We start from the raw sequence: 72,089 nt of genomic DNA, 5'->3' as shown, positions 1-72,089 counted from the left end.
AAAAGCTTATTTCTTTTACTAATTTTACCATATTAGACAATAGTTTTTATTGCTTCATATACTTATTAAAATTTATCTTTTTTAGGATTTGAGTAAAAGAATGAACATAAAAGCAAAGATGAATAATTGCAAATATTTTTAAGTTTACTATCGATAAATACAATAATGATAACATCATATTTTGATTTAAATTATCATGAGATAATAGATGTTTATTGTAAAATATTATTCTTCTGATATAAAATAATCAACAAATGACTCAAACAAATCAAGTTGACAATCAATACATCCGTATTTTAATATTTTTGACTTGTACGAAGAGGATCATCAACTATATTCCTAGACAAGGTGAACAAGATATTATTCAAATAAAAAATTGTAATAGTGAGAATATTCAATCCATATTTATACTTTTACATATTACAAGAATACTAAATTAACCACATAAAAAACTAAGTTGGGTCTCTTTTCAAATAAGAATTCTATGTGTGAAGAGTTTTACACTATGCTTTATATACTTCATCTCAAGAAGAGCATAACATATTAAACTACTAAGGTATTAATTAGTAATTCACAAAGTAAACTCTAATTCCTCTTTTAGTTACTTTTATGCACTTGAAAGATATGAAATAATTTTTTTTTAATTTAAATCTTAATAGTGTTATATAAACTATAAGTATCATGTCAAAAGATGATAATATTCTTATAAAATATTTACTATATGGATATAACAAGCATAGTTTATAAATTATATAATTTCACTATTCTTTATTCAACTTTTATACATTTCACTTCTTCCATTTTATACATTATTAGATACTAAGGAAGCTGCTATATACAATGAAGATTTCAGTTTGAATGAACAGTTTTCAAATAATATAGCCTTATGCGTAAAATTCAATTGACCCTAACCTTTATATTACCTCACTCTTGTGATGAATAATCCATCCATCTAGATATTATTTCAATAATGTAAAATTTATTTTTTCTACAAATAATCAAATATTAGACCATCACGTTTCGAAGTCAACTTCATATTGGCCTAACGATCTTCTTTCTCTTAACGACAATACAATTTTTTGCACTAGTATATAAAGAGATTGCTCCAACATCATCTTGAGAATTAGAATAGTTGACTAAAATCTTATATTAGTAATAATATAGTTTCACTTGCTTATGATATTTGGAATAATATAGGATCAAGCATTATGCTTGTTTCGATATTAAAACTTATGATTAAAAACACCAAGTTCGCCTCAATGTGAACCATACAAATAAGTGGTTTATGAAAATTTATCTATTTTTTTAATGTCATCAAGATAACTTTTTTTTAACTAATTATGCTATATTATTCAACATTTTAGATAATATTATATGGTTATTAAAATTTAGATCTTATTTCAAAATATCTTACTAACATGAATTACTTTTATTTTTTAGTTATTGCTATCAAAGAGACGATAGTTGGAGATGAGATCAGATCTATTGATATCAAAACCTTTAATCATACCTCCCCTTTATAATCTAGTACACCTTACATCTCCTTGAGCTAATTTTTTTAATATCATAAAATTGAAAAGGTTAGATGTCAACTTGAGGAAAAAATGACCCAAACGAAATTATAAATATCAATGTTGAGCATTTATAGATTGTCCATAATCATGACAAGTATTATTATATCAAAGAATGCTCTCTTTCTATTTCTAGAAATAGAAACATCTAAGTTTATAAGAAAAGAAGTTCTGACATCACTATTACCACATGAAATCAAGTTATATCATTATGTTGCAGAAATTTTCCAACAAGATAGATATTTTTTTCGATATTATTCAATTATATAGTTTATTATTGTAAATGTGCAATTCTTGTAATAGAGGTAGATTTTCAATTTCCTCTACAAATATAAACCAATGTACATAACACTAACTCTATTAAAGTACAATTATATTATTAGCTATTAGGTTTTGATAATGAATAACGTAGTCGCTAGTTAAATGAACAAATTCTCAGTTCAAGTCACTAGTATTTACCAAGTCGAAACATTTCTATAAAAAGAAACTCTCAATATATTATAAGTTACCTATAATAAAATAATCTTAGAGCATTAGAATTTGCTCATCTTGAAATTTAAGTGATCATAATGTCAATGTTGGCAAAACAAATATTTAAGATATTTTAATAAAATATCAAATTTGTCTTCTTAGATTTTGATTATGTTTGACTTTTTAGTTCACACCTTTATACAATTGATTATTAAAATTCATCTTTGTTATTTATCATGAGGGAAACAAATTAATACAAAATGAAAGATATTTTTTTACAAATATTTCTAACTTTCCAATACTTGTTTAAAATCATGATAACATCATATTATGGCTCAAATTATCATGATATACTTGATGTATATTGAAATGTTTTGTGCTTTTGATATAAAATAATGAACAAACATATCTAATAAATCAAATTGATAATAATTTCATCCACATTTTGATTTTTTTAACTTGTACGAAGAGGATCATCAACTAGGTTTATGGAGAAGGTGAACTAGATATTATTCAAATCATAATTTCTAAGAGTTAGAATTTTTGCACCATGTTTAAATTTTCAGAAATTACAAGAAAGTTGATTGTCAAAAAAATTAAGTTGGTTCTATTTTCAAATAAGATTTCTATGTGTGGAGTTTAGAACCATGCCTCATGTAATTGATCGCAAAAAGAGCATAAAATTGAAATGGTTCTATGTTTTCTTGAAAAGAAGGTTGGATATAACTATTACCACATGAAATATAGTTGTCATTTTATTGCATAATTGTTCCAATACGATTTATTGTTTCTCAATATTATTTAATTATATAGTCTATTACCATAAATTGACAATTCATGAGAGCGGGTTAGAGTTCCAATTTCCACTACAAAAATAGACTTACACACAAAATCCTCACTCCATTATATTATGATAATTTTCTTAGCTCTTATATTTTAATGATGAATAACTTACATGATAGTTAAATGAAAAAATTTTAATTTCAAGTCACTAGTTGGTAATGAGTTGAAACATTCCTATAAAAAAAAAGTATAAATACCTTATTAGTTGCCTATGATAAATTGACATTGGACCATTAAAATACACTCATCCTGAACTTTATGTGATTATAATCTTAAAGTAGGCAAAACTACAGTTTTGTAAAATTTTTATACAATTGTGACATTTTAGATTTTTAATATATTTGACTTTTTAGTTCACTTATTTTAACAATACATTATTAAAATTTATCTTTTTTAGGATATGAGTAAAAGAATTAACATAAAAAGCAAAGATAAATAATTATAAATATTTTAAAGTATACTATCCATAAATACAATAATGATAACATCATATTGTGATTTAAATTATCATGAGATAATAAATGTTTATTATAAAATATTATTCTTCTGATATAAAATAATCAACAAAGGATTCGAATAAGTTAAGTTAACAATCAATATATCTGTATTTTAATATTTTTAACTTATACAAAGAAGATCATCAACTATATTCCTAGACAAGGTGAACAAGATATTATTCAAATAAAAAATTGTAATAGTGAGAATTTTCAATTCACATTTAGATTTTCACATATTACAAGAATACTAAATTAATCACATAAAAAACTAAGTTGGGTCTATTTTCAAATAAAAATTCTATGCGTGGAGAGTTTTACAGCATGCTTTATTAACTAAATCTCAAGAAGAGCATAACATATTAAACAACTAAGGTATTAATTAGTGATTCATAAAGTAAACTCTAATTCCTCTCTTAGTTACTTTTATGCAATTGAAAGATATGAATTTTTTTTTAATTTAAATCTTAATAGTGTTATATAAAGTATAAGTATCATGTCAAAAGATGATAGTATTCTTATAAAATATTTACTTTATGGATATAACAAGCCTAGTTTATAAATTATATGATGTCACAATTCTTTATTCAACTTTTATATATTTTACTTCTTCCATTTTATACATTATTAGATACTAAGGAAGTTGCTATATACAATGAAGATTTTAGTTTGCATGGATAGTTTTAAAATAATATAGTCATGCATAAAATTCAATTGGCCCTAATCTTTACATTACCTCATTCTTGTGATGAATAATTCATCCATCTAGACATTACTTCAATAATGCAAAATTAATTTTTTCTATGAATAATCAAATGTTAGTCCATCACGTTTCGAAGTCAACTTCTTATTGGCCTAACGATATTCCTTCTCTTAATGACAATGTAATTTTTTGCACTAGCATATAAAGAGATTGCTCCAACATCATCTTGAGAATTAGAATAGTTTGCTAAAATATTATATTAGTAATAATATAGTTTCACTTACTTATGATATTTGGAATAATATACGATCAAGCATTTTGCTTGTTTCGATGTTAAAACTTATGATTAATAATATCAAGTTCACCTCAATATGAACCATATAGATAAGTGGTTTGTGAAAATTTATCTATTTTTTTAATTCCATCAAGATAGATTTTTTTATTAATTTTGCTATATTATTCAACATTTTAGATAGTATCGTATAATTATTAAAATTTAGATCTTCTTTCAAAATATTTGACTAACATGAATTACTTTTATTTTTTAGCCATTGCTATCAAAGTGGTGATAGTTAGAGATGAGATCAGATCTATTAATATTAATCCTTTAATCATACCTCCCCTTATAATCCAGTACACCTTACATCTCCTTAAGCTAATTTTTTCTAATATGATAAAAAATAAATTTTAATGCATTATGCATTATGCATTATCATTATCATAATATGTGATAATAAAAAATGATAAAATAAAAGTCTCTAATACTATCGATAAAATTGATATGGTTAGATGTCAACTTGAGGAAAAAATGACCCAAATGAAATTATAAATATCAATTTTGAGCAGTTTGCACATTTCAAGGAGATAAAGTATTGCTAGCTTGCACATTTCAAGGAGAAAAACTTGCTATGAAGCAAAATTGCTAGCTTACACTTCTCAAAAGAGAAGAAAGAACTTGCTATCTTGAACATCACCAAGAATTGCTAGCTTGCAATCTCAAGAGAAGCAAAAGTGCTATCTTACCTATCTCAAGAAACAAAACTTGCAAACTTGCATATCTAAAAAATAAAGCTAAATCTGCAAACTTGCACAACTCAAAATTGATGCAAGCTTGTATGTTGTAAAACTTGCATATCTCAAAAACTTGTTAGATGCACTTCTCCTTTTTGTTGATGACAAAGGGGGAGAAGTAATAATGATGATTTAAATCATGTGTGGTATGATTTATTTTTATATTTTAAAATATTATATATTTTTTGAATTTAAAGGTTCTATCAGTATGACATATTAATAGGGGGAGTTAAGGTTAACTTCGTCATCAATTGGTTATCATCATTAAAGAGAGGGAGATTGTTGAATCTTAAATTTTGATGATGAAACCAATTGATAATGTTATAATTTAATCTATATTTTAAGTGACACAGGACTAATTTCGATCAGGAGAGGCAAATTGATTAAAGTAGGAAGAATAAGAAGTTGGGCTGGAATTAAACATGTCAAAAGATTAGATGTCGGACCAGAGGAATGGTCGACATGTTGGTAGAAGGCTTCAGGCCGTGAGTTCTAGCATCGGGCCGAAGGATCAAGCATTACACCAAGGAGATCGAAAGTTGTGGGTGTCAACATGTCGATTGTGTTGGGATCGAGGTCGACACTAAGAGAGGGGGTGAATTAGTCTAGTGGAAAGATTACGTCTCTATTAAAACTTCGTTCGATAAAAACCATTTTCGACGAAAATCTTTTCGTAAAGATCTTAACTTTGAAAGTGTACGGAAACATATTTGATGTAAAGTTAGGAAGGCAGTTTGCAGTTAAGATAAATAGCACAAAAGAAATACAAACCAGATTTTAGAGTGGTTCGGTCAACGTGACCCACATCTACTTTCAGCTTCCTCCTCCGACGAGATCACCGGCATCCACTAGAGGTCTTCCTTCAGTAGGCGAAGGCCAATCACTTTTTATAACTTAATTCTCCTTTTACCAGGTTTAGGAGATAACCCTTACACCCCCACTCACTCCTCTCTCAATCTATTCTAACACTTAGAACTTTGAGAGAAGCTCACATAAGATTGCAGCAGCGTTTCTAAACTTTTTACTCTCAATGCTTATATGCTTTAACCAAGGATAGGAGGGGTATTTATAGGCTTCAAGTTGATTCAAACTTGGAGCCTAAAACTTTCCTATCCCGGGTTCCCCGGGCACGGGCGATACCACCGCCTACGATAGGCGGTACCACCGCCCAGGTCTAGCGGTACCACCACCTGGGGCATAGTGTTGGATGATACCACCACCCAGACTGGCGGTACCACCACCTGGCACCTTGCTAGGGGTGGTACAACCACCCAAACTAGCGGTACCAACGCCTGACATAGTCTCGAAAACTATGCCACAACGGTAAGACTTCTTGGGGCATTGTTTGGGCTTTTTATTGGGCCCAACACAGGTCTTACATGGGCCTAGCTGGCCCCTAATTGGGTTGGCCCAAATCCAAGCTCAATTACATGTTAACTACGAAATCCTAAGATATTTGCTAAGCTAAACAAGTCCCTATATCTATTCTTCCGGCGATCTTCCGACAAACTTTCGACAAGCTCCTGGACTTCACGATGATCTTCTTGGCGAGTTCCGATGAGCTTCTCTGGCAAGCTCCTGGACTTCTCTGATGGTTTCCATAGAACTTCCGATGAAATGTCTAGACTTCCGACGAACTCTCGAACTCCCAATTTGATCACAGCCTTGACTTCGGGACTCCATTTCGCTCCATGCCTTGCTATTGTAGTTAATCCTATACATGTAAAACATACTTCGATCTAGACTATTAATACTAAGCATTAATCAAGTTATCCGGCATGTCATTAGTCCCTTGATGTTTCATCCGATTCTTCAGTGCATCATCCTCTCCTGTGGCCTATTGCCCAATCGGCCAGTTGACTCTGCAACTCCGATATCCTTGGCATAATGTCCGCTCTTCTTGGCCCGATGCCTGAATCCATAGCCTGAAGCCTTCTGTCGATACGTCGACCGATCCACCGGCCCGATGTCCAATCTTCTAACATGTTCCTCCGGCCAATATGATTTTTCCTGCTTTAATTATCTCATCCTAATCAAAGTATCCTGCGTCACTCAAAACATAGATTAAAACATAAACACATATCAATTGGTTTCATCATCAAAATATGAGATTCAACGATCTCCCCCTTTTTGATGATGACAACCAATTGACGACAGAGTTAACCTTAACTCCCGGAGTTTAAACAAACTCCCCCTATCAATATCCGTATTGATAGAAACTCTTAGATTCAAAAATCCAAGCAACATGTCATGACCAAATCATGCATGACATCAACATACTTCTCCCCCTTTGCCATCAACAAAAAGGAGAATTACTACAATCATGTGTTTAGAAATATAAGTTCAACTCATTGAATGAAAAACATAATATCATGTTTTATCATCATGCAATTTGAAGCTGGAAAATTTAGCAAGTGTTACATATGTTTAGAACATTCATGCTATCAAGTTTTAGATATGCAAGTTTTATAACATACAAGCTAGCAAATTTAAAGATGTGCAAGTTGGCATATTTGCTTTTCTTTGCGATGTGCAAGATAGCATTTCTTTATCATATTCAAGATAGCAACTTCTACATCATGCTAGCTAGCAAATTAGAGATGATCAAGAAAGCAACCCTTGCTTCTTGAAATATGCAAGTTGCAAGCTAGCAAATTTTTGCTTCCTTTGCAATGTTTAAGCTAGCAATTTTGCTTCCGTTGCAAAGTGCAAGTTAGCATGTTTTGCATTTTGAGATAGACAAGATAGCACTTTTAGTATGCAAATTTATAGTATGCAAGATATCAAATTTTACACATAAACAAGTTAGCAAAATTTTACATATTTGATATGTGCAAGATGGACTATTTTACCTCTTTTTGAAATGTGTAACTTAGCAAACATTGCTTCTCTTGAGATTTGCAAGATAGCACTTCTTGTTTCCTGTTTTAGATTAGTAAGCTAGCAAGTTTGTCTCTTTTCGAATTATGTAAGCTAGCAAATTTGCTTTCTAGTAAGTTTTGCTCCCCCTTTGTCATTGTCAAAAAAAGGGAAGACCCTTTACATCAATTTTCAAATTATGACAAAGGTAAATAGCATAGATGAAAATTCAAATCATGAATGTCAAAACAATTATTTTATCATGAATATTTTATCATTGCATGCATCATACCAAATCATCATTTATAATTATATCAATATTTCAATCATTATTTCAATCTACACATCATGAGAATAATAAATTTGCACTATAGACAATCTCATGTTTTATCATTCAAGCTAGCATATATTTTTATTCTCTTTTGCAATATGCGAACTAACAATTTCCTTTTTCTTTTATAACAGTGATTCAATCATATCATGTAATAAACAAATCATAATTACAAAGGAGTATTGAAAAAAAAAATCAATTTATGCATAAAATGTTCCAAGCATCAAGGTACATTTTCTCAAATTGTGGGTATCGAAAAATCAAGAGAAAACAACTTATGATTCATTTTAAAAAATATTCTCTTTGATAAAATGAGAGAATCATGATTAACAATCTTGATTTACATAAAGTTTCAAAAATATAATTATCAAGATCAATAAACCATAAATTACTTAAAAATCATCGTGCATAATTTTGAAATTTAAACTTATTAAGCATGAACTCAAATTACATTATTTCATCAAGCATGATTTCATATTTTCAATTAGAATAATTTTGTTTGTTTATCATAAAATATGCATTTTCTTTTTAGGTGAATCTAACTTTTCAAGCTTAGTTTTCGATACAAAATCTATGCATTATCATTAAGCATGAAATCAAATCATCATTACATTATTTCATCAAGCATGATTTCGTAAAGTATTTTCAATTAAATACGAAGATCATCAAGATACATATTATCACTTTATCACAAAAAAAACATCTAGCATGATTTAAGTCTAATTTTTTTGTTCCTTTATCATATGTAATTTTTATGATTATTTTTAAAATTACTAGCATGATAAGCATGATTCCTAATTTTTTACATTTTCATTACATTATGTAATTTTCAAAAAATAATTTTTCTAAACTAAATAGAAAAGAAAATACATCGTGAAAAGCATCATATAATTTCAAAATAAATTAAGGGGGTTTTGATTACCTCATCGTCGAATGTCGTTAAGACATAGTTTGCCACCTCGCTTTTGTTAATTTTCTCCTCGTCTTCAGAGGAGCTCGATTCATCCTACTTTATGTTCTTCTTCTTGCATTCAAAGTAAGTAGTTGTGTTCCTTTTGTTATTATTCTTTAATTATTATTTCATGAACTTTTTAAATTTCTTAGTGAGTAGTTCATGTTCACCATCACTCGAGCTTATGCTCGAATGGTCTTCAATTGTTCTATGTCCCAAATCCTTCCTATTCTTTGGAAGGTTATTTTATTCATCATGTTTATCATGTGCATTGCACATTAATTCATAGGTCATTAAAGACCCTATTAGTTCTTTGAGAGGGAAATGGTTTAAATCTTTTGATTCTTGTAAAGCCGTTACTTTTGAATCCCAACTCTTATCAAGATAACGTAAACAAGTCCAAGCCCAAATCCAAGCCCAATTACGTGCTAACTACGAAATCATAAGACATTTGCTAAGCTAAACAATTCCCTATGTCTATTCTTCCGATGAGCTTCCGGCAATCTTCCGATGAACTTCCGACGGACTCTCGATAAGCTCCTGGACTTCACGATGATCTTCTTGGCGAGTTTCGATGAGCTTCTCTGGCAAACTCCTAGACTTCTCGGATGGTTCCCGCAGAACTTCTGACGAAACGTCTAGACTTCCGACGAACTCTCAAACTCCCAACTTGATCGCGTCCTTGACTCCGGGACTTCATTTCGCTCCATGTCTTGTCATCGTAGTTAATCCTACATATGTAAAACATACTTCGATCTAAATAATTAATACTAAGCATTAATTAAGTTGTCCGGCATGTCATTGGTCCCTTAATGCTTCATCCGATTCTTCGGCGCATCGTCCTCTCCTATGGCCTATTGCCCAATCGGCCAGTTGACTCCGTAACTCTAATATCCTTAGCGCAATATCCGCTCTTTTTGGCCCGATGCCCGAATCCATGGCCTAAAGCCTTCTATCGATATGTCGACCGATCCACCAACTTGACGTCCAATCTTCTGACACGTTCCTTCGGCCCAACATGATTTTTCTTATTTTAATTGTCTTATCCTGATTGAAGCATCCTGCATCACTCAAAACGTAGATTAAAACATAAACACATATCAATTGGTTTCATCATCAAAATACGAGATTCAATAGAATGGGAAATACGCTAAAGGAGAGGACGATGTGTAGAAGGATCGGACAAAGCGTCGGAAGAACTAATGACATGCCAGACAATAGATGATTCATGCTTTATAATAATTTGTTTAGATCGAGTTAGTTTAGGTCATAATTGAGTTGGTTTCGAGTGTAACCATTCCAAATCAATTAGGGGCCTATTAGGCCTGATTTGAGACTATGTTCGACCAAGTAGAAAGCTCATTTGATCACCCAAGGTTAAGTGGAACCACCCATGAGCTGAAAAAGTCAAGAGCACACTTTTCCATGTTGTCAAGCGGTGGTACCGCCAGATTGGATAATGGTACCACCCAATGTCAAACTGGCAAGCAGTGGTACTACCCAATACTGGCGATGGTACCACCCAATACTAGCGGTGGTATCGCTAGTACCCCAAAAACCCGATGATTTAAATTTTGGCTCCAATTTTTGAAGTCATTTGGGATCTATAAATACCCCACAAATTCTTGCTTGGAAGACACATGAAAATAGAGCAAAAATTATATGATTCCAAGGTTGCAAACTCTTAAAGTGTAGAGTCTCTCCTCCTAGAACTTAGTGATAGTCCTAAGAGAGGTGTGTGAGGGAACATTTATAAAAGAGGGGTGTAAAGGTTCTCTCCTGAACTTATGAAAAGGAGAAAGAGTGTAAGGATAGTTGATCTTTGCCTATTGGAAAGAAGATCGATAGTGGAAGCCAATGGCCTCAAGTGAAGAGGAATTGGAAGTGGACATAGGTCACGATGACCGAACCACTATAAATCGGTTTGCATTTACTTTAAGCTCTTTACTTTCATTGCAAACTGCTTTACTCCCTTATTACTTTAGTTGCACACTCTTATGAATGTTTTGAAAGTTAAACACTCATTGATACGCTTTTACCGTATAAAGATTTTTGACTCGGCGTAATTTTTACATATGCACTAATTCACCCCCCCACCCCCTAGTGTCGACTCAATCCTAACATGGGCATGGTGCTGTCAGGCCTATATGGTTTCTTCTCGAGTCTAGCTCTAATTAGATTCTCTTGGAGAACTCTTTCTCTCTCAATCTGAACGACCATGGCCAAGGATTTGTTTGAGCAAGAACACATAAGATATTCCTCTCATGATACCGAGAGCAGATGATCCTCTATCGACACTTAATAACCCTCATAAGGTTGGCTGTCACTCCCAATAATCGGTTGTACTAGATTTGAAACTTCCAAACCTATAAGTTTAGTATCAAAGAGTGGAGTACTCATACAGGATATCCTTGGTGTCTTAAGTCTAAGGACCAGATACACTATTGGGACTACGAAATCACTGTGTGACAATAAGGCATCATCAACCATCTAGTATTCCATGAGCGGATTAATCAGTGAACTCATTCTCCAATGAGCACCTGCACTGTATCCTCAATATCCCAACATAAGTAGCTATGAGACCAGCTGCCTCCATCATATGGACGAGTATACAGTACACTAGTATGTCCGGTTATCTCGATGTCCTTCTTGAGTAACTTATGACCGGGATTATTTAGGATCTGTGTTTAAAGGTGAATTAGTCTCATTATCGTGATCTCATCACGATCCGATTCTCATTGCATAGATCGATATACATCACAATGTATATATATTCATGTAATAAATAATATAAAGTGATAAAATTCTAAATAATATAATAAGCAAAAAGAGTGCGTGTCATGTCATACGTGTCATCACTTATGTAATTGGCTTATAGGACACCTAGAACACGTGTCAATCACCTATGTGTCTGATCTCCATTATGTTGAATCTCGGATTTTGATAATGAAACTAATTGATTGTGTTTATATGTTTAACTGTATTTTGAGTGATGCAGGTCTACTCGATCAGGATTAGACAGTTAGTGCAGGAGGAATTGACGTTGCGCCGGAGGAGATCACGTTAGGATATTAGATGGCAGAAGGCTTCGGACGTCGGGCATCGGGCCAAGAGCAGAATTGCGCCAAGGATATTGGGGTTACGGGGGTCAACCACCGATTGGGCAACAAGCCACAAGAGAGGACGATGCGTTGAAGAATCGGCTGAAGCGCCAACCAATGACGTGCCGGGCAACAGAATGTCAATTTGCGTTGTAATAATTGTCTAGATCGGAGTAGAGTTTTGGCTTGTGTGTGCAGGATTAACTACGATAACGATGAAGACATTAAGCGAAACAAAGTGTCGGAGTCAAGCACGAAGGATTTGTTGCGAGTTCGAGAGTTCGACTGAAGTCCGAAGGTTCGTCGGGAATGCTGCCGGAACTAGCCGAGAATGAGTAGGGAGCTTGCCGAAGGGTTTTTCGGAAGCTCGCCGGAAGGTTCGTTGGAAGTTCGCGGAGCTCGCCAAGAAAGATTGAAGCTTGCCGAAGAAGCTCATTGGAACTCGCCAAGATCAAATCGTGAAGTCTAGGAGCTTGCCGGGAGTCCGCAGAATGGTTTTCGAGAGTTCGTCGGAAGACCGCCGGAAGCTCGCCGGAAAAAGTCTTGACTTATGGACTTTGTAATAGCTTAGGAAATGTCTTTATATTCATAGTTAGCACGTTAATTAGGGTTAGGATTAGGTGTTAATCCTATAACCCAAGTAGGGGCCATTTGGGCCCGAGTTCGGACTGGTTTGGGCCAAGTTTGGAGCCCAACCAGTGAGCTGAAATAGTGTTAGCGGTGGCACTGCCAGATTAGGCAGTGGCACCACCCAGAACCCGAGAACTGAGCGGTGGCACCGCTGGACTAAGCGGTGGCACCGCCCAGCACCCGAGAGGTCGGGCAGTGGTACCGCCCCGACAGGCGGTGGCACCGCTAGCCTCGGAAACCCAAGAGAATTCAAATTTTAGAGCCAAAATTTGAATCTTCTTGGGACATATAAATACCCCTCAATTCTCAGTTGAGATTACAACCTTTGAGAATCATTAGATTGAGACAAAAGCCTTTGTAAAGTTTTTGGCAAGCCTTGTTTTCAATTGCTTGAGTGTTCACTGTTAGGATCAAGAGCACTAAGAGGGGGGGGTGAATTAGTGCAGCGGAAATCTTTCAGCGATTAAAAACGAAAGCTGCGTTCGTTTGATAAAAATTATTTTGATACAAAGCTGATTCTAAGAATACTTATGATTAAGTGCAGTTTATGTCTAAACACAGTTTGCGTCTAAGCGCAGTTTACACAGTTTGCGTCTAAATGCAGTTTGTGTCTAAATGCAGATTGCGTCTAAGCGCAGTTTGCGTCTAAGATCAGATTGCGTCTAAGCGCAGTGCAGTTTGCGTCTAAACGCAGTTTTACGTCTAAACACAGTTTTACGTCTAAACACAGTTTTACGTCTAAACACAGTTTTACGTCTAAACGTAGTTTTACATCTAAACGCAGTTTGCGTCTAAACGCAGTTTTACGTCTAAACGTAGTTTTACGTCTAAACGCAGTTTGCGTCTAAACGCAGTTTTACGTCTAAACGTAGTTTTACGTTTAAAAGTAGTTTACGTCTAAAACACAGTTTTACGTTTAAACACAGTTTGCGCAGTTTACGTCAAAAACACAGTTTTGCAGAATCAAAACGTAAACGTAAACTGTAACGTATGAAAACATTAATTTACGTCTGAATGCAGATTCGGAAAGATCAGCACTTAGAAACTTGTTCGTAAAGGCGCAGAGAGCAGTGTCTATGTAGGAGGTTTGCAGTAATGATAAAGTGCTCAAAATAAACGCAAACTAGAGATTTAGAGTGGTTCGGTCAGTCTTGACCTACTCCACTTTTGGCTTCCTCCACCGACGAGGTCACCGACGTCAACTAGAAGCCTTCCTTCAATAGGCGAAGGCCAACTACCCTCTTACAGATTCACTCCTTTTGACGGGCTTAGGAGACAACCCTTACAGAAGTTTTCTCTCCTCTCTTTACAACTCAAACTTGAAGAATAGAAAGAGGAGAACTAGTAGTTTTGAGCTCTAAGAAACACAGAAAGATAGCAAGATTTAGAGTGTATGTTCTGTGCTTTCAGTGCTGAATGGGTGGGGTATTTATAGGCCCCAACCCAATTCAAATTTGGAGCTCAAAACGATCAAATCCCGAAATTCCGGGATCAGGCGGTTGCACCTCCTGACTGGAGAGGTTGCACCGCCTGGCAGAGCTCGAAGACTGAGCCCAGGCGGTGCCACCTCTTGACTGAGGCGGTTGCACCTCTCTGCCAGAGCTCGAAGACCGAGCTCAGGCGGTGCCACCTCTCTGTCAGGGAGGTTGCACCGCCCAGTCTAGCTCGAAGACTGAGCTCAGGCGGTGCCACCTCTCTGTCAGGGAGGTTGCACCGCCCAGTCTAGCTCGAAGACTGAGCTCAGGCGGTGCCACCTCCTGGCTGGGGAGGTTGCACCGCCCAGTCTCACTGGGAGGCTTAGCCCAAGCGGTGCCACCTCCTGGCCTAGGCGGTTACACCTCCTGGTACAATCAGGGTCCGAATGGTTAGCTCCATTCGGCCCAATTTCAGTCTTTCAGGGGCCCAATTGCCCCAAGATTAAGCTAATGGGATCAGCTCCCATTTTCCAACTTAATCAACGTGCTAATTACGATTAGATCTAAGACAATTTCTGCAGCTTTGCTTCGGTGCGTCAATCGCTTCTTCCGGTGAGTTTCCGGCAAACTTCCGTCGATCATCCGATGAACCCTCGGTGATGCTCCTGCGGACTTCCGGTAAACTCCTGGACTTTGCAACGATCCACTTGGCAAGTTCCGACGAGCTTCGCTTGGCAAGCTTCTGGACTTCTCGGATCTGTTCTCGCAGAACCTCCGACGACCGTCCGAACTTCCGTCGAACTCTCGAACTCCCAACGTGATCATGAACTTGACTCCGGCGCAACTCCTGCTGCTTGTCTAACTTTCATCGTAGTTAATCCTGCACACTCAAACCAAAAACTTCGATCGAGACAATTAATCCTAAGCAATTAACCAAGTTGTCCGGCATGTCATTGGTCCCTCGACGCTTCGTCCGATTCTTCGGCGCATCGTCCTTTCCTGCAGCCTATTGCCCAATCGGCCAGTTGACTCCGCAACTCCGATATCCTTGGCACAATACCCGCTCTTCTTGGCCCGATGCCCGAGTCCACGGCCCGAAGCCTTCTGTCGATACGTCGACCGATCCACCGGCCCGACGTCCATTCTTCTGACATGTTCCTCCGGCACAACATGATTTTCCTGCTTTAATTGTCTCATCCTGATCGAGGCATCCTGCGTCACTCAAAACGCAGATTAAATCATAAACATATATCAAGTAGTTTCATCATCAAAATACGAGATTCAACATTCACCTCCTTCCTTTTCGTTGAAGATTTGTAAGAGTGTGAACCATTTGTAAAAAGGTTGTAAGAGGGGTATTTGTCCTTCCCCTTCAAAGTGATTTACTAGTGGAAGTTGGGAGCCTCATTGAAGAAGGCTTCGCAAGTGGATGTAAGTCATTTTGACCGAACCACTTTAAATTGGCGTGTTCTCTGGTTTGCATTTACTTATTGCTATTTACCTTACTGCAAACCTTCATATGTGCTTTACTTCCTCATTACTTTTGCTGCACACCTTTATGAATATGCTTTCAAGTTAAGCACTTCCGAGTTCGATTTATATCGTACGAAAGATTTTCCAAAACCGACGTTTTGATCCGCTGCACTAATTCACCCCCCCCCCCCCTCTCTTAGTGCCACTCCGATCCTAACAATTGGTATCAGAGCCATGGTTTTCTACTTTGGTTTAACACGCAAATAGAAATGACTTTTTACGGCTTTCAAGAGGGTCACTCTCTCATTCGTCCTCCCTTTTTCAATGGGATGAACTACACTTATTGGAAAACTCGAATGAGAGTTTTCTTACATTTTTTGAATTTGAATTTATGGCACATAGTCGAAAATGGATTTGAAAAATCTTCTCTTCCAATGAACCATTGGTATGATTTGGAGAAGAAGATGTTTTCTTTAAACACAAAAGCTATGAATGCCTTATTTTGCGCTTTGGACAAAAATGAGTTCAATCGGATTTATACATGCGAAACAGCTTTTGATATTTGGCGAACACTTGAAATCACGCACGAGGGAACTAGTAGAGTCAAAGACTCAAAAGTTTATATTTTATTGCATGATTTTTTAGCTTTTTCGAATGCAACCAAGCGGGACTATAGGCGACATGTACACCCGTTTCACGGATGCCGTCAATAATCTAAGAGTTCTTGGTAAATCTTTTTCGAATTTTGATCTCGTAAGCAAGATCTTAAGATCCCTTCCAAAAAGGTGGGATCCTAAAATAACCGCAATACAAGAAACAAAAGATTTAAATATTTTTCCACTTGAAGAACTAATTGGTTCGTTAATGACATATGAAATGGTGCACAATGCACATGATGAATATAATGAATGAAATCACCTTCCAAAGAATACGAAGGATTTGGAACTCCGAACAAATGAATACCACTTGAGCAATGACTCAAGTGATGAGGACAATGATGAACTTGAACTTCGAACACTAAATCTTAATAAGTTCATTAAACAAAAATCTAAAATAAACAATGAACTTGAACAGAGGAAGAGGCCAAAGAAGAGGAAGGCAACCAAGGATGAATCAAGAACTTCCAAAGGTGAAATGGCGAATTGGGCTTTGACAGGCTTCAACTACAAGGTAAGTAACTCAACTCTCTTGAATTATTTTGAAATTACTTGAAGTCTTTCATGAGTGCTTAATTTAGAATAAGAAATAAAAAATTATTTTTTAAAAATTATATCATGTTTTTCTTTTTAGCATCTTTGAAAAATTAAAAATTTGATCATGAAAAGTATATTGCTAAGGTTTCATGCATGTTATGTTTTGAAATGTTGAATGATGTATGCAACATTAGGGATGATAATTATACGATATGTGATAGTGCTTAGGATTAATCCATGCATATGTATCTTGATGATTTTACACTATTACATGCCTTAATAACATGTTAGAAATTATGTGTTTTGGATACAAAAATATCCATGATCATAAGCATTTTTAACTTCATGATTGAATTTGAAAATCTATAGCAAAACCATGTCCGAATGCATGAAAGTGTTAAATTTTATTTTCAGATTTTCTTGATCCTAACAATTCATTTTTGAGTATTTATTGATCTTGATGGTTTTATGATGAAATTCATTTTTCGATCCTAAACGTTGATGCATGTTTTTATTTAACATAAATGAAAAAGCATGTTAACATAAAATCAATCACTTAAAATGAAATACTTAAAAAAGGGAAAATATATTATTAATGAAATCATGAATCTACTTATGTTACGAATTTTGTGAATCATAAAAATGATTTTTGGTGATTTGAATTTGAATGAGTTTTATCCAAAATCATGATCTTGATTTCGTGATATTTACATATTAAGATTTATTATGAATCAAGATTTTTTCATTAATCGATCTCCTAAGATTTTCTTTTGATTAATTATGAGTAGCTTTTTTCAAAAATAAATCATGTCTTTTGGTATTCTCATGTTCTAATCTTTCATGATATGATTTTTATGCAATTCCTTGTATTCATGAAATGTTTATCACATCACCCAATTACTTTCTTCTTGATATTCCTTATGTGGTGATATAAAATTATGCATAAATACTCTTGATATTATTTTGATGCATACAAATGAAAAGTTATGATTATGAATGGTATGATGAAATTTGACAAGTTAATACCATCATGATTTGAAACATTTATGATTTGAAATTATGCATGCAATTGCTTTTTATTGTGATGATATATGCACATAATGTGTATCATGAATACTTTATTATCATACATGAAAATAGTGATAAATATTTTGAAAATAAATGTTTGTATCATGTTAGATGATTTTACATTTTGTGCATGATGAGTTATAGTGATGATTTAAACAATGATTAAAATAATATAAATGATGATTTGGAATCATGCATATAATGATGAGTTTATATGTTTTAAAAATATATATGATGATTTGATATTATGTATGCAATACTTTAACATATGATAATGATGCATGCAATGATGAAATATTCATGATAAAATTATTATTTTGATATTCATGACTTCAATCTTCCTTTCCTTTTGCCAATGACAAAAGGAGAGAGAGAGTTGCTAATGTGCTATCTTGAATTGATGTAAAGGGTCATCTCAAAAAGAAATTAGCTAGCTTGCACATGTCAAGAAAATGCAAAAACTTGCTTACTTTCTTACACATCTAAAGAGAAGATGCAAATGTAACACTTGTCAAATTGTTTGCTTGCTTCATGTAAAACATTGTCCCTTACTAGGTTGGCATTTTGCTAAGGAAGCAAAAATGACACTTCTCAAAAGAGAAGAAAGAGCTAGCTTTCTTGAACATCCTTAATTTGCTAGCTAGCATAATTTACAATTTGCTATCTTGAACATTACAAAGAAATACTATCATGCACATTGCAAAGAAAAGCAAATATGCCAACTTGCACATCTTTAAATTTGCTAGCTTGTATATAGTAAAACTTGCATATCGTAAAAGTTGCTAGCTTGTAGAGAAGCAAAGAATTGCTATCTCGAAAGAAGCAAAAAATACAAAACTTAGAAAACTTGCAATATAATTGCTCTTGCCATGCTTTGTTGATATCCTTAAAAGCATCGCATTAATTTTTTTAGTATCGTAATGTATCACATGTATCGCAAATTGAAATTTTTGAGACTATTATCATATCATGTTTAACAATTGATGTCTTTCATGACATGATTTCTTTACATTTTTGTCTTGTATATATCATGTGATGATTGAAATATTGATTGATGCAAATTCATAATTTATGTAAAAGTCTAAATCATTGGTTCCTCTTCCCTTCTTTTCGACAAAAACAAAGGGGAGAAAGCTTTTGCTAGTTAGCACATGTAAAGAAAAGCAAAGTGCAATCTTGCACAAGAAGCAAGTGTTGAATTGCCATGATTGAACTTAAGAATCTTACTATGCTTTTGTGTTTATATGTTGTGATGAAAATCTAGCTTCATGTTACAAAAACTTGAATATCTTTTAAAATAGCTAGAGCTACTTCTCCTTTTTGTTGATGACATAGGGGGAGAAGTATATTGATAACTTCATGCATTGAATTGAATATTTTATATATATTTGCATGATGGTTTAAATGTTTTTCATAACATGTGATGAATGTTACTTGGATTTGGGATAATCCAAGTATTCTATCAATGGCATATTGATAGGGGGAGTTTGGTTAAACTCCAAGGAGTTAAGGTTAACTCCGTTAGTCATCAATTAGTTGTCATCACCAAAAAGGGGGAGATTGTTGAATCTCGGAGTTTTATGATGAAACTAATTGATTGTGTTTATATGTTTAACTGCATTTTGAGTTATGCAGGTTTACTAGATCAGGATTAGACAGTTAACGCAGGAGGAATTGACATTGCGCCGAAGGAGATCACGTTAGGATATTGGATGGCAGAAGGCTTCGGACGTCGGGCATTGGGCCAAGAGCGGAATTGTGCCAAGGATATTAGGGTTGTGGAGGTCAATCGCCGATTGGGCAACAAGCCGCAAGAGAGGATGATGCGCTGAAGAATCGGACGAAGCGCCAACCAATGACATGCCGGGCAATAGAATGTCAATTCGCGTTGTAATAATTGTCTAGATCGGAGTAGAGTTTTGGCTTGTGTGTGCAGGATTAACTACGATAACAATGAAGATATAAAGCGAAACAAAGTGTCGGAGTCAAGCGCGAAGGATTTGTTGCGAGTTCGAGAGTTCGACGAAAGTCCTTCGTTCGTCGGGAATGCTGCCAGAACTAGCCGAGAATGAGTAGGGAGCTTACCGAAGGGTTTTTCGGAAGCTCGCCGGAAGGTTCGTTGGAAGTTCGCGGAGCTCGCCGAGAAAGATCGGAGCTTGTCAAAGAAGCTCGTTGGAACTCGTCAAGATCAAATCGTGAAGTCTAGGAGCTTGCCGGGAGTCCGCAGAATGGTTTCCAAGAGTTCGTCGGAAGACCACCGAAAGTTCGCCGGAAAAAGTCTTGACTTGTGGACTTTGTAATAGCTTAGGAAATGTCTTTAAATTCATAGTTAGCACATTAATTAGGGTTAGGATTAGGTGTTAATCCTATAACCCAAGTAGGGGCCAATTGGACCCGAGTTCGGACTGGTTTGGGCCAAGTTTGGAGCCCAACCAGTGAGCTGAAATAGTGTAGGCGGTGGCACCGCCAGATTAGGCAATGGCACCGCCCAGAACCCGAGAACTGAGCGGTGGCACCGCCCAGCACCCGAGAGGTCGGGCGGTGGCACCTCCAGCCTCGGAAACCCAAGAGAATTCAAATTTTGGAGCCCAAATTTAAATCTTCTTAGGGTCTATAAATACCCCTCAATTCTCAGTTGAGATTACAACCTTTGAGAAGCATTAGATTGAGACAAAAGCCTTTATAAAGTTTTTGGCAAGCCTTGTTTTCAATTGCTTGAGTGTTCACCTCCTTCCTTTTCGTTGAAGATTTGTAAGAATGTGAACTATTTGTAAAAAGGTTGTAAGAGGGGTATTTGTCCTTCCCCTTCAAAGTAATTTGCTAGTGGAAGTTGGGAGCCTCATTGAAGAAGGCTTCGCAAGTGGATGTAGGTCATTTTGACCGAACCACTTTAAATTGGCGTGTTCTCTGGTTTGCATTTACTTATTACTATTTACCTTACTGCAAACCTTCATATGTGCTTTACTTCCTCATTACTTTTGCTGCACACCTTTACGAATACGCTTTTAAGTTAAGCACTTCTGAGTTCGATTTTTATCGTACGAAAGGTTTTCCAAAACCGACGTTTTAATCCGCTGCACTAATTCACCCCCCCCTCTTAGTGCCGCTCTAATCCTAACACATCAGACCTCTATGATGCTCAAAGATTATTTGAGACAATGGCTTCATCAGTGGATCTGCAATGTTATCTTCGAATGGAACTCTTTCCACTACTACATCTCTTCGGGCGACAATCTCTCTTATCATGTGGAACCTCCTCAGAACATGCTTCGACTTCTAATGAGATGGGTTCCTTTGTTTGAGTAATCACCTAGTTATTGTCGCAATATAAGAGAATAAGCTCCTCGTTACCCGGCATGACTCCCAAAATCTATGATGAACTTCTTCATCCAAACTCTCTCCTTTGCTACCTCTACTATAGCAATGTACTATGCCTCTATGGTCGAGTAAACAATAGTATCTTGCTTAGAACTCTTTCGTATACTACTCCTCCATTCAGGATGTACACATACCCCAAATTTGACTTGCTATCATCGACATCGAACTAGAAACTTAAGTTTGTGTAGCCTTCAACCCTAAGGCTACTACCTTCATATACCAATAAAAGATCCTTAGTCCTTCTCAAATACTTAAGGATACACTTTACTGCTTTCCAATACACCAAGCCAGGATATGCCTGATACCTACTCGTGACACTTAGAGCATGTACTATATCAGGCTTAATATATAACATATCATACATGATAGACCTTATCGTTGAGGTATAGGGTATCATATTCATTTCTGTCCTTTTTTTAGAAGTCTTTGGGGACATACTCCTAAAAAGTGATATTTCATGTCTCATCAATATGAGACTTCTCTTGGAATTTTTCATGTCAAACCTTTTGACAATGGTGTCTATGTACCTAGACTGGGACAAGCCAAGCATCCTCTTAGATCTATCTCTATAGATCCATATCCCCAATATGTAGGATGATTCCCCTAAGTCTTTCATGGAGAAGTGTCTAAATAGCCAAGTCTTTACTTTAGAGAGCATTCCTACATCATTTCCAATGATTAGGATGTCATCCACACATAGCACTAAAAATGTGATAATGCTCCCACTCACCTTCTTATACACACAAGACTCATCTTCATTCTTAATAAAGTCATAAGATCTGATCACCTCATCAAATCTTATGTTTCAACTTCGGGAAGCTTGCTTTAGTCCATAGATGGACCTAAGCAACCTACACACTTTATTTGGACTATCCTTGGACATGAATCCCTTAAGCTATATTATATATACCTCCTCCTCGAGGTTCCCATAAAGGAACGCGATTTTCACGTCCATCTGCTAAATCTCATAATTATAGTGTGTTACAATAACCAATAGAATTCGAATTAATTTTAGCATAGCTACAAGTGAGAAGGTTTCATCATAGTAAACACTTTGCCTATCTTGCAATCTCAAGATAGAATGTGAGAAGGTTGAGGATGAAGGAGGTCAATCGTCATAAGCATGCTATCTTACAATCTCAAGCAAAAGTGCTATCTTGCCTATCTCAAGAAGCAAAACTTGCAACTTGCTAGTTTGCACACTTTAACAAGAAATCTATCTTTCATTTGCTTTCAAAATTTTGCTAGCTTGTATGTTATAAACTTGCTATCATAGGAGGTGGCAACAAAGAGAAGCTCTAGCCTATGAACCTTTGGTTCCCTCCTATTTATAGAGGCCCCTATCAACTTAACCTCAATAGATCCTGCCCTATTGGGTATTTGATCTTCATCCAACTACCCAAGCATCTTAGATTAGTGGATCTATATCCAATAATCTCTTATTAGCTCTTATTGGATATCATCTATAGGATCCAATAATTCAGGAGCTTATTGGATATCCAATAAGATAGGAGCTCCGAGGGATATCTCATATCCGAACCTCTACTCGTCGTAACGCCCCAATAAGATAGGGGCTCCAAGGGATATTTCATATCCGAACCTCTACTCGTCTTAACACCTACCATATGTGGGTGACTCTCTAGACCCAATATCGAGCTGGCCATAAGTCATACCTATCAGAACTCCTTTTGGCTTAGTGAATTATTATCTCCATAATAATTCACTCGACTTATCAACTACAGACGTACTAGGCTACTACACCGTAATTCCAAGATGATACAAGGGAATCAAATCCTTTGGACCAATATGTCCTCAGTTACCATGTGTCTATAATACCTCATCCATCTAATACCCCAAATCAAGAACTTTAAAGTGGACTTATAGAATCAGTATCACTTGCCATGTTTGCATCTGTGTACCCCTCTAGTACAGGTTCATCATTTCCAAAATATAAACATAATCTGGAAGTACCTCTTAGATATCTTAATATCGATTTCACTAATGCCTAGTATTTCTTATCAGGATTAGAGAAAAATCGGTTGACAACTCCAACTACATGCGCTATATATGGCTTAGTATAAACCATAGCATACATCAAACTATCTACCGTAAATGAGTAAGGCACGTTGGACATTTCTTCTTTTTTCTTTCTCACTTGTAGGATATTTTTTTGAACTAAGCTTGAAATGACCTACAAGTGGAGAACAAACTACTTTGGCTTTACTCATGTTAAATATTTCATTAACCTTTTTAATATAGGTCTCCTAAGATAATCAAAGACTTACTTAGCTCTCTTTTAAGCTTTTCAATTTTACTAGCATCACGGCCAACAATTAACATATCATCAACATATTGTAAGAGAATAATAAAATTATTATTTAAAAATTTTCTTATAAACACACAATAATTAGATATGGTTCTATTATACCCTTAGCTCATAATAAAGAAATCAAACTTTTTATACTACTGTCTCGATGTTTGTTTTGAGTCCATATAAGCTTTTCTTAAGCTTTCACACTAGATTTTCTTTTCCCTTGATTTTGAAACCTTCTAGTTGCTCCATGTAAATTTCTTCTCCTAAGTCACTATGAAGAAATGTAGTTTTTACATCAAGTTACTTAACTTATAAATTCAAACGGGCAACCAAACCAAGAACAACTAGGATAAAGGACATTTTCACTATAAGAGAAAATATTTTTTCAAAGTCAATATCTTGAGTGAATCCTTTCACAACTAATTATACCTTGTGGCTTTGTTATAAGCTATTACTTTTAGTCTTCAATTTGTAAACACATTTATTCTTGAGAGCTTTTTTTCCTTTAGGCAACTTTACCAAGTCATAGGTGTAGTTCTCATACAAGGATCTCATTTCTTCTTGCATGGCTTTAACCCACTCATTCTTATGCTCATGTAGAATAGCTTCTTAGTAAGTTTCTGACTCTCTCCCATTAGTAAACATAACATACTCATGTGGAAGATATCTTATAAATAGTTGTCGCTCTTTTATAGATCTTCTCAATGGAATCTCAATTGGTGGTGGAGGTGCTTGCTCAAATTATTCAGTTGGTTCAACATCATCAATTATAGGAGCATCATCACAGATATTCTTATCACAATCTTCTTGTTCATCTTTCCCATGATCATCATGAACTATAGGTGGAGGGACTGGACCCAAAATCCAAGGAATATAAATAGAGGTTTTTGGCTTCTCAACATTGTCACCATCATCAGTCTTCAAGAAACACAATATTTTTGCTTCTAATAATCTTCTTGTTCACTAGATCTTATAATCTATACCCAAACTCTTTATGACCATACCCCAAGAAAATATATGTTTTTGTCTTATTATCAAGCTTGGACATCTCATCTTTGGGAATGTGAACAAATGTTTTGCACTCAAAGACCCTCAAGTGATCAAAAGATTTTTTTTTTTTCATACTCTCTTGGAGCATCACCTTTCAAAGGAACTGATGGAGAAAGATTTATCAAGTTAACTGTAGTTCTCAAAGCCTCCCCCAAAATGACTTTAGGTAACTTGGCATGGAAAGCATACACCTAATCCTTTCTTCAATGGTTTTGTTCATCCTTTCTACCACACCGTTTTGCTGAGGAGTTTTAGAAACTATTTTTTCAAGCATGATACCATGAAACCTACAATAATACTCAAAAGGAATCTTGTACTCGCTACCATTATCTGCTCGAATACACTTTAGCTTTCTACCAGTTTCTCTTTCAACACTAACATAAAACTCTTTGAAAATATCGAGTACCTGATCTTTAAATTTCAAAGCAAAAGCCTAAACTTTTTTAGAATGATCATCAATAAAAGTAACAAAATAAATAGCACCTCCAAGAGTTCTAGTTTGTATAGTATAGATATCAATGTAAATCAAATCAATAACATTTGATCTTCTAGATGATGGATATATATGAAAAGTAACTCTTTGTGTTTTACTAACTAAACAATAATCATAAGATTTAAGAAATGTACCTTGTAAGTCTAATAAGAACCGCTTTCTAGTAAGAGTTTGAAGTCTCTTCTCGTTGATATAACTAAGTCTCTTATGCTAAAGATATATACTTTCACCCATTTGAATTGCATTAATCTCTCCTTTATATAGCTTAGCTTCCATGACATAAAAAGAGTTTAGCTTCTTTCCTCTCACCATAATTAGAGAATTTTTAATGAGCTTCTATTTGCTTTCATCAAAATAGTAGGTAAATCTCTCATCATCAAGTATATCTGCAGATATCAAGTTAAGACGAATATCTGAAACATATCTAACATCTTTGAGTATCAATTTGCTCCCTGGTCTCCAAGTAAATATCTCCAATACCCACAATCTTAGATCACTGTTTCTTATTCTAACATTGTCAAAATCACCAACGGTGTAAGATTTAAATAAATCACTATGAGAAATAATATGAAATAAAGCACCAGAGTCAATTACCCAATTATTGCCCTGAGCTGCAAGACTGACACATCCGTCATCACAAATAATAACAATATCACCTTCAACAGCAACTGTATTGGTTTCTTTCTCATTTTTCTTCCTTTCATTCTGTTCTCGTTTCCAAAACCTACACTCTTTCTTCATGTTTCATGTGACCTGACTTATTATAATAGAAATATTTAATATCTCTTCTAGACTTGAATCTTCCTCTATAACCATGTGGATTCCTACTATGACTTCTTCAATGTCCTTCTTATTTTTCAATAACAAGTGCACCAAAAGAAGATTCTCCTTATTTTTTTCTTTTGACATTTTTATTTAGTAAATTATCTTTAATCATGTCTATGGTTAGAGTCTCGCATAGAATTACAAATTGTCATTACATACGTTTCCTAACTCTCCGGTAAAAAGTTGAGAAGTAACAATCCTTGTATCTCATCATCTATATTTATTTTCATAACAATCAGCTTGTTTGCAAGACTTTGAAAGACTTATGTGCTCAACAATGTTACCACAATCTTTATACTTTAAATTAACAAGTCTTCGGAGAAGAGAAATTCTATTTCCTATTGTCTTTTTTGCTAAGAGATTTTCTATCCTTTATCGAACAACATCAGCTCTAGTTTCATCAGAAATATGCTCATGCCAATTTATATTCATCCATCTTCTAATATAGACAATAACTTTTTTATGTTGAAGCTCTCATTCCTCATCTTCTATAGTAGAAGATTTTTCTTTAACTTTGATGGGTTTATACAAATATTTACAATAGAGCAAATTTTTCGTCATACGCCTCGAAGTAGAATAATTTGATAAGTTTAATTTAATCATACCATCTGACTCTTCTATTTCAATCATATAAGAAAAATTAACACCAAATAACCTGACTCTAATACCACTTGTTGGGAAAAATTATTAGAGTGGAATAATTCTTTTCTGTCTTTGTGTATCAAAATGAGATTCCTCACTAAGATACCAACTTGTTACCAAAAGTAAATATGAACTAGAGTAGTATAACAATAGAACAATGAATCATTCATAAAGTGAGACACCGAATTTTTATGTGGAAAACCTAATGCAGGAAAAACTATAGAATCATAGTCCGCTTCAAACTTTCATTATCACCAATAATGATAATAAATTTATAATAAGTCTTCTTCAGAATAACTAGAGGATTACAATAATATCAATAACACATATCTTCGCTCAATAATAACATATCATCATCACCATAGATGGATTTCATAAAAAGAAAATTTTATGTCTTATCAAGTGGGTATAGTAGAAAAGTATCTTAGAGAGGATAAACTGTAGATCAGTATAGTTAAGAATGTAGAGTTTATTGTAAGGATTCTTCACATAAAATTTAGCTTATTGATTATCTAACAAAATTCTCAAAACCTTAATTTTCTCTTTTCTCTTCTCTCTTTGTTCTTTTTTTTGTTCATGCACCCCTCGTTATGCACATCTCCACTGTTTTTTATTTTTAATAAATCAGATTTGAGCTCAATGCTCAAATCAATCATCCAAGCTTACGTATGAGCTGAATCCAAGAATTACATGCTGAAAATTCATAATTAATCGGCTATTCATTCATGCAACTTGAGCTTAAACTTTTGGGATACATGGTGCAAGCCATGTTTGATACAAGTTATTGAGGTATTGGATGTAGGATATTAGGTCATCAAACGAAATCACTTGGAGAGAATTGACTTCTCTCCATCATTTTGAAACCTCCGATGTGAACTTCATGACACACTAGGAGACAGACATGAAGAGCATCACTGACGAGTCAGGAGAGTACCGAGTTGGTGGTCTTTATCTCTTTATATCATTTATTGTTTTTACTCACTCGTTTAGCTCTGATGGCATGTTAAAATCGATTATGAGCCTTAATCAAATGGATCAGAATTAACATATATCAAACTTATTATATATGTGACTCATTCCATCCCTAGTAAATATGTGGTTATTTTCTTAATCTCTTTCGATCTTTATTTTACACATAAATATTTATTTTATAATAAAATATAGTATCATAATTTTATATGCCACAATCATTTATAATCTGATTCACGAAGTGATAAAGAATAAAATCAACCACAAACAAATTCTAACAAAATTGCCATATGAAAGCCGATTTGACTAATCCTCTAATCCTATCCAAAGAAAATTTCATCTTAAATTAATTCAAATATAATATTATATCTTCGACAAATATTTAGAGTTCTAATCATGGTTGGCTTCAGTTTGACAAGATCCAATCAAGCAAATGAAACTGAAACTTGAGTGCCAACAAGATCCAAGACCACAGTAGAGGATGTGTCATCCACTCTTGGTTGGTGTGATCTGACCCCTTCTTGTAAGAACATGTAGATGTTTGTATGTGGCAAATTTAGAAGACAAATGATGAGTATAAAGATTACGTAAAGATATGGCAGGTATGCTCACAAACAAGGTGTTCGACATCTTAATCAATGTGAAGGGCTTTGCTTTGAGTCAAATCTTCATTTTTTGTTTTTTTTATGGCTGAATGTGACAGATTTTAATCAACAGATGGAGGTTACTGAAGATAGAATGGTGAAATAACTTGGAGGGGGAGACTGCTACAAAATAGAGACAGAGAAGTCAAAGGTCAATGTTAGAATATAATTACAAATTTAGCCTTACTACGAAATCAGCATTATTCTTTCTTTTTTTGGTTGTTTTTGAAGAAAAAATATTGGAGAATAAAAATAAAAATATGATAAATACATATTTAATTTTGTTGTCGAGCTTTGAGGACAACAACCGACGATACTGATGATGGGACTGTGAAGGGACGAGGAATCACATGGAGAGGCAGACAACCAACGATGAGGTTGAGATGGGACATGACGCGATTAGGAACAGCCGACATTAAAAGCTCTATTATCTTGCTGATGGTGGAATGAGAAGAACAGATGAGGTGAAGAAGGGATAATTTTATATATATATATAAATATATAGGGAGAGAGAGAGAGAGTAGAAAGGTTGTTAATTTCCATTTTGTCCAATCTGTCTGATCCGATCAAGTCCAAAGGGATTAGATAATTTGTTTGCTTTTGAGATAACTCCATGGATGATATCTTTCCACACAAGAATTGAGTTGTCACTTTGCTGTTCTGCTTGGATCAACATGAAGAAAATAGCTGTCAGAGGGCAAATCCTTCTCCTGCTGCTTTACCATTTAAGACAGTAGTTGTATGTTCACTTTGCAGTTATCATGAAAGAAGCAAAGCCAATTCTTGGGGCCTCACTTGATTGGAAACTATGTTGTCAATAATGACTTGGATACTGCTTTATTCTATCTATACTTGTTGTGCTATGCTGACAGTCACATTTTCCATGCAGGTCAAGTGGGAACTTTTGTTCATGCAGGATAACTTTCTAAAACACTTCCTTTATTAACTCTTGACACTTCTTTTGGGCATGCTTTTAGAGATTCACTTCTTTCGGAATCACAAAAGGGCTGCTGAGACTTTCTGTTGTACAATTGATGCCTTTCAAGATTTTACTTCTCTTTCAGATACATTGGTATTTCACTGCAAATCGATTTACTCCCTTAGAGGAGATGATTGGCAGTCGAATCTGTCCCGAAAGGTAAGGTACTTTGTATCTAAAATGATATCAAAGACGGACTCATGAGCTTTTGTAGAAAGTTACAGTCTTTGCTACATCTCTTGCTAGTCGTCGTTGAATGATTGTTGGCAATGAGCTTCAGGAATATTTCCCAGTCGTAGCAGGTGAGAGCTGTTCGAGCTCATCAACTCAATTATGTGTGTCTTTTTTCCCTCGAAGAAAAGAAGACAGAGGATTACAAGAAAAATCCATGAATTGGAAGCCTTGACAAAATATGTGTGCTTTCCCAACAGGCCCAGCTGTGACTATAATCACTATGCATATGTAATCATGCATATAAAATGAAGTTTAGTTGTTGTCAAAGTAATATGAAATTGGAGTCATCCTCACCACTGTTTCTTGCCTACTCTTCCAAACTCGATCAACAACTCGTCATATTTCCATGTGTGATGGCTGGAATTCTGTGAGCTACTGTGTATTATGATTAAATTAGTTGGATAATACATCCGCATGAAGTGGCCATCCAGTTTTACAACATGGGAAGGACGTGATGCTGTGCCAACCATCCCTACATGAATGAAGAGCAATTCCTTCAGCTTGATGTGCTGCAACACAAGTTTCATTGGACAGGGTGTATTTGGATCATTGTTCTATTGGATTCTCACTTGTCATAATAATATATCTATCACTAGCCTATCACATCCAGATTGATTCTAGTGATGACTCTGTTTCATTAAGTAATTTACACATGAAGTTGACTATTCTGAGTGAACAAATACTCGAGCATTACAAAACAACATAGTAGCTTCAAGTCTGCAAGTACTTGAATATTCTGTATTCCTTGCTGCCGAATGTTACAATTCTCACCATCGCCTCCTAACTCCACCAACAATTTGTCATGCTCCGGCCATAATCTATTTTTCCCAAGCAACATTATCTGCTTCCTTTCCTCCTCCTGAGATTTAATCCTCGGGTGTTTGTTGACTGTCGGACCAATAAACTCTTATTACTGCATGAGAAGCAGATGCAGTGAACCAAATTCTAAGCTAAGGCTGAATGGTAGTTGGGAGCTCGAAATGATGCTTCCATTGGCTGATCCAGGGATCAGTGCTGTTTGCCGTAGCGTCACCATCTGCTTGTTGGTAGAAATGCTCGTTAGCTTTCTCGTTTCCTCGTTTCAGTTGCAGACAGACGTATGCGTCAAATGTCGATAGCAACGATCTATAATTCAGAACGTCGAAGTGTCAAATGCCACCTAAAATCATTCTCGTCCCACCAAAGACTGTCCTGTCCTTTTTTGCTGCCTATTATCTTCGGGTTCAAGATTTGATGGTGGTTGTTCGCTGGCTTATTGCTTTGACAAAATGGCTCATTACAGTGTTGTCAGTTCCTTGAATCGGAAGGCTGCCATTGCTACTGCACAAGTTTGATCATCAGCCCTAACATTTTTAGTGTTAGGTTATCTAGTGCAATAGCTCAATAATTCATCGCATAGTCTAGTGATTGAAGTCTTCCTTGTAAGGAAACATCATCGATCGCATAGCAGAGGCTGTCTCGATGCAGTAAGAAAGCCAACGCTCTACTCGTTCATCTTCGCGTCATTGCAGAACCTGTTGACATTTTCTTCTGATTAACCAAAAGATAAGCTCGAGTTTCTCTCTCATGACTAGATTAAAGATTAAGATACATAAAGCCGTATCCCCTTTTCTATATGTGATAAGAAACCACGGTGACTGGACTGAAAGGCATCGAGGTTTGAAGAGAAGCAAATGGAACTCAGACAACAAGAAGCCGAGATGAGTCGTGTCCGTATGTTTCACCCTCACTCTACCTTCTTCCTGAAGCAACAGCCTAATGGGAGTAGGAGGGTGTGGAAATGAAGCCCGGACGTGGACTTTTGATGCCTTCATCTTTCTACATGTAGAGAGATGTCAGATGAGATCGACTGAGCCAAAAGTTGCACCTTGTCCACCCACCCTAACCAAACCTCACGACCAAAGCGGCTCTTCCGAGAAGGTGAGCCCGTATGAAGTATGAATACGAAGCTTTTCACCATTGTGTACCTGACAATGTCAAAAGACAACCAGTGGTTGGATTCCATGGTCAAGCCGATGTGTGGATCTCATCGAGTGAACCAATTTTATACGGAGAGTATTGACACATGATATATGCAAAAGGTTAAGGCCATCATCATGATGGTGCATCGTATGGAAAACTTGTGAAACAAGCATTTGAGCAATTACTATATCCAACAATAAGGCTAGCAAAGTGGGTGCACCAACTGCTACAGGGTTGAACAAGGAGATTTTGACCACACAATATACTAATATGTTCAACTAGAAAAGCCAGCACAAATCAAAACCTAATCTGCCAACTATAAAGCCATCTCATCACACTCATGTAGCCTGCCTGCATTTTGAGCCTCTATATAAGACGGCCCCTTTTATTCCCTTTCTGTTCCATTACCACCTCAAAGCTTTCAAGCGTCGGGACTGAGTTCGGCGATGGAGTCTTGCTCACACATTGCTGTGCCCTCCTGGCTGCTTCCTTTACTGTTAGGGTTGTTCTCTCTTCTCTTCCGCCACATCGACGCGGAAGTCCAGTATCATGACTTCGTGGTACGTCATCTTCCATCTTGAATCATAGTGCATGCTTCTCTTGGCTCGCTACGACTGCATGCCTTGGAACCTGTTGGTGCAGGTGCAGGCGACGCCGGTGAAGAGGCTGTGCAAGGCCCACAACATCATCACGGTGAATGGGCAGTTCCCGGGGCCGACCATAGAGGTGAAGAACGGGGACACGCTGGTGATCAACGTTGTCAACCGAGCGAGATACAACGTCACGCTCCACTGGTACGTACGAAGTCTGTGCATCCATGCATGCTTCTTCCTGCAAAGAAACTGTCGGCTGTAAGCATTTAAGCGACGGAGGGTTGGGTGTTGGGTGTCTGTTCAAGGCACGGCGTGCGGCAGATGAGGACGGCGTGGGCCGACGGACCGGAGTTCGTGACGCAGTGCCCGATCAGGCCGGGCGGCAGCTACACGTACCGGTTCACGATCGAGGGACAAGAGGGAACGCTGTGGTGGCACGCGCACAGCTCATGGCTCAGGGCCACCGTCTACGGAGCTCTCATCATCCTCCCCAAGGAGAACTCCTCCTACCCGTTCACCAAGCCCAAAAGAGAAGTCCCTGTCATCCTTGGTACGCACACACCTCTCTCTCTCTCTCTCTCTCTCTCTCTCTCCCCGTGGTGGGTCAGCTAAACTCGAGAGTTGAAATGAGAACCAGAGAGCACAGCTCTCACTCTCAACACAGTTCAAGACACTCTTGTGTTGACCAGTTTAACACTTCATTTTTCACTTGCAATTCCAATCTAAAGAGCACCGTCAAGTTCATACTGCTGCAATTATCGTGGATGGTGGCAAAAGAATGATGTGCATGATGGCTTTGCCGCACCTTAGAAGAGAAAAATGATCCGAAGAGGTGTGGAAAACACTAGTCCATGATGCACCCCAGTTCAATAGGGTGCCTCAATAGGTGTGCATGTAGCTATGTTGCTACTTCCAGCAAATCTAGTATTATTATTAGGTACAAAAACTAATGATGCATGACTATGAGTATTATTAGGGCCGCTTGTAAACTTTCACTCTAAAGGTATATTTTCGCAGCAAAAAATGTCACTCGCCTTTTTCCAGGGCAAAGAAAGGACGGTCTATCATTACAATCATCACAGGTTGGGGAACCACATCATTTGACAGCCTATGGTCTATATAAGTGTTATGAAGCTATTATCTTTCCATTTCTCATGAACCATATTAGTGACATAAAAATAAAGTATATCCATTTATAAATATACAAAAGTGATTCCGAGTGTATGAGTATATTTGGTACTTGCCACGAGAAGAATCCTGTCAGGGAAACACTTTATCTCACAACTCAAGTCATGACATGTTATACAAACCGTGGGGCGGCCGTTCACAAGCACGTGTTTTGACTTGAGACTGTGCAGTAGCTGAAGTCGTACTTAAATTCGTGGCTCTTCTCCAGGTGAATGGTGGGATCGGAATCCGATCGACGTCGTGCGAGAAGCAACACGTACCGGAGCAGCTCCCAACATCTCCGACGCATTCACCATCAATGGCCAGCCCGGTGACCTCTACAATTGCTCCAACAAAGGTGAGTGCTTGTCTTCTCCCTTCCCACCACCACCACCCACATCACTATCTGGATCCTGTTGTTCCAAGTTTGATCCTGTATGCGTCGGTGACTCCTCCCGTGCTTGCGCCTCCTGCAACACCATCTGCAGACACAACAATGATTCCGGTGAAGGCCGGAGAGACCAATCTCCTCCGGTTCATCAACGCGGCGCTGAACACCGAGCTCTTCGTCGCGATCGCCAACCACAAGATGACCGTCGTCTCTGCCGACGCGTCCTACACCAAGCCCTTCACCACTTCGGTGCTCATGCTCGGCCCGGGCCAGACCACCGATGTGCTCGTCACCATGGACCAGCCGGCGTCCCGCTACTACATCGCCGCTCGGGCTTATGCGAGCGCGCAAGGCGTGGCCTTCGACAACACCACGACCACCGCCATCCTCGAATACGACTGCGGCTGCTCGGAACCAGGACAAGGTGTTCCGCCCGTGTTCCCCGCCCTCCCGGCCTACAACGACACCGGCGCAGCCTCCGCCTTCTCCGCCGGCCTCAGGAGCCTCTCCACCGTCGACATTCCCGGTCCCGTCGACGAGAACCTCTTCTTCACCGTCGGCCTGGGTTTGTTCGGTTGCCCTCCAGGGAAGACGTGCGGGGGGCCGAACAACACTCGCATGGCGGCCAGCATCAACAACGTCTCCTTCGTGTTGCCCGACAGCTACTCCATTCTCCAGGCCCATTACCAACGCGTGCCCGGCGTCTTCACCACCGACTTCCCAGCGGTGCCGCCGGTGCAGTTCGACTACACAGCCCAAAACGTCAGTCGTAGCCTATGGCAGCCGGTTGCGGCCACCAAGGTGTACAAGTTGAAGTACGGCTCGGTAGTTCAGCTGGTGCTGCAAGGCACCAACATCTTCGCCGCCGAGAACCACCCCATCCACATCCATGGCTACGACTTCTACATCCTGGCGGAGGGGTTTGGCAACTTCAACGCGGCGAAGGACAACGCCAAGTTCAACCTGGTCGACCCCCCGATGAGGAACACCGTCGGCGTGCCGGTGAACGGCTGGGCCGTCATCCGGTTCGTCGCCGACAATCCGGGGGTCTGGCTCATGCACTGCCACTTGGACGTTCACATCACCTGGGGACTGGCCATGGCGTTCCTGGTGGACGATGGAGTTGGAGAGCTGCAGTCCCTGGAGGCGCCTCCCGTTGACCTGCCTGCATGCTGAGTGAGCATTCCTTTAGAATTTTGGAGTTGGGAGTCTTTCATTTGCTAGTCTCACAGATATTTCATGCATGTTTGTTTCCCTTTCCCTGTTCTTGATCCTGTACTCCCAGAAAAATACATATTATTGGGAATTCATTAACTTTAAATCATTCAAGATGCTCTATAAATGCAGCAAATAATTATGTCCAGTCTATTCTGTGTGCATTAGAAAGAAAGATGGAAAATATATGAGAAGCTACCGAGTTTTAGGAAGGCTGGTTAAAGAACAGGATCAGTGGTCTTAAAAATGAAGCAAGAAATAAATAGCTTCAAGGACAAAGTAAATGAAGAACAGAGACATATAAAAAGAAAAGATAGATTTATGGGTCACCCACCAAATTTCCTCATAAAAATTATCAAACTCAAGCAAAAAAAAAAAAGAGACTTCACATTGTCCAAATAAAGAATCATTTCCATCTAAAGTTGAGTGGAAAAGAAATTCTAATTGGAAAAATATATTCTCCAATATTTCTTTAAGTGAGTCTTTTGTTTCCTCCATATTTGTTTCTCCAAAATAATGTCAAGAGAGGTTTTCCATAATCTAGTTTCAGTATCTTTTAACATCAGATATTTCAAAAAGAGGCCAAGCTTAATTTCAACATAATAGAAGTAAAATAAAGTCATTTACTTTCCTCAATCCAGAGTCCAAACAAATAGCTTTATTTCTTAAGGTACAACTTTTTATTTATACGCCTTTTTCCTTGTAACCAAACAGACTCTAACGCCTACTGGCAAAAACAGAATAATAGACCCAAAGATATGAACAATCTATAATCACAGAAAATGAGGCACATATGTTAACCATAGTTCAGAAAAGGCGACCGTGAGCAACAAGAATGATGGAACTTGGGACAGATCAAATGCAATCAGAGTTGATTGCTTTTTCCTTCCTTTCTTCTCTATATCTTTTAAGGAAGACACATATTTCGCTATGCAGATTTATAGAAACTGACCCCGACAGATTAACTACCTTTCTACAAGTATCTGAAAATGGAAACATGACAGAAGGAATAGCCGGAAAAGCATATCCATTCTTCTAAGAAAAACTAGATACAGTGTGCAGAGAAGCACAGCAGACCTTCAGTCTTCTGATAAAGCTGAACTTGAGGAGGCCTGTGTATGAACTCAATCCACAGAAGCGCAGTGAGCAAGTCAAGATCAAGCTACAAACTTCAGACACCGAGTATCATTGTGTATAACTTGACAACGACATGAACAGAATCGCACTCCGCATCTCACACATGTATAGTTTGCAGCATCACCACAAACAGTGCAGAAATGACGACGTGACGATGTGCTTGGTGGGCCAACTGCAGCTCTCAAATAGGAAGGAACATGTGGAGGCAAAGCCTCTAAGTTTGCCTGTTGCAAATGAGGTAATTGGGAAAGAGAATATAGATGTGTGAGGACATTTTAACCAACAGATAAGCACATGTTCATACCTCCTGTAACAGCTCCGTAAATGTCCTGGGTGCTTTCTTTGCATTTTCAAGTGCTTTTGCCTGCCTTGTCTTGCGTTTCATATTCTTCGCTTGTTTCTTTTGAACATAAGCTACAAATATGTTAAAAAAAAATTTTAGCAGCATCACAGTAGAGAATACATAACAAACTTAAAACATAAATTTTAAATTATATGAAAAGAGGATTTCAAAGGTTTGTTCAAGTCCTGGAGGTAACACAAAGAATCAGTAATCATGATATCTAAATGATTACAATCCAGTCCTTACACTGCCAGATAAAGCTGACAGTTAGCATGACTGTCAGGACTTTATATCGAATATAAAGTCAAAGTTAAAAAAGGGTGTAACCAGTGAATGAGTCTCCCACCAACGCAGGATGCACAGCCTAAAACTATTGAATATAAAGTCAAAAAAATCACTCTTAAAAAGTTTTGCCTAAAACTACCATACAAATGACTTGAAAATTTGACCTTCAGCAGTGACATGCCCCTCAGAGTAACTCTAGGAGAAAAAATGCTCTATATAAACAGGCACCCAAATTACATGTATACATAAGAGAAGTCAATGCATTTGTACTTCAAGGGAAAAAGAAGAGAGGTCAAGGAAATGCCAGTGTATAAGTAGCAGCAACAAATTTTATATTTTGTTCCTTTCTTTTTGTTGCCCAGAAAACCGAAACCTATAAATTTTGAAAAGTGATAATCATGATTCTCATGTAGAAGTACCTACAACCAACAGAAGTCAGTTTTTATCAAGTTCAGAAATTCTTAACTCCTCAAACATTTTTAGCTTCTCAGCCTTTTCTTTTTGTTTATTAATCCATTTGTTTCCTAAAAAAATGGGTTTTCTTTGAAATCCTTTTATCTTTTCACAGATTACATATCCACATATATAAAATGTAAACCTATCTACACAAAGAAAACTAAATTTTGGGTCATGGATCTAGCACCAAACACTTTGATGACACAAATAACTAGGAAGAGTTTGATCAGAGCCTCTCAATAACCACAAAAGTCCCCTGAGGCATTCAAGGGATGAACCAATCAAGCAGCCCAAATTTTTAGTGCTCGATGTATAAGAAAAATGACCTATTGAAACACAAGACACTAGAGGTTTACTGTTTCTTGAAAATATATATTTTTTACTTATCACTTAGCTAAAGGATTCCAATTTTCAATTGTTTCATGCCTTCACTCCTTCATAAGTTCCCAAAACATGACTTCCTATAAACTATACTGGAACAGATATACATTTTTCTCTTTTCACAAATATTCCCTTGTTCCATTTATTATTTATATTTTTTTTGAGGACCTGATCTGAACCTGCAAAAACATTTTATGAAAATCGCTCCCAAAGTGCAAATCTTCAAAGCTTTATCCAAGATACAGGACATGTTTGTCATATACTAAAAAGAGAAGTTGAAACAGTGCCAAGTGTACTTTGTATGTCTCTAACAAATTCTACTTCATCTGGGAAGTAGAAGCATCATAAACCAAACAATTAGGGATTAAAATTATCAAACTAAATTATATATCATTGCTCAAGAATATCGGACTAATGGCAACAGCAAGCCTCATTCAGTTGATCACCCTTTTAGTAACACAACTTTAAGGTTGTTGTTATCCCAATAAATTAGCTTGACTTAGATGTAAACTATCGATTAAAAAAACTATTTTATATTCAAAATGCCATGGTTACCATGCTTTATAAGGCTTTTGAGCGACTCTGACGGTAATGTGATCAGTTAAATAGGGAATGGGACCACATTTGATCGAAGAAGAAAGCCAGTGACCCTAATCCTGTGATTCCAATGGAACCCCTACGGAAGTCATGGGAGACTCAAACTCTTACCCAATTCAGTGGTAGCCAAGTTGGGTCAATTGCTGACTTGACATGGACGCACAAGGTGTGAGATTGGGAGCAGGCCACGGGCAATGAGTATTCATAACAAAACCATCTCCTTAAATTTCCTTGTTCCCAAAGTGGGCCTACATCTGTTTGCGGCGTGATATTGTTCCCAGGTTTTCTTTTCTTACATTTAACATGAAGGCAAAATAACTGAATCAATGGTTCATTGATATGAAACTTCACAAGCTCAAGTTACTGTATCTTTTATTGAAAATTAGGAAGAACCATGATACTGAGATCACTTGATATGCAAAACTCCTATAAGACACTTGTTATTGTACTTTATAATGCTTTCAAGTAGCACACAAGGCATATCATACAGAGAATGAGGTGCAACATTGCATCTGACTAAGGCAACAGTGTCACTGACATTGTTTCTATAATTCAAGGAATCAATAACATGCACTTGGAAGGCATGCAAGGATAATGTGGGATTAGAAGCACAATCCATGAGCACAACAACAACAATAAAGCAGTAAGTCTCAACTATTTGGAGTTGGGTACATGGATCTTTTGCCGCCTTTGAGATGTGTAAAAATTTATATATTTAACCAAATTCAGAGTACTTAAATCTTTATTTATAGTTTCTATTTAAGTTTTTTTAGGCCTTCCTCTATCTTACATTAATCATTTCACCTCTTGTGAGTCCCAATTGAAGGTCTCCTAAGCACATGCTCATACCATCTTAAATGATTTTCTCTAATCTTATCCTGAACAATGAATGCTAAATAATAGGTACCAATATTATCTCCAAGTAAGAAATGATAATGATAAATGAAAACTAGGTCTGAAGTCCCAATTATTTAGGGTCTAATACATATATACTTCCATATCATTTACTCAATGAGCATCTTGTTAGTTTTACAATGTTAATATCCCTCGTGATTTTTATAGATGTTTACAAATGAATTCTTGTTTGCCCAAGATTAGCAAAAGGAAAATTTTGGCCCAAGCCTGTTGAGTCAAGTGGTATCTAGGCCAAGGTAATGTTGAGTTGCATTTAAGCCAAGATAAAATTGAGTCTTATTTGAACCATTATAGGGCCAAGTCACATAGGCTTCCAGAACTTGATCAGGTTGGCCATATCAGCTCAAACAAGCCTCCAAAGTTCGATCCAATTCAATTGGGATCATCTTAAAGCTAAAAAGTTAAATGTCTACTCAGATAAGATCAATTGAACACTCCACCAGTGCCCTACCGCTCAATCCCCAATGCCTAGCCTCCTCCAATGATTGTTGTGCCATAGTCTATGACCAACAGATCTCCTCTACCAACCTCCTCTTCCACTAAAACATCCTCAAAACAACATCCAGGGTCCCAAGCCCTGGACATTTTATGCATAAGAATAACTCAAATCCATAAGAAACATTTTATGCATGCAATAGAAACCAAAAGAATTCACAAAACAGACCTAGTGCAACAAAATATAAACTACAATTATAAAAGTCATACTAAGAGGACGAACTCATATACAAGGCTCACAAGCATTAGCTGACATGAGATTTGTATAGAGAATTGCAGACCTCATCATTCTACAGCAGGTAGAAACTGTAGCATAAGAGGAAAAGTTAGTCTAGCAAGATGATTTTAACAGGAACATCTTTCCACTATATACATCATTTCACACCATAACCATTCTTACATCTTTGCTTCAACTATCGGGCAACCCAAATGAAACAGACATGTGCTCATATGCATAACGCAAAATCATGCATGGCACTTTCGTACTCCACATTCAAGATACAAATTTAAAAAATTCATACCATTTAATTTGATCTGCATAATCTAGACTATAGCCCATTAAAAGTTACAAGATGTAACTTTGGTCATTGTTCAATGGTTTTCACCACATACAGGACACAAGACGTAAAATCTTGTGTTCTGTTAGAACACAAATTTATTTTACACAGATAAAGTTCTATATGCAACAAGAGAAGTGACGTGACCCCTCACTTGAATTTGTAAAGATAATATATTTTTCTTTTCTCCTTTATGAACTTCGCTTCTTCAATTCTTCACATGTTAAAAGAGAAATGTTGCATGCACATGTTCCTTTTCTTAGCATTTTTTACATGTATTCATTTTAAGCTCTAATATTGACACAGCACTAAAATCAATCTACTAGTTTAAAACTAACCAGCAAAGATGTAACAAAACAGGAAAAAGATAAGATAATACTGGCGTGCAAAGGAGACGTAAAAGTAACCTTGATCATCATCATCCAAAGAAGCATCGTCGTCGTCATTAATCTCCACATTCTCCGCCCCCGCGTTATCATTTTCCAAAGATTCGAGGCGTGCAAGCGCTGCCTTCAACACAATAACACGAAACAGAACACGGATTAAAACAACAAATACGAGAAATAGAAATTAAAACCGAGTCTTTACCCATGAGGATCGATCCTATAACATTTTCAAAACCATTTGGAAATTCAATATTACAAACAGCAGATAAAAGGGGAGAAAGACTTATCGACACCAGAAATATAAATGAGCATATAATCAACAGAAGAACAGATTATTCGACTAAAAATTACAATAAATGTTCGAATTTTTATGCGAGTATCAGACAAAAGCCCTGGAGACGGAATCCACCTGAGTCCGGTTGTCGGTGCTGGCGAGAGCGGCGGCCATCTTGGCGGCGATCTTCTTGGTCCGGCTTGACGTCCGGCGGAATGGGCCCGTGTTCTCTTCATCCATGGTGGCAAGAGTTTCGCAGAGCTCGACGAGATTAGGGTTTGGCTTCGAGGGCTTCTTGGGAACGAGGGAGAGCCGTCCGGGAGGAAAAGGGGGCAAAGGATATAAAATTTTGTGATTACCCCCCTAATCTTTTAATATTTCAAATAATACTCCTAAACTGGAAATGTATGAGTCTTTATTTGATTCTTTTAGGGGCATATCGAAGAGTACGTGCGTCGTATTCCTCCACCCCGTCCTTCCCTTTACCTCATCATCTTCGTCCACCGTCTCCTGCTGTTGCAGCACTACCTTCCGACCACCGCTTCCTGCATCTCTCTCTCTCTCTCTCTCCTTCATTCCTTCACGATCACCACGCATAGCCTGCTGTCACATATCTACGCAATGCGCAAAGACAAAACCAATTCCTAGGACAGAACGAGATTTTCAATGGTCCCATTGAGGTCCCGAGGATGAGGAGATGGTGGTGGTGGTGGTGGCGAGGAAGAGGAGGAAGACTACGTAGAGGGAGAGGACGCAGAGGAGATGAGAGAGCTTAGTTGCCGATGATAAGACAAAATATTCTCTTTTTAATATATGGACTAACTAATGGTGACAAAATCTAATGTCAAAAACCAAATTAGAGATCCTTTTAATCATTGAATTATAGTGGAGGGGTCATATGTTCCGTTAATCATAGTATAGATTACATACTGTTGAACTGAAATTAAGAAATATTATTTTTCAATATACACCTTATATAATTATAAAATATGATACAATCTTTCTTTTATCAACCCATGTTGTTAAGGTTAGTAAATATATTTAGGAGCTCTAATTATATTAAATTAATTAATTTTTTTAATTAAAAATTATTTTTTAAAATATATTTTTTAGTCTAATATTTAAAGGGAGAGACAATATGTTCTTAGGATAATATAAGAGGGAGTACAAGAGGAGTCGAGTGAGATGAACTCAAGGGCCTTGTAATTAATTTTATATATTAAAATATTTTATTATTTTTATGAATATTATTGGAAAACCATAAAGGAGCATCATATGTGTAGTGAAAAAATAAAAACAAAACTGGTTTCCCAAAAGAATCATATCGAATCATCATGCAACAATTGGGAGAGTAAAACTCGTGAAACAAAAAACTACGTAAGATATATGAGACATTCTCACTTAGAGGAGATCGTATATCCCTTAATCTACATAACATAGTTCGGGGATGAAGGAACTCTCACAAACTCCTCTTTGGCGATGATCCACATGATGGATGAAGTGGTGATGCACCTTCTCTCGTGGCACATTCTTTCCTTGTCTTGTAGTAAAACAAGAAAGGGCCAGCCCTTCTTATTGTCCTCATGCTCAAGGAGCGGTTGGTGGCAAGGGAAGAAAGGGGAGGAGATGATATGAGATGAGTGGCCGAAGGAATCTAGCTCATGACCCTTTGGTCCCTTTTCTGTTTATAGAGAGACCTCTCAACTTACCCCTAATGGTTCCTTCTCTTTGGTATTAAATCTATATCTAATAACCCATAGCTTAATGGATATTGGATCCTCATCCAATAACCATTCTAAGCCCTATTGGGTCTTACCTAAGAATTCATTAAAATATGAGCTTTTCGGATATTACATATTCAATCCTATATTCGTCGCGTCATCTACCATATATATGTGACCCTCTAGGCCCAATATCGAACTGGCCATGAGTTTCACCTATCAGAACTCCTTTTGACTCAGTGAATTATTATCCGCATAATAATTCACTCAACTCATCGACGACAGACATACTAGGCCACTGTGCTATAGTCCCTAAATGGTATAGGGGATCTAATCCATTGGACCTGTCTACCCTTAGTTACCATGTATTTATAGTCCATCATCTATCTAATATCCCAAAGATTATATACTAGGCTTGGCGTTGTCAAGCCTATATGAAATCTATTTGAGTCTCACTCTAATCAGATTCTCCCGAAGAACTCCTTCTCTCTCAATCTGAATCTCATGCTTATCAGATTTATCATGAACTAATTGACCCTAGCTAGAGATTTGCTTAAGTGAGAGCACTAGGATATTCCTCCCATGATATCGAGAATAAATAATTTTTTATTGACACTCAATTACCCTCGAAAAGTTGGCTATCACTCTCGATGATTGGTTGTGCTAGATCTAGAACTTCTAGACATATAAGTTTGGTATCAAAGAGTGAAATACTCAAATAGGGCATCATTGATGTCTCAAGTCTAAGGGCTAGACATATAACTGGGATTACAAAATTACTGTCTAACGATGAGATATTATTAGCCAATCAACATTCCGTAAGCAGATCTTTCAGTGAACTCATTTTATAATAAGCACCTACACTATATCCCTAGTGTCCCTACACAAACAGTTATAAGACTAATCGCTTCCATCTTATGGACAAGTGTATAGTACACCGGTTTGTCCGGTTATCTCGATATCCCTCTCGAGTAACTTATGATCGAGTATATTTAGAGTTTGTGCTTATAAGCAAATTGGTCTCATTATCATGATCTCATTATGATTCAATTCTTATTATATGGATATATGGACATTATAATATATATTTATAATATAATATAAAATTAAAAATATTATAATAATAATAAAAAGATTGTGCAGTATGTCACACATGCCATCACTCACGTGATTGACTTGTAGGACATATGTAACTAATAGATATAAGCAAGTGTTATCAAACCATATTAAATCTTACATCAATTTCTAATATATTATCTGACTATTTATTTTTTCTCCATCCCAACAAAATGATATCAAAGCTCAAAAGATTTAGCAATCAAAGATCCAACAAGGATATTGTCAATTTATTTTTATCGGGTTCACCATGAAAAAATTGATGGAAGAAATAGTTTTACCTTATGAGGATGATAAATCCTTTTGCTTGGTAAAGTGTGTACATACTATTTATCTTTACATCGTTTATAATATTATCAATAATATTTGATGATAACTCTATCATGATTATTTGAGATAAGTTAAAAAAAATTTATCTGACTAAAAGTTTAACTAACAAGTCAAAGGAAGTGAGCTGGGATGGAGGAATATAAAGACTTAGTAGAGCATTTGAATATATTTAAAGGAATATTGGATCGGTCATTTAGGAGATAACTTTGTAAAAATGATACTATATGGGAAGGATATAATAACTTTAGAATAAGTTAAAAATGCTTTAGTATCTTATGCTACTAAGAAAAATAATGAGACATCAGTTGCTTAAGGTAGAGATTAACGAAGAGAACTTTCTGATAGAGACTAATTTCAATATAACAATAAATACAAAGAGGTCAAGATCGAGAGTCAATACTTTAGATGATGTTTAGTGCTATAAATACAAAGAGGAAATATATATCAAATAGAATTATCCAAAAAAAAGGAAAAAGTACTTGGTGAGTGCTCTCTAGTAATAGATGACGATGAAGATATACTCACAATCTTCAAAGATAATGATATATCTTTTCAAAAAATTAATTTTTAGATTTTACTTGTATTACTCATATTTACTCTTTGAAAGATTATTTTGATTCATTGAATAATAAGATGATTATTAAATCAAGTTTGGACAACAATTTTATGGTGCAGGTCATGAGTATCAGTAAAGTGAAGATCAAAACAATTGATAGGGCAATGCAGAAGGATATAGCTTATATTTCAGATATATGAAAAATTTTAATTTCTTTGAGTCTTTTAGATTCTTGGAATTATGACTATAAGGCTAAGGTGAAATTCTAAAAGTTACTTGGATTTATATGGTCCAAAAAGTTACATCGAAGGTTGCATTGTTTGGAAGGAAGTATAGTAAAAATTTTAAATAATTGGAAACAAGTTGCATGTCCAAGAGATGATAGATACTTATACAATAACCAGCTTTGTTCATGATGTAAAATGCGAAGAGTAAAATTCATTATTTTAAATATATCAATGGTTGTGAGGAGAAAATCCTATTGGTACTAAGACAACAAGATGGAGCTCTTTCTCAATAATCACGTAGCGCCATTGATGAGATTATTGGAATCAAATATTGGACTATGATATGATTCAATTTGTGAAGTTATAATAAATTCTTCAAATCAATTTAAGTTTTATATGAGGCACAAGGTAAAAAAAATACTCACCAAGGTGGAGATTGTTAGTATTAATAAATATTTTTAGAAGTTTTAATTATATTCAAATTAGTTGAGAGACTCCTAATTGAATTAAAATTCTTTGGTGAATTAAGATTTGTCTCTATAAATATACTTTGAGTCTCAAAGCTTCAGTGAGAGAGAGGCAAAACATTTTGGGTGCTCCTAAGAGTGATCTCAAGGGTTTCAATAGATGGTTGAGAGAAAAAACTTTTAGTTTTATATAAAATGATATACAAGGGGAGTCAAACTTAAGTGAGGCTAACTCATGAGCATTATAATTGATATTATATATTAAATAATTTAATTTTTTATATGGATGTAAATGAAAGTTATCAAATCATGTTAAATATTACGTTTATTTCTATTTTTTTTTATTGTTGATCTCTGATGATTTTTTTTATTTTTTTAATCCCTTCCAAAAATTAAAAATTTTAATTTTATATCCATAACCATGAAAAATATTTTTTTTTACATTTTTAGAATATAAGCCATATTCGGGGAGGTTTCACCATTATTTAAATATTTAAATCTTCATTATATTGATAGTCATGACCTTTACTATTGAATCATGAGGCTAAATTCAACTTACTCATTTTATTATTATTGAGTGAATTCTTAAAGTAAACATGAGTAAGTAGAATTGAAAACTAATATTTTTTGAAAAAAAAACGTTATCGTTATTTGAGATTGAAAAGATACATCAATCATTATCTACTAAAAGATTAAAATAAAATATACTATTTTTGTTTCTCTCAACAATAATAGTTGATTTTTTTAATCTTAACTGAATTTGTAGTGTATAAATCATCTTCGTCAATCCTCATCTTAAATAGTTAATGCTTCACGAGAAGCATGAGACATTTAGGATTTTTTTGCACCGGTTCTGAAGCTATTATATCTTTCCCATACCACACATTCATAAGTTTATCATAAAAGCTTAGCCACCATGTAAGAAACAACTACTTCTTATTATTTCCATCAATTCATAGAACAACTTTTTTTAGTTGGTCAAATTATGTCTTTGAATTCATTTAGATGCTCAACCAAGTCATCTCTTTTCTTTATTCTAGACCTATATAACTATACTTCAAATAAAATTTGTTAGTCAAACTTCAAGTCTAAGTATTTTTTTCCTATTTATCTCAAATTATTAGGACAAAATCATCATCAATAATAATATTATTTTTTATTATTTAAGGTGTATACATGGACCGTACATTTACTCTTGGCCTCAAGCATTTTTCGATTTGTATTTACAAGTTTATCTGTTTGACCCTTCAACCTTTTTTATTAGGTTTTATTGAACAATAATTTTTTTTTTTAATCTTTTTTGTCATATAAGTGAAATCGTTTCTTTCATCAAACATTTTCTAATAAAAAATATGAAAAATTTTAATATACTTATTGAATCTTTACTTATTTTAGATTTTTTTAAGCATTGATACCATAATCAAAAGAGTCAATTCAAAAAACATAGATCCAAAAATATTATATATATATATATATAATATTTATATGATGCAACATCTTCTACCAACATTCTATTGAAAAAGCTTAAAATCTTCGTTAAGTAAGAATAATAAAATAGAAAGGCACTCTCAAATCCTAAAAACTCATTACATCCTCTATCACAAATCCTAAAAAATTCTTGCTCGATCCTGTAGGTCTAATAAATTCAATGTCATTGGCATTGGAAGTATGTCTTTTCTCATCGTACACTCCTAAATTTTATGCTATATAGAGTATTTATCCAATAACCAATCGTTCTTTTCCAATAATTTCTTTTGATTTTTTAACTAAATATGTATTTAATTAAATATTTTGAAAAAGTACATACTCCAATCTCAACGCTGACAACCATAATGTGAAGAAACTAATAGAAGATAAGAATAATTATTGAAGAAGCTTTAGCTTGAATATATGTCACTCTCCTATTTATACAAATTAGGGGAAAGATTTCCCTTAATAGAATAGAGGATTTTCCTCTAGGGCGAAGCCAGAATAGGATTTTCCTCGAGATTTCCTCGTATAGTTGGGGAAATCTTATCCTCGAGCCTATTTAGTATTTTATTGCAGCACGTGAAATAGGATTAAAAAATGACCTATATTTTCTACGTGATTCGTGGCACAAAATTTTCTATCCTACCTTCGGGCCTATTTAGTATTTTCTATCCTACCCTCGGGCCTATTTAGTTGTGGGTTTCAGGAATAAACATTCTCGATGAAGATAAAGTTCATTTCTCATCGTGGAATCATAAATACTTAGCTTATTTTCTTCGTTACAAAATTATAAAAATTATTTCATATTTATTCTTCTAAATTTAAGTTTAATATATTATCTAAAAATCATATTTTCATCAGACTCAAGGTAGATATAAACCTCATTAATAAACTAATGTTAAATGATGATATAGAATACAATACCAAGTGACAGACACCCTTCACCTATCTCTCTACGTATACAAACATTCAAAGTAGATAAACATAAACTTTATTCTCATTCAACAAGCTTTCTTCTCATCCATTATGGCAATAAAACAATCACATCTCATTTATAATAAGGAAGATAATTACAAACTTTCTTTTCATCCATTACGATAAAAAAGATACTTACAAACTCTCTTTTCATCATCTAAGATATAAAAAGATATCTTAAACCCAATGCAAGAAACTCCTTTAGAACTACTCAAACCCATATTTTGAAACCTCGAATTGCTAACTTGAGTGTCGGAGGGATCGAGTTAGGAAACCTCTCATAACCTTGATCTTTGTGTAGATGACACCTTAGGAGCACAACGTTTCTACCTCAAAGATATTTTGGGCAATCTTACACATATGGGTCCAAACTATATAAGCCTGACCAAGATATCAATGATATTTTTTCTAACATTTTAGCGTTAAAAAGGAGAGCACGATGTCATATGAACGTCCGCCTACCAACCCTCTCGATAAATAGTTGGGCGAGGAGGCCCTTTCTGTATATAGATGCATCCACCTCAACTCAAAATGTTAACATGATATGAGCATCTGTTCAACGACTTAGGCCTCTCACTCCTAGAGGCAATCTCAAGCCACCTGCTCATCCTTTCTGAGGTGTTCTTGAACCTCACCCAGCAAGTGCAAATGTTAATGGGCATGATATAAGATGTTATCTTGCTCTTGCCAGCCAGCCCAAAAGTAATGCCATCATCTCATTGTATCACTGACACCAATACCCAATAGGAGACCCCAACAAGATAAAACAAGATAACGAAATGATACCATGCCTCGGTTCATGGATAAAATTTTCTTATTCAACAAGCTATCTTTCTCGATGGCAGAGGCCAAGGACATCAACCATGATGACCTTCTCAACCACCACAGCCCGTAAGCTAATGTCAACTAGGACTCTGGAAGCGATGGTGGCAAAAAGTTCATTCACCCTCAGTGACACTCACAACACCGATGTCGTCGAGAGCGATGGCTATGCCTCCCCGGAGCACCTTGTTCTCAAGTTAGATGACTTTTCCTAGAGGTAATGTCGGCGACCACTTGGCCTTCTTCCTCTATCCCTTTCATCCTTGTCTTCACTACTCTCTCGTACAATGTGAAGAAGCACTAAAAACTATGGTATGCAATTTCAAATGGTACCGTCCGGTATGAGCAGTACGTACTGGTCCGATGACATACTAGTACGCGGACCACCTGCTACTAGACGGAACATGCTATAGTAGAGGAAGAAATATATAAAACCACTTAGTATGTCCTGGTGTACCCCTCGGTACGCCCTGGTGTACCGCTCGGTACGCGGTACCATACCGTACTGAAGCAACCTCGAAACACCAGTACGGTACGGTATTGCATACCTTGCTAAAAACTATCACCACCACTTGGCCTGCTCGGCCACTATAGCCCTCGAGCTAATGCCAACCAAGAATCTAGAGACAACAGAAAGTCTATCACCCTTGGGCAGTTCTTCAAGCATGTCGGCGATGTTGCCTAGAACAATGGCTATGCCTCCCTGGAGCACCATGTCCTCGAGCTTAATGACTTCACCCTTAGAGGTGATGTCGGTAACCACTTGGCCTTCCACCTCCATCACTTTCATTATCATCTTTACTGATCTCTTATACATTGTGAAGAAGTACTAGAAGTTATTGCTCTTACATAAGAACGACCTCGTCATCGACCCCATTGCCGGCCTCGGGCCACTAGAGGTGATCTCTAAGATCAAGATGCTATTGAATTCTATCTCTGGCGAGACAAGAGAAGAGGAGATATTTGTGGTGTTAGTTTGGCAAGTCTCACATAGTCCTATATCGGGAAAGTCAAGCTTGTTATCTCCTATTGCAACTATAAATAAGGGCCTGTGCTTTAAAGCCAGAGGCACCACAAGAAAAACCTAATTGTTTGCTTTGAATTTAATTTCTATTAAGTCCACACTTAGTTAAAATAGTTTAGGCTTATAGTTTGAGCTTTTTTTGTTTAGTAGTTTCAGGTGTTTTATGGCCTAGGAACATTTTCCTAAGGCATTTGTAATTGTCTCTTTTATAGTAGAGTTTTGCTCCTCCTCCGTCCGTGGATGTAAATCTGGTGTCCTTGTCTCTTTTATTTTTCTGCTTTATTATCTTTATTGGGTTACCAAATTACCCTTTGATAAATTTTCTAGGGCCAGCTCTAACAAACTGGTATCAGTGTTTGGTTTCGGGATCTTTTGGCAATGATCACAATAACAAAGATCATTGTCAAAAAATTCGACAGAAATGTTAACTTCGGCATGTGGCAGCTCAAGATGGAGGATATTCTAGTATAAGACGAAGTTGATTTGGCACTATAGGGAGCTGAGAACATTCCAGAGGATACGTCAAAGGAAGATCTTGCGGGTATAGATAAGAAGGCCCGATCAAGCATTATTCTAAATCTCTCTAACGAGGTTTTACGGGAGGTAGCTACGGAGAATACGGCTAAGAGCATGTGGGACAATCTTAAAGCCTTGTATATGAAGAGGATAGTGGAGAATCGTCTCTACTTGAAGCAGAGTTTGTATATGCTTCGGATTACTAAAGGTATATCTATACTCTCACATCTTGATAAATTTGATTCCTTAGTTATAGATTTGGAGAATATATATACGAAAATTGATGACGAGGATAAGGCTCTGTGACTTTTGTGTTCTCTTCCCCAATCCTCTAAGTATTTTCGTGATATTATGATTTATGGAAAAGAAATAATTTCGTATCAGGAAATTAAATCTGCACTAAAATCTAAGGAGCAGATAAACAAGGATATCATTGGGAAAAGTAGAGGGAATCAGGTTGAGGGCCTGATTGTCAAGAGTAGAATGGATAAAAAGAAATTTGACAGTAGTAAATCTAAATCTAGATCTAAATCCAAACATAGAAATTTGGAGTACAGATATTGTCATAAAATGGGGCTTATTAAGGCTGATTGCTTTAAATTAAAAAATAAATTAAAGAAAAAGGGAAAAATTATTGAGAAAACTACTGAGTTCGTTGAAGCTAGTATAGCAGCTGATGAGAATGTTGGAAATATTTTCTTTGCTACTGATGACAGGATAAGGTCTAAAAATGAATTGATTTTAGATTCGGGTTGTTCTTATCATATGTGTCCCAATAAAGATTTATTTTCCGCATATGAATCTTGTAACGATGGAATTGTTTTGATGGGCAATAATATCACGTGTGATGTTGTTGGTAGAGACATAATCCGAATTAAAATGCATGATGGTATTATGAGAACGCTCACTAATATTAGATATGTTCCTGATTTAAAAAAGAATCTCATCTCTTTAGGCACCCTAGAGGCTCTTGGGTGTAAATACTATTGAATCTCGTATTTTGATGATGAAACCACTTGATATATGTTTATGATTTAATTTGCGTTTTGAGTGACGTAGGATGCTTCGATCAGGATGAGACAATTAAAGTAGAAAAAATCATGTTGGGCCGGAGGAACATATTAGAAGATTGGACGTCGGGCTAGTGGATCGGTCGATATATCGATAGAAGGCTTCGGGCCATGGACTCGGGCATCGGGCCAAGAAGAGCGGGTATTGCGCCAAGGATATCGGAGTTGTGGACTCAACTAGCCGATTGGGAAATAGGTCGCAAGAGAGGACGATGCGCCGAAGAATCGGACGAAGCGTCGAGGGACCAATGACATGCCGAACAACTTGATTATTACTTAGGATTAATTGTCTTGATCGAAGTTTTGTTTTACATGTGCAGGATTAACTACGATGGAAGTAAGACATGTAGCAAAAGTTGCTCCGGAGTCAAGACTTGATCACGTTGGGAGTTCGAGAGTTCGACGGAAGTCTAGACGGTCGTCAGAGGTTCTGCGGGAACAAATCCGAGAAGTCTAGGAGCTTGCCAATGAAGCTCGTCGGAACTCGCCAAGTGGATCGTCACAAGTCCAGGAGTTTGCCGGAAGTCCGCCGGAGCATCGCCGAAGGTTCATCGGATGTTTGCCGGAAGTTCACCGGAAGAAGCGATTGATGCACTAGAGCAAGTTGCAGTAAATGTCTTAAGAAATATCGTAGTTAGCATGTAGATTAAGTTAGGAATGGGAGGTGATCCCATTAACTTAATCTGGGGGCAATTGGGCCCTTGATAGACCCAAATTGGGCCGAATGAATCAACCCATTCGGACTAGAATTCCTCCTAGGCGGTGGCACCGCACCACCGCCAGGGTCGACGGTGCCACCGCCCAGGAGATGGTCTCCCAGGAAAGCTGGGTGGTGCAACCGCCCTAGTCAGGCAGTGGCACCGCCTGGGCTCAGTCTCCGAGCGAGACTAGGCAGTGCAACCACCCCAGTCAGGCGGTGGCACCGCCTGGGCTCAGTCTCCGAGCGAGATTGGGCGGTGCAACTGCCCCTGTCAGGCGGTGGCATCGCCTAGAGGCTCAGTCTCCGAGCTACCAGGCGGTTGTACCGCCCCAGTCAGGAGGTAGTACCGCCAGGACTCCGGAAATCCGGGAAAAGACACTTTTGAGCTCCAAATTCAAACCAGTTTGGGGCCTATATATACCCCACCCTTTCCTGCATGAAAGGGCAACCAAAAGCATCGAAAATCCAATCTTACTCTATGATTTTTAGAGCTCAAAAGTGTTGTAAAGGCTAGAAGTTCTCCTCCCTCTTTTCTTCTAAGTTTTGAGCTTTCAAGAGAGGAGAGAAATTCTGTAAGGGTTGCCTCCTAAGCCCGTCAAAAGGAGTGAAACTGTAAAAGGGTGGTTGGCCTTCATCTATTAAAAGAAGGCCTCTAGTGGACGTCGGTGACGTCGTCGAAGGAGGAAGCCGAAAGTGGATGTAGGTCACGTTTGACCGAACCACTCTAAAATCTGGTTTGCATTTCTTTTGTGCTATTTATCTTAACTGCAAACTGCCTTCCTTACTTTACTTTAAATATGTTTCCATAAGTTTTCAAAGTTATTATCTGCACAAAACGACTTTTACGTGGGAATCAGATGTCAACGTATGAACACAGTTTTAATCGTCAAAAGTTTTTCGCTGCACTAATTCACCCCCCTCTTAGTGCTCTTGATCCTAACAATTAGTATCAGAGCCCGGTATTTCTCATTTCGGATTTACACCCGAGAGAAATGACTCTTCATGACTTTCAAGAGGGCTTATCGGTTGTTCGTCCATCGTTGTTTAACGGATTGGACTACACTTATTGGAAAACTCGAATGAGAGTTTTCTTGATTTCTATGAATTTAGATTTATGGAATATTGTTGAAAACGGTTTTCAACTTCCCTCTAAACCGATAAACGAATGGTCGGATTTGGACGAAGAAGTATTTTTCTTTAAATGTAAAGGCTATGAATGCCTTATTTTGTGCTTTGGACAAGAATGAGTTCAATCGGATTTCTACGTGTGAAACGGCTTTTGATATTTGGTGAACACTTGAAATCACGCACGAGGGAACTAGTAGAGTTAAAGACTCAAAAGTTAACATTTTATTGCATGATTTTGAGCTTTTTCAAATGCAACCAAGCGAGACTATAGGCGACATGTACACCCGTTTCACGGATGTCATCAATAATCTAAGAGTTCTTAGTAAATATTTTTTGAATTTTGATCTCGTAAGCAAGATCTTAAGATCCTTTCCAAAAAGATGGGATCATAAAATAACCGTAATACAACAGATAAAAAATTTAAATGATTTTCCATTAGAAGAATTAATCGGGTCATTAATGACCTATGAAATGACACTTTTGAAACATTTTGAACCTGATGAGCACTTGAATCACCTTCCAAAGAATAGGAAGGATTTGGAATTCTGGACAAATGAATACCACTTGAGCGATGACTCAAGTGATGAGGACAATGATGAACTTGAACTTCGAACACTAAATCTTAATAAGTTTATTGAACAAAAATCTAAAATAAACAATGAACTTGAACGGAGGAAGAGGCCAAAGAAGAGGAAGGCAACCAAGGATGAATCAAGAACTTCCAAAGGTGAAACGACGAATTGGGCTTTGACGGGCTTCGACTACAAGGTAAGTAACTCAACTCTCTTGAATTATTTTGAAATTACTTGAAGTTTTTCATGAGTCCTTAATTTAGATAGTAGGAATAGGAAATAAAAAATTATTTTTCAAAAATTATATCATGTTTTTCTTTTTAGCATCTTTGAAAAATTAAAAATTTGATCATGAAAAGTATATTGCTAAGGTTTCATGCATGTTATGTTTTGAAATGTTGAATGATGTATGCCCTAATGATAATTATATGATATGTGATAATGCTTAGGATTAATCTATGTATGTGTATTTTGATGATTTTATGTCATGCATGAGTTTTTGAAGTAAATGTTAATTTGAAACTCTCATTTTAGATTAACATGTTTTTGGTCTAATCGTTTTTATGACGAATTAAGATGACATTCTCATGAAATATTAAGATGACATAGTGCATGTATATCTATGTATGAATTTCTTGATAGTCTTTTGATGATAGATATGATATCATGATGTGTTTGGTCTTGACGAAACTTATGTTTCAATTTTAAATGATGATACATGTTTTCACAAAAGACTTGAATACCCTCACATGAAATCAATTGTATGAAATGGAAATGAATTTTCTATCTTATTGAGATTAATGAATTTATTTTACTAATCTTGTGAATCTCATGAAAATAAACATGATGAATATTTTGAAAATAAATTAGTGTATCATGCATTTGGTCTTAATGATTTCTTTTGAACATACTTTTTAAAATCATACTTAATGATGAATATCAAGATATTAAAAGGATGTTATCATGGAATCATGCTTGATGATTTGTTTTATGAAATTTACCTTTCCGTCTTAAATGTTGACACTTGTTTTATTAAAGGTAAAGGCATGCTTATAAGAAGTAAATCACATGAATAGAAATTTATAAAAACGAAATGTGATCCTCTATCTTATCGACTTTTCAATAAATCTATGCTTGTCATGTATAAATTTATTGAATGTGGCTTTGAGGATGATTTCGGATTTCACAAATGCTTGATTCATACTTATGACATGAGACACATTTTAAATATGAATCATGTTCAATGCTTCAATCATGTTATATCTCTCTTACTTCATTTTGTTCTCCTAGATTTATTTACTAAAGAGGAGAATCTTCTGAATGAATGAAATGATACAAATGAATCACTTATCGATATATCTTTTTAAAATATCTTTTTAATGTGATGTTGATCATTTGAGATGCCTGTTGGAATTCATGACATGAGATAATTGAATCCTTGACTTACTCTTTATATGGCTTGAAAATAGATGTTTAAAATCTTACTTGATGAGTTGTTTTATAGATTTTTCTTTTACGTCTTGAACTTTCATGCTTATCTTGATTTGGCATATAAAAACTAAAGCATGCTTAGATGAAAAAGAATCACTTAAAAAATATTTTTCTCATTTGATCGAGATTAATGATTTCATGATATTTTGTGAATCTCGAAATTGATTTTGATGACTTGATTATGAGTTTCAAGTTAACGATTTGATTTGAATGAGTTTTATCTAAATCATAATCTTAATCTTGCAAAATTGGAATCACAAATAATATCTTTTGGTATTCATGAATTGATACTCACAATATATGAAAGTATTGGTATTCATGACTTGAATTTGATTGAAACATTGCATGCTTAAATTAATCATTCTCCTATGTTTCAAAAATTCTTTAAATGCCTTATGTGATGATTGAAAATTAATTTGCTTTATGATGAATCACGAATCATTACTTGATCTATGATATTGATATATTTTAATCATGATCCTTGGTTATATAATTCTTTTGCTCTATTAAAAAGATTTGTCGAATGAATCATGTCCTTCTTGAATTTTCTTGATATCATGACATGATTTTTTAATATGGCTTGTATAATGATTAAAATTTTTTAGCCATTGATTTCTCCCTTCTTTTCGATAATGATAAAGGGGGAGTTAGTTTACTAGCTTGCATATTTCAAAGGAAGGAAAATTTGCTAGCTCGATCATTTCATTGAAAGAACTTGCTATCATGAACACTACCAATGAATTGCAAATGTTGCAATCTAAAGAGAAGCAAAGAATTGCTATATGGAAAGAAGCAAAAAATGCAAAACTTAGAAAACTTGCAATGTAATTGCTCTTGCCATGCTTTGTATCAAAAATAGGTTGATATCCTTAAAAGTATCGCATTAAATTTTTAGTGTATCGCAATGTATCACATGTATCACAAATTGAAATTTTTGATACTATTATCATATCATTTTTAACAATTGATGTCTTTCATGACATGATTTCTTTGCATTATTATCTTGTATGTATCATGTGATGATTGAAATATTGATTGATGCAAATTCATAGTTTATGTAAAAGTCTAAATCATTGATTCCTCTCCTTCTTTTCGATAAAAACAAAGGGGAGAAAGCTTTTGCTAGTTAGAACATGCAAAGAAAAGCAAAGTGCAATCTTGCGCAAGAAGCAAGTGTTGAATTGCCATGATTGAACTTAAAAATCTTACTATGCTTTTGTGCTTATATGTTGTGATGAAAATCTAGCTTTATGTTACAAAAACTTGCATATCTTTTAAAATAGCTAGAGCTACTTCTCCTTTTGTTGATGACAAATGGGGAGAAATATATGAATTGATACTATGAGTGTCATATTTGAATAAGAAATATATGAATTGATGCTATAAGTGCCATATTTGAATTTGAATTATGTTAAGATATCAAAAGAAGCTTGCATCGAAATATATGGTAAATTGATGATCGAAATGCTATGATTGCCATATGCTATGTTTGCATCATGTTAAGATATCAAGAACTTGCATCGTAATTTTACTTGTTGATATCTTGCCATGTGATGAAATGCTACGATTTGTTGCTAAAATGATGCATGTAATACTTATGCTTTTTATTATGATGTATGTGATGTATTGCATATGATGTGAATCATGATTAAAATTGCCTTAATTTGAATTCAAGGTTTATCTCAATTATGGAATTTTGAAATAAGAATGATTACTCACCTTTGTCATGATTTAGAAATTGACATAAAGGGTCTTCCCTTCTTTAGAAAGGGTCTTCCCTTCTTTTTGACAATGACTAAGGGGGAGATAGCTAGCTTACACAATTCAAGAAGAAAGCAAAATTTTCACTTCTCAAAAGAGAAGAAATTGCTATCTTGAACATCACCGAGAATTGCTAACTTGAAATCTCAAGAAAATGTAAAAATGTGCTATCGTGCCTATCTCAAGAAAAGCAAATATGCCAACTTGCATATCTTTGAATTTGCTAGCTTGTATATTGTAAAACTTGCATATTTCAAGAAGCAAGAGTTGCTTTCTTGAACATCTCTAAATTGCTAGCTTGTATGTTCTAAAATGTTGTAACATTGCTAGCTTGCATGATGTTGAACTTGCTATCTTGAACATTACCAAAAGTGCTATCTTGTATGCTGTAAAACTTACATATCTAAAACTTGATAGCTTGAATATTCTAAGCATGATGTAACACTTGCTAAATTTTCTAACTTCAAAACTGCATGATGATAAAACCTGATATTATGTTTTTCATGCAATGAGTTGAACTTATATCATAAACACAAGAATAGTTGTACTTCTCCTTTTTGTTGATGACAAAGGGGGAGAAGTATGTTGATGACATGACATGTTATGCATAAGTTTATGATGATATGTTGCTTGGATTTTTGAATCCAAGAGTTTCTGTCAATATGGCATATTGATAGGGGGAGTTTGTATAAACTCCGGGAGTTAAGGTTAACTCCGTCATCAAGTGGTTGTTATCATAAAAAAGGGGGAGATTGTTGAATCTCGTATTTTGATGATGAAACCACTTGATATATATTTATGATTTAATCTACGTTTTGAGTGACGCAAGATGCTTCGATCAGGATGAGACAATTAAAGCAGGAAAAATCATGTTGGGCCGGAGGAACATGTCAGAAGATTGGACGTCGGGCCGATGGATTGGTCGACATATCGATAGAAGGCTTCGGGCCATGGACTCGGGCATCGAGCTAAGAAGAATGGGTATTGTGCCAAGGATATCGGAGTTGCGGAGTCAACCGGCCGATTGGGCAATAGGCCGCAAGAGAGGACAATGCGCCGAAGAATCGGACGAAGTGTCGAGGGACCAATGACATGCCGGACAACTTAATTATTGCTAAAGATTAATTGTCTCGATCAAAGTTTTATTTTACATGTGCAAGATTAACTACGATGGAAGTAAGACATGTAGCAGAAGTTGCTCCGGAGTCAAGACTATGATCACGTTGGGAGTTCGAGAGTTCGACGGAAGTCCGAACGGTCGTCGGAGGTTCTACGGGAACAAATCCGAGAAGTCTAGGAGCTTGCCAAAGAAGCTTGTCGGAACTCACCAAGTGGATCGTCACAAGTCCAGGAGTTTGCCAGAAGTCCGCTGGAGCATCACCGAAGGTTCGTCGAATGTTCGCCGGAAGTTCGCTAGAAGAAGCGATTGACGCACCAGAGCAAGTTGTAGTAAATGTCTTAAGAAATATTGTAGTTAGCATGTAGATTAAGTTAGGAATGGGAGGTGATCCCATTAACTTAATCTGTGGGCAATTGGGCCCTTGATAGACCCAAATTGGGCCGAATGAATCAACCCATTCGGACCAGAATTCCTGCTAGGCGGTGGCACCGCACCACCGCTAGGGTCGACGGTGCCACCGCCCAGGAGATGGTCTCCCAGGAAAGCTGGGCGGTGCAACCGCCCCAGTCAAGCAATGGCACCGCCTGGGCTCAGTCTCCGAGTGAGACTGGGCGGTGCAACCACCCCAGTCAAGCGGTGGCACCGCCTGGGCTCAATCTCCAAGCAAGACTGGGCGGTGCAACCACCCCTGTCAGGTGGTGGCACCGCCCATAGGCTCAGTCTTCGAGCTGCTAGGCGGTTGTACCACTCTAGTCAGGAGATAGTTGTAACATCCCCAATTTTTGAAAATTTAGTAAAAGGTATGTTTGTAAAAATAAGGATTATTTAATAATTATTTTATATTAAATGATATTATATTAAAGGTTTATGGCTAGGGACCTAAGAGTAAATATTAGAAGTTTGATATAATTTATGAAAGATTCAGATTTAAGTTAAAAAAATAATAAAATAAAAAACAAAATATAGTAGATATGTGTCACTAACTAACCTAAGGTTGGTGCCACTTATTTTTGCTCTAAAGATGACACCTAGCCCCTTTCATGCATGCATGACACATTGCAACTTTTGCATTAGCCAAAACCCAAATAATTAGATGAAAGGTTAAAGAAAACAAACCTGAAGAGTTGCAGCCAACGTGAGTTTGAGAAAAGAAGAAGAAGAAGAAGAAGAAGAAGAAGAAGAAGAAGAGCTTGAGGTTTTTCATCAATTTTCCCATATTTGGGATTCAAATCATTTTAAGGCAAGTGTTCTAACCCCATCCCACAGTAACCTTAATAGAACCAGACCTTCTTTCGTTTTGATATAAAGCTATGAATCTGTAATTTTTCGGTAATCTGACCTTTATGCAATGTTTCGGTCATAACATTTTGTAATAAACTCTGATTTAGACAAGACCTATTCCATTTGAAAGTAGACAAAAAAAATATTTATTTTGATACTAAGATCGAATGATTTAGAGTTTAAATGCCTACCAAGACTTCTGTTTAAATTAACCCTACAGATTCTGCAAAACAGGGACTGAAATTTCTGACCTCTTGTTGCTTAACTACTTATAACTTTCTGCTGTGAACTCAGATTCATATAAAGTATGATTTATTCGAAGATAGACTCAAAATTCTTTCTGTATATACCTGATTTGAAATTTTTGGATTAGAATTACCAACTGAAACATCTGCTTTCATCGACCCTATGGATTCAGTAAAATAGAGCTAATATTTTCAGACCTTTCGCTACGAAATTATCTGTAACTCCCTGTTGTAAATTCCAAATCTTGTAAAATTTGATTTTCCTAAAACTAGATTGACAAAGCTTTCTAATGACACCTATTTTGTATAAATTGGATTATAATTGGTTATCCAAAAAGTTCATACAATGTTCCTATCAAATTCTGCCAGAATCGAGCTTTGGTCGATTTCGGCTTTCCTTGTTACTTCTCTTTGGAAATCGATTTTGGCAAAAACTCTTACTTCAGTTAAGCTTTACATTATTACCTTAAATTTCTGTATACTTTGGTCCTTTATTTATTTGTACATCTGCAGCTATCATCTAAAGTTCATGTTTGCATCGTAATGATTCGGCACATGCATCCCATTATTCCGCATTTTGCTTTCGATATGTGCCTCTTCCAATTTCATTTCTTTAGACATTGAATTTATCTAACTTTCTTATTTCAATTGAGCTATATGTGGTTTCTTTAAATCCTTGTATTCTCTTGCTTTTGTTTCCTTTCAAATCTGAATACATTGTGAAAGATTATGTTTGTATCGTATTGACTCGAAAGGCATATGTACATTTCGTTGTTCCGCATGTGCTTCCAATATATGCTAATTTTATTATTTATACTGTCCCTTTGTACTCCGATGTTTGTGGGATAAATGTGAACCTTTGCTAGAAATGGTAAAGGGAGTTATGCTTAGAGCCCGCGATGCTCTGCCGGCCCCCTATGACTTCACTCAGACGTGGGTGGATGGAGCTCCCAGATGTGGGAGACTTATGTTTTGTGGTCATTCAGAAATGGATGGACCATATTATGTTATGATCCCACTTCACCTTCTATGTGTTTGATATGATATCCAAAGCTTTGGCTATGTTTCTATGCATGCTTTGGATAAGAATGAAATGAATGCATCGTCATGTGACATTTGAGCTTCTATTCATGTTTTGTTCTTTGATATATTTCTGAAATGTTATAAGTCTTTGTTATACCTTAAAAACTACCATATGTCATCGATATGCTCTTTATACCAATGATATGCTCCAATTACCTTTCCTCGATTGTATGAATAAAACGTGCTTCGAACGATTCGACATTGTAATTCTGCATTCAAACAAAACATGCTACTGTTTCATCTTGTATCTCTACTTTGTATTTTGATACCTTATATGTTTGAAACCTATCCTCTTTGTTATGGATATGTTAGTCATTTGCTGAGCTTTATATGCTCACCCCGTTGTTATATAAATTTTTCAGGATAGCTTATCGCTCACTAAAATGTGTAAATTGGGTTGAGGCAGTGGAAGACTAGAAGATTTTGGGGCAAATATTTTGTACTTGATAGGTTGATGTTGTATAAGTTCTTTTTGGGTGTAATGAAATATCAATGACAAATCTAGATTGATGTATATTGTAAATATTTGAAATGTACCTCTTACCTTAGGATTTTGGAAATGTTAAGTTTAAATTGTGTACTGATATAAACATGTAGTACATGTTGGCTTTGTGATTGCATTAATTGTCGTGCTTATGGATTTATGATATAGTTCTGGATTAGTTAAGTTGCTTTTGGATTTTAAGAAACATCTAGTGACATGATGTATGATTATAAACTGCACAGGTCTTGTAAATTGTGGATTGTAGAGGTGAATGACTTGAATGTTTTTCTTAGTGACCTCAAATGTGTGATTGGATCCTGGATTGTTTGTTGAATTAAATATTATCAATCTTGAATTAGGTTCACACCTCCTAAATGAGAATTAAATTCGGGAGGGGCGTGACAGAGTGGTATCAGAGCATGGTTTGAGGATCTCTGAAATATTTGATATGTTGACGTGCATAATTTATTGAGGTCTGGTGAACTATAGTAATTGGTGAAAATTTTCTTTGATGCATTTTAGGAATCTAAGATGACGAGGATATTTAGTCCTCCTACTTCATCTACTTTTGATTAATTAAGTACGATAAAAGGGTTGATCGGGGATATTAAATCCAAGTAGCACAATAGAAGTGTGGTGAACCTAATACATTAGTAGCAGAAAAATAGATGATGCGATTAGAGAAGATATTTGATGTACGAAATTGTTCTAATGATCAAAAGAATTTCTTGAGAACAAGGATAGGAATAGCAAGGACAAGTTTACAAAAAAAAAAAAAAAGATTAGAAATGAATCAGAATGTTATAATAAGAGGGTCAAGATATCATCGATTTGAAAAGGGAAGTCACCACAAAAGATTTAGTCCTGTGTACGATGCAAGTTAGATTATGAAATAAGTTTGTATTTGTAGGTGACTGGAGCCTATTTTGCTTGTGGAAATTTGGATCATAAAATAAAAGACTATCCTTTGAATAAGAAGAAAGAATCACTGCCTCATAAATCATCAGTCCATGTTAGAGTGTATGTTATCACGGAATATGATTCTAAAGCTTCTGAATTAGTGGTTGAAGGTACAATTCATGTTTCTGAAAGAATGCAAATATTTGTTTGACCATGTGTCTCATCTATGATTTGATTCATAATATTTTGCTTATCACATGGGCATTCAACCTAAACCACTGGATTATATGCTATATGTAAATACGACTATTAGGGATTGTTTGATAACAAACTCGATCTGGTCATCTTGTTTGATTTCTATTGGAGAACACAAACTTCTTACTGATTTGGTTCTCCTAGATATTTAGAATTTTGATATAATACTAAGTATGGATTGACTATCTTCCAATCATACCAGTATAGATTGTTATACAAAATGATCACTTTTTGTATACTAGATCATCCCATCTTTTATTTTGAGAGTACTGGGCATGATTTACCTCCTTGCCTGATGTATTTCCAAATGACGTTTATATCCAGATAGAGAGAGTAAATTTACTATTGATTTGGTCCGCGGGACAACCCAAATATCTAAGTCTCCTTACGGAATGGCACCACTTGAGCTAGAGGAATTGAAAAAGCAACTACAAGAACTATTAGATAAGGGTTTCATTCGACCCAGTGCTTCACCATGGGGTGATGATTGTGAGCAAAGTTTTCAAGAGTTAAAAAGGAGATTGACTAGTGCCTCTATTCTCACTATTCCAAGTGGTGATGAGGGATTTATGGTTTATACTGATGCTTCAAGAAAGGGCCTTGGATGTGTTTTGATGCAAGAAGGGAAAGTGATTGCTTATGCTTCTAGACAACTAAAGAGTTATGAACTGAATTATCCAACTCATGATTTAGAATTGGCAGCAATTATTATTATTTTTTTTCTAAAGATTTGGAGGCATTACTTGTATGGGCGAACATTTAAAATCTTTACTGATCACAAGAGTTTAAAGTATATTTTTACTAAAAAAAAAAAAGAGTTAAACATGAGGCAGCGGAGATGGATAGAACTTCGAAAGGATTATAATTGTACCATTCGTTATCACCCGGGTAAAACTAATGTTATAGTAGATGCCCTTAGTAAAAAAAAATCTATAAGTTTTATGACGACTTTGGTTGTGAAGTAATGGAAGTTATTAGAAGAGAATTATAATTTGAATGTTATGAGAGAAGGGCAAGACTCAATGATATTAATAGCCTCCATCAAAGTGCAATATGATCTCATTCAACAAATTAAAGAATGACAACTACGAGATCGACGCTTGATCTGCTTAAGGAATGAAGTGGAAAAGGGATTGAAACTGAATTTTCGAGTTTCAAAGGATGGCCTATTAAGATTTGGGGATAGAATATGTGTTCCAAATGACTCAGATATCAAAAAATCAAATCCTAAGGGAAGGTCATAATTCAAAGTACACCATGCAACCTGGTAGCACTAAAATGTATAGACATCTCCAAAGTCATTATTGGTGGGAAGGTATGAAGAAGGAGATTGCAATATATGTTTCAAAGTGTTTGACTTGTCAACAAATCAAAGCAGAACACCAAAGACCTGGAGGTTTGTTGTAACCTTTAGATATTCCTGAATGAAAATTAAATTCGAGAAAACGTGACAGAGTGGGAATGTATTACCATGGACTTTACTTCAGGACTACCCCGAACTTCTAGAAAGCATGATGCTATTTGGGTTATCATTGATAGGTTAACGAAATCTGCATATTTCCTACCGATCAATATGACTTATTCTCTTGATAGGCTTGCAGATTTATATATAAATGAAATAGTAAGACTTCATGGTGTTCCAAAGGAGATAATCTATGATAAAGACTCCATATTTCTATCTAGATTTTAGAGAAGGTTACAGGAATTTATTGCCACTAAAGTCAAGTTTAGCACTACTTATCACCCTCAAACTGATAGTCAATCAGAAAGAACCATGTAAACACTTGAGGATTTGCTTTGAGCCTATGTTATGAATTGGAAATGTGAATGGGATAAAGATATCTCTCTTATTGAGTTCACTTACAATAATAGTTATCATTCAAGTATTCAGATGGCTCCTTATGAAGCTTTATATGGGTGAAAGTGCAGGACGCCTATATGTTGGGAAGAAATTAGCGACAGAAAGTTATTAGCACCAGAAAAAGTACAAGAGACTACTGAGAAAATTCAACTTATAATAAAAAGGTTAAAGACTGCTCAGAGTCATCAAAAGAGTTATGCTGATAACAGAAGACGAAATATTGAGTTCAAATCGGGGATTTTGTATTCCTGATGGTCTCCCCTTCTAAAGGCATTGTAAGATTTGGGAAGAAAGGAAACTTAAGCCCAAGATTTATTGGACCTTTTAAAATTCTTGAGAGAGTTGGTTCTGTCGCTTATAGGATTGCCTTGCCACCATCATTGTGCCATATCCATGATATGTTTCATGTTTCAATGATCAGAAAGTACATACCTGATCCCTCTCATATCATTAAGTATGAGCCGATGGAGATTGATAACGACTTATCTTATGTGGAACAGCCCACTCAGATTGTTGATAAAAAAGAAAAGATCTTGAGGAATCGGGTTATCCCTATAGTTAAAGTAATCTGGAGATATCATTTTGGAGAGGAAACAACTTGAGAGCTTGAGGAAGAAATGATGAAAGCTTAACCTCATCTTTTCGTCGAATAAGGTATGATAAATTTAGAGGACTAAATTTTTTTTTAAGGAGGGGAGAGTGTAACATCCCCCATTTTTGAAAATTTAGTAAAAGGTATGTTTGTAAAAATAAGGATTATTTAATAATTATTTTATATTAAATAATATTATATTAAAGATTTATTGCTAGGGACCTAAGAGTAAATATTAGAAGTTTGATATAATTTATGAAAGATTCAGATTTAAGTTAAAAAAATAATAAAATAAAAAACAAAATATAGTGGACATGTGTCACTAACTAACCTAAGGTTGGTGCCACTTATCTTTGCTCTAAAGATGACACCTAGCCCCTTTCATGCATGCATGACACATTGCAACTTTTGCATTAGCCAAAACCGAAATAATTAGATGAAAGGTTAAAGAAAACAAACCTGAAGAGTTGCAGCCCCAACGTGAGTTTGAGAAAAGAAGAAGAAGAAGAAGAAGAAGAAGAAGAAGAAGAGCTTGAGGTTTTTCATCAATTTTCCCATATTTGGGATTCAAATCATTTTAAGGCAAGTGTTCTAACCCCATCCCACAGTAACCTTAATCTCTGTTTCCATTTTTATTCTGCAAAATTTGAAAGATTTCAACTGAGAACCAGACCTTCTTTCGTTTTGATATAAAGCTATGAATCTGTAATTTTTCGGTAATCTGACCTTTATGCAATGTTTCGGTCATAACATTTTGTAATAAACTCTAATTTAGACAAGACCTATTCCATTTGAAAGTAGACAAAAAAATATTTATTTTGATACTAAGATCGAATGATTTGGAGTTTAAATACCTACCAAGACTTCTGTTTAAATTAACCCTACAGATTCTGCAAAACAGGGACTGAAATTTCTGACCTCTTGTTGCTTAACTACTTATAACTTTCTGCTGTGAACTCAGATTCATACAAAGTATGATTTATTCGAAGATAGACTCAAAATTCTTTCTGTATATACCTGAATTGAAATTTTTGGATTAGAATTACCAACTGAAACATCTGCTTTCATCGACCTTATAGATTCAGTAAAATAGAGCTAATATTTTCAGACCTTTCGCTACGAAATTATCTGTAACTCCCTGTTGTAAATTCCAAATCTTGTAAAATTTGATTTTCCTAAAACTAGATTGACAAAGCTTTCTAATGACACCTATTTTGTATAAATTGGATTATAATTGGTTATCCAAAAAGTTTATACAATGTTCCTATCAAATTCTGCCAGAATCGAGCTTTGGTCGATTTCGGCTTTCCTTGTTACTTCTCTTTAGAAATCGATTTTGGCAAAAACTCTTACTTCAGTTAAGCTTTACATTATTACCTTAAATTTCTGTATACTTTGGTCCTTTATTTATTTGTACATCTGCAGCTATCATCTAAAGTTCATGTTTGCATCGTAATGATTCGGCACATGCATCCCATTATTCCGCATTTTGCTTTCGATATGTGCCTCTTCCAATTTCATTTCTTTAGACATTGAATTTATCTAACTTTCTTATTTCAATTGAGCTATATGTGGTTTCTTTAAATCCTTGTATTCTCTTGCTTTTGTTTCCTTTCAAATCTGAATACATTGTGAAAGATTATGTTTGTATCGTATTGACTCGAAAGGCATATGTACATTTCGTTGTTCCGCATGTGCTTCCAATATATGCTAATTTTATTATTTATACTGTCCCTTTGTACTCCGATGTTTGTGGGATAAATGTGAACCTTTGCTAGAAATGGTAAAGGGAGTTATGCTTAGAGCCCGCGATGCTCTGCCGGCCCCCTATGACTTCACTCAGACGTGGGTGGATGGAGCTCCCAGATGTGGGAGACTTATGTTTTGTGGTCATTCAGAAATGGATGGACCATATTATGTTATGATCCCACTTCACCTTCTATGTGTTTGATATGATATCCAAAGCTTTGGCTATGTTTCTATGCATGCTTTGGATAAGAATGAAATGAATGCATCGTCATATGACATTTGAGCTTCTATTCATGTTTTGTTCTTTGATATATTTCTGAAATGTTATAAGACTTTGTTATACCTTGAAAACTACCATATGTCATCGATATGCTCTTTATGCCAATGATATGCTCCAATTACCTTTCCTCGATTGTATGAATAAAACGTGCTTCGAACGATTCGACATTGTAATTCTGTATTCAAACAAAACATGCTACTGTTTCATCTTGTATCTCTACTTTGTATTTTGATACCTTATATATTTGAAACCTATCCTCTTTGCTATGGATATGTTAGTCATTTGCTGAGCTTTATATGCTCACCCCGTTGCTATATAAATTTTTCAGGATAGCTTATCGCTCACTAAAATGTGTAAATTGGGTTGAGGCAGTGGAAGACTAGAAGATTTTGGGGCAAATATTTTGTACTTGATAGGTTGATGTTGTATAAGTTCTTTTTGGGTGTAATGAAATATCAATGACAAATCTAGATTGATGTATATTGTAAATATTTGAAATGTACCTCTTACCTTAGGATTTTGGAAATGTTAAGTTTAAATTGTGTATTGATATAAACATGTAGTACATGTTGGCTTTGTTATTGCATTAATTGCTGCGCTTATGGATTTATGATATAGTTCTGGATTAGTTAAGTTGCTTTTGGATTTTAAGAAACATCTAGTGACATGATGTATGATTATAAACTGCACAGGTCTTGTAAATTGTGGATTGTAGAGGTGAATGACTTGAATGTTTTTCTTAGTGACCTCAAATGTGTGATTGGACCCTGGATTGTTTGTTGAATTAAATATTATCAGTCTTGAATTAGGTTCACACCTCCTAAATGAGAATTAAATTCGGGAGGGGCGTGACAGTAGTACCGCCAGGACCCCGGAAATCCAGGAAAAGACACTTTTGAGCTCCAAATTCAAACTAGTTTGGGGCGTATGTAAACCTCACCCTTTTCTGCATGAAAGGGCAACCAAAAGCACCGAAAATCCAATCTTACTCTGTAATTTTTAGAGCTCAAAAGTGTTGTAAAGGCTAGAAGTTATCCTCCCTCTTTTCTTCCAAGTTTTGAGCTTTCAAGAGAGGAGAGAAATTCTGTAAGGGTTGTCTCCTAAGCCTGTCAAAAGGAGTGAAACTATAAAAGGGTGGTTGGCCTTCGCCTATTGAAGGAAGGCCTCTAGTGGATGTCTGTGACCTCATCGGAGGAGGAAGCCGAAAGTGGATGTAGGTCACGTTTGACCGAACCACTCTAAAATCTGGTTTGCATTTCCTTTGTGCTATTTATCTTAACTGCAAACTGCCTTCCTTACTTTACTTCAAATACATTTCTGTAAGCTTTCAAAGTTATTATCTGCACGAAATGACTTTTACGTGGGAATCAGATTTCAACGTACGAACGCAGTTTTAATTGTCGAAAGTTTTCCACTACACTAATTCACCCCCCGCCACCCCCCCGCCACCCCCCCCCTCTTAGTGCTCTTGATCCTAACAAATACACAGCTGAATGTGGAGTTATGAAAGTTTCTAGAAGTGCCCTTATTATTATGAAAGCTTGTAGGTCTGGTAGCTTATATATTTTGCAGGGAACTACTGTCCCAGGCTCGGTTGCAGTCTCATCATTATCATTATCTGATTGTGACATCACCAAATTATGGCATATGTGTTTGAGTCATATAAGCGAAAAATGTTTGAACGTATTAAGCAAAAGGGGTCTTCTTTGTGGACAAAGTACTAGGCCATTGGATTTCTGTGAACACTGCATTTTTGGAAAGCAGAAAAGAGTCAGCTTCAATTCTCCGACAGTTTACAAAATGAAACGTACTCTTGACTATATTCATTCAGACCTTTGGGGTTCAGCTCGTGTTCAGTCTAGGAAAGTTTTTCTAACCTTGACTATATGTTGACTTTCATTGACGATTATTCTAGGAAAGTTTAGGTTTATTTTTTGAAGCAAAAAAATGATGTTTTTCTAACCTTTAAACAATGGAAGGCTTTGATTGAGAAGCAAACAGGTAAACAGATTAAGCAACTTCGAACAGATAATGGCATGAAATTTTGTGAATGTGACTTTGATGAATTCTGCAAAAATGAAGGAATTATTCGGCATCGCACTGTTAGGATGACGCCTCAAAAAAATGGTGTGGCCGAACATATGAACAGAACACTCTTGGAGAGAGCAAGGTGTATGATCTCAAATATAAGGTTGACAAAGAACTTTTGGGCAGAGGTGATTAATATAGCCTGTTACGTTGTCAACTGCACTTCTTCTGCAGCACTTAATTTAAAAACTCCAAAGGATGTTTGGTCAGGTACTCCTACTAATTACTTTGATTTAAAAATTTTTAGGTGTCCAGCATACATGCATGTAAATAAAGGAAAATTAGACCCTCAAGTTAAAAAGTACATTTTCCTTGGATATGCTTCTGGGGTGAAAGGATACAGATTATGGTGTTTTGATCCCAAATCCCTAAAATTTGTAATCAGTAGAGATGTTACTTTTGATGAATTGTCTATGTTATCTTCCAAAGAGGAATCTACTAGATATACAAATGATAGTGCGCAGAAGCAGATGGAGCTTGAGATTGTTAGTTCTGATTCTTTTTAGTTGAACTCTTCTACTCAAAGAATGCTAGTAGATGGTCCCGAGTCTACTGACGAAGATGATCCAGAGGAAGAGTAATATTCTATAGCCAAGGATAGATCACAGAGAGATATTCGACCACCACAAAGGTATGCAAATTTGGTTGCATATGCTTTGTCTATTTCAGAAGAAACAAGTGAAGTTAGTGAGCCTACTACCTACTCAGATGCAGTTTCTTGTGATAATTCCACTAAGTAGTTGATTGGAATGAATGAAGAAATTAAATCTCTCCATCAGAATAGAACATGGGATCTTGTGAAGCCACCTTCGGGTAAGAAAATTGTTGAATACAAATGGGTCTTCAAAAAGAAGAAAGGTATTCCAGGGGTTGAAGATGCAAGGTACAAAGCACGATTGGTTACAAAGGGCTATAGTCAGGTACATGGTATTAATTTTAATGACGTATTTTCACTTGTTGTTAAACATAGCTCTATTCATGTTTTGCTTGCTTTAGTTGCCATGTATGATTTGGAATTGGAGCAATTTGATGTCAAGACAGCTTTCTCACATGGTGAACTTGAAGAACAAATTTACATGGAGCAATCTCATGGATTTGAAGTTGACGGTAAGGAAGACCATGTTTGCTTGTTAAAGAAATCCTTGTACGGATTGAAGAAGTCTCCAAGACAGTGGTATAAGAGATTTGATTCTTTTATATTGGGTCATGGTTACACGAGAAGCATGTATGATAGCTGTGTCTACTTCCGAAAGTTAACTGATGGCTTTTTTGTGTATTTGTTGCTTTATGTTGATTACATGCTTATTGCAGTTAAGAATTTGTCAGAAATTCACACTTTGAAAATGTAGCTGAGTAGTAAATTTGAAATGAAAGATTTGGGAGCAGCTAAGAAAATTCTTGGCATGGAGATCAAAAGAGAACGAGGAGTTGAAAAATTATTTCTAACCCAGAAAAATTACCTCTAGAAAGTCGGAGAGGTTTGGCATGAAAAATGCTAAGCCAGTGAGTACTCCTCTTGCTAGCCATTTTCGGCTATCTGTTGCTCAGTCACCATAGTTAGTTGAAGAGGAAGAATATATGGTGCAAGTTCTATATTCCAGTACCATCGACGGTATTATGTATGCAATGGTTTGTACTCGTCCAGATATTTCACAAGTAGTCAGTGTGGTTAGCAGATATATGTCTCACCCGAGTAAAACACATTGGCAAGTTTTAAAGTGGATTCTCAGATACTTGCAAGGGACTTCAGATTCTTGTTTGGAGTTTGGGAAAAATCGTGACACTTTGGTTGGTTTCGTCGACTCTGATTATGCTGCGGATCTTGATAAACGAAGATCTTTGACAAGCTATGTTTTTTGTGTTGACGGTTCCGCAGTTAGTTGGAAAGCTTCCTTATGACCTATTGTGGCTTTATCTACTATAGAGGCAGAATATATGGCAGCGACAGAGGCGATCAAAGAAGTTTTATGGTTAAGAGGTTTGTTTGGCGAATTATGTCTGCATCAAGGTGATATTACAATTTATTGTAATAATCAAAGTGCTATTCATTTGACTAAAGACCAGATGTATCATGAGAAGACGAAACACATCGATGTGAAGTTTCATTTTGTTCGGGATACCATTGCTGAGGGAAAGGTTCTTGTTCAGAAAATTCATACGAAGGACAATCCAACTGATATGCTTACGAAGCCTCTTCCGATTTACAAGTTCAAGCAGTGCTTGGACTTGGTTGGTGTTCATTGTTGGTGATTGCCCGTTGGGGCTTTTGTAAGGAAGGTGGAGTAAGTTTTGTTAATTGTCAATGTTGGGACATGCCAAGGTGGAGATTTGTTAGTTTGGCAAGTCCCACATAGTCCACATTAGGAAAGTCAAGCTTGTTATCTCCTATTGCAACTATAAATAAGAGCCTGGGCTTTGGGTTTAATTTTTATTAAGTCCACACTTGGGTAAAATAGTTTAAGCTTATAGTTTGGGCTTTTCTTGTTTAATAGTTTCAATATGGTGTCCTTGTCTCTTTTATTTTTCTGCTTTATTATTTTTATTGGGTTGTCAAATTATCCTTTAGTAAATTTCCTAGCGCTAACTCTAATATGTGGTGCTAGGGATGAATGCCTTTGACAAGTCCACCCTAATCGATGCCCTCACAAACCACATCATGTGGAAGAGCCTACATGACCCTCAATAGTAAGAAGCTCAAGGGGTAGCTTCTCGAGGTGATCTCTGCTTACATCACGCAGGATGACCTCCTACACCCCATACTTACCATGGAAGAAACTTTGATGTTCTCTGTGGAAGTCCAACTACTACGGTCGAGCAAACTCGATCCGTGTGAAGAAATCCACCGTGATAGAGGCACAAGGCCAATATGCTTGAGGAAAACCCAACCCACTTGAAAAAATCTACAACATAGAAGACACATGGCCAACATCCCTACAACACGAGTTAGAAAAACTTAATCCATGTGAGGAAGAAATTCGTCATGACGGAGGCACAAGGCCAATGTACCTAAGATAGAGGCATAAGGCATAATAGATTAATGTGAAGAAATCTATCATGATATAGGCATAAGGCTAATGTGCTTGAGACACATGAGTTAGAAAAACTTGACCCATATAAAAAAAATCCGCCATGATAGAGGCATAAAGTCAACGTGCTCAAGACGCATGAGTTAGGAAAACCCAACTCGCATGAGAAGAAATCCACTATGACGGAGATAGAATGCCAACGTGTTTGAGATGTATAACTCGTAAAAACCTAACTCGTGTGAGAAGAAATTCATTAGCATGGAGACAGAAGGTGAATGTGCCTCAAATGCACGAGTTCGAAAAATCCAACCAGCGTGAGAAG

General features: G+C 36.1%; 2 protein-coding genes across 3 annotated transcripts; one reads left to right on the top strand and one right to left on the bottom strand.

Annotated features, from left to right (window-relative positions):
* Positions 1-32,036: 32,036 nt before the first annotated feature.
* LOC135599113 (laccase-3-like) lies at positions 32,037-35,070 on the top strand. The gene is made up of 5 exons (XM_065093858.1): positions 32,037-32,225; positions 32,308-32,459; positions 32,564-32,808; positions 33,655-33,783; positions 33,914-35,070. Exons 1-5 carry the CDS (start codon positions 32,112-32,114, stop codon positions 34,990-34,992), a joined length of 1,719 nt encoding a protein of 572 aa, XP_064949930.1. The 5' UTR covers positions 32,037-32,111; the 3' UTR covers positions 34,993-35,070.
* On the bottom strand, positions 34,971-41,235 carry LOC135599114 (SWR1 complex subunit 6-like). 2 transcript variants are annotated; one of them, XR_010481834.1, is made up of 5 exons: positions 40,993-41,180; positions 40,605-40,707; positions 36,473-36,582; positions 36,109-36,392; positions 34,971-35,089 (listed from the first exon to the last, which is right to left on the bottom strand). XR_010481834.1 is itself a non-coding variant. In XM_065093859.1 (4 exons), the coding sequence occupies exons 1-4, from the start codon at positions 41,095-41,097 to the stop codon at positions 36,189-36,191; spliced, it is 522 nt and encodes a 173-aa protein (XP_064949931.1). In that variant the 5' UTR covers positions 41,098-41,235; the 3' UTR covers positions 35,777-36,188. The 2 variants fall into 2 exon arrangements, 1 of the variants encoding a protein (XP_064949931.1); XM_065093859.1 differs by lacking the exon at positions 34,971-35,089 and having other exon boundaries at positions 35,777-36,392; positions 40,993-41,235.
* Positions 41,236-72,089: the final 30,854 nt, after the last annotated feature.

This window comes from Musa acuminata, chromosome BXJ2-1 (genome assembly GCF_036884655.1).
Source record: "Musa acuminata AAA Group cultivar baxijiao chromosome BXJ2-1, Cavendish_Baxijiao_AAA, whole genome shotgun sequence".
In the NCBI taxonomy this organism is placed as follows: domain Eukaryota; kingdom Viridiplantae; phylum Streptophyta; class Magnoliopsida; order Zingiberales; family Musaceae; genus Musa; species Musa acuminata.
This window is presented reverse-complemented; position numbering and strand designations above follow the sequence as displayed.

What these genes read in the sequence shown, in the direction of transcription:
- LOC135599113 (XM_065093858.1), top strand. Translation starts at nt 32,112, where the DNA reads ATGGAGTCTTGCTCACACATTGCTGTGCCCTCCTGGCTGCTTCCTTTA. An exon ending in AGAAGTCCCTGTCATCCTTG is followed by an intron (nt 32,809 to 33,654) that starts GTACGCACACAC and finishes GCTCTTCTCCAG; the next exon opens with GTGAATGGTGGGATCGGAAT. An exon ending in CTACAATTGCTCCAACAAAG is followed by an intron (nt 33,784 to 33,913) that starts GTGAGTGCTTGT and finishes CACCATCTGCAG; the next exon opens with ACACAACAATGATTCCGGTG.
- LOC135599114 (XM_065093859.1), bottom strand. Translation starts at nt 41,097, where the DNA reads ATGGATGAAGAGAACACGGGCCCATTCCGCCGGACGTCAAGCCGGACC. An exon ending in TTTGGATGATGATGATCAAG is followed by an intron (nt 36,583 to 40,604) that starts GTTACTTTTACG and finishes ACATATTTGTAG; the next exon opens with CTTATGTTCAAAAGAAACAA. An exon ending in TTACGGAGCTGTTACAGGAG is followed by an intron (nt 36,393 to 36,472) that starts GTATGAACATGT and finishes CATTTGCAACAG; the next exon opens with GCAAACTTAGAGGCTTTGCC.